The following is a 72,089-nucleotide window of genomic DNA, read 5'->3' as shown; positions in this document are numbered from 1 at the left end:
CCAAAAGACAAGTGTGTGTGTGTAGTTCACTTGATTGACCCTGCAAGGGGAGCGCAGTCCGTCCGTGGCGTCCCCGTTGCTAGGGTCCAGGCGGCTCAGCGCGCCCGGCGTCCTAGCGTTGCTAGGGAGCCGGCGGCTAGCACGCTCGGCGTCCCTAGTTGCTAGGCGCCGGGCCGCGAGGACATCGCGGACCACGGCGCCTAACACCTGTGTGTTCTCTTCCTCTCCTACCTCACACTGGAACTGGCCGCCCAGAGAACGAGAGGGCAGCGGCTGACATCAGAGAGGGTGCAGCAATCTGTGTGGGCAGAGCCCCTCACAGCAAGGTGTCCTTATGCTGTGCCCCGTGTAATCACTGTGATCCATACAGACTCTCACCCTGGTATGCTCTCTATTATTTATTTTTTTACACTGCGGCATGCTCGAGGGAAGGGAGCAGGCACCACCCCACCGCCACTACTCCTCCGCCAGCATCACTGCCGAGCCGGTCAGTGTTCCGGCGGCAATGAGCAGTAGGCAGCCACCAGCAACAACAGTCAGGAAGCTGTTACTCCCGGCAGCAGTAGCGTCAAGCTGCAATTCAGCCAGCGGCACGATGATCCGGGAGACAGTGGCAGCACAGGGAAGCAGTACCCCCTCCAATCGCAGCACCAACTAGGAGACTGAGGCAGCAACCTGCCCCCAGCAGCAGCACCACCCTGATGATAGGTAAGATGCATTTTGGTGTCACAAGAAGGTGGCCGGAGTAGTGGCTGGCTGTGGTCACACCCCGGGGAAAAGTGATAGTGATTTCAGTGTTCCCTTGCGCGGGGATTGGATGTGTAGATGTATGGAGGCTATGTATGTATAGATGTGAGCGGCAGTGTGCGGATGTATGAGAGCGGCAGTGTGCGGATGTATGAGAGCGGCAATGTACGGCTGTATAACTGCGTCGGTGTGCGGCTGTATGAGTGCGATGGTGTGCGGCTGTATGCGTGCGGCGGTGTGCTGCTGTAAGAGTGCGGCAGTCTGCGGCTGTAAGAGTACGGCTGTAAGAGTGCGGGGTTGTACGGATGTATGAGAGCGGGGTTGTACGGATGTATGAGAGCGGGGTTGTACGGATGTATGAGAGCGGGGTTGTACGGATGTATGAGAGCGGCAGTGTATGGATGTATGAGAGCAACAGTGTACAGTTGTGTGAGAGCGGCAGTGTGCGGATGTATGAGAGTGGCGGTGTACGGATGTATGAGAGCGGCAGTGTATGGATGGCAGCGTCATAGGGAGGGATGTCGGAATGCTGTTATAGGGTTCCTAATACAAAATGCCACGTTGGGCTTGATGGGCAGGTAGTGCGGCAAGCACACCCAAATTGGCATCTGACGTCGCCTGTAGTCCACACTGTTGTGAGGAGTCAGAGTTAATTTTGACTGTGTAGTGTACTCACAGAGGACCTACCGCCCGTCCCCTCCTCGCATCTGAGCAGCAGGTCAGGCTCTTATTTTCTTTTTAATCAGGAGAGGCCGAGTGAACTGTGAGCAGGGGGGCAGAGCTACATGGGACCCAGAGGGGCTGCTGTGCTGTCAGAGAGGGAGAGGAAGAGAGAGATGAAGCTACTGCAGATCCCCAGCTGATTGTGAGGTGCCGGGTTGAAGGGTGATGTGATCACCCTTCTCCCTCGCTGCCGCTGGGGACCGCATCTAGGCTTCCTCCATCGAGGGCATGCGGCGCAGCAGTGGGCAGCGTGTAATGAGTTTGTCTGACTCATTATACTGCTGCCTGTTGTGGACACCTCCGTCCGTACGGACTGGTGTACATGCCCAGCACAGAGGTGACAGTGTTGGTGGAAGTGCTGCCCAGTTCTGACCCTGCAGGCCTCCCTGATCTGACTGCGGCCGCTGCTACTGCTGCGGCCCGAAACCCCTGCCGGTCCCCTCCATAGACTTCTGCCTGTCCAGCGCTGAGGTACTAGGGGTATCCCAGCTGCGGGAAGGGTATGTCTCTGGCTTTCTCTCCGGCAGGGGAAGGTGACAGCGGCGGAGGAAGTGTTGCCCACCTCAGACACTGCAGGCCTCTCCGATCCAGCTGCGGCCACAGCTGATGCTGCCAGAACCCCCTGCTGGTCTCCTTTGTTGACTGCCGCATGGCCAGTGCTGAAGTACTGGGGGTAGGCCAGCTACGGGAAGAGTGTCTCTGCCTCGGGCTCTCTCTCTCTCTGTCAGGGGAAGGAAGGGCTGATTCTCTGGCACAACAGGGAGGGCTAGGCTGCAGGAACACAGCACTGGAAGAAACAGGAGGCCGAACTCATGACCAAAAAGTGAGCAGTGCAGTGATCAGCCCCCTAGTCTTTCCCTCTCTCTGGGTGCAGAGCTGTATTCTACAGAGAGAGCTGGGATGGGAAGAAGGGGAACGGCACCTGACACACACATACACGCGCGGCACCTGACACACACATACACGCGCAACACCTGACACACACACATACACGTGCGGCACCTGACACACACACACGTAGCATCAGACACAATAAAATAAACATGCAGCACTTGACCCACACATACACGCGCAACACCTGACACACACACATACACGTGCGGCACCTGACACACACACGTAGCATCAGACACAATAAAATAAACATGCAGCACCTGACCCACACATACACGCGCAACACCTGACACACACACATATACACGTGCGGCACCTGACACACACACGTACCATCAGACACAATAAAATAAACATGCAGCACCTGACACATGCATATACACGCAGCACCTGACACATGCATATACACGCAGCACCTGACACATACATATACACGCACACCATCAGACACACACATACACACGCAGTGCCTTACTCACACACACATAGACACGTGCAGCACCTGACACAGACATACGTATTCATGCACAGCACCAGACATACACTTGTACACACGCGGAGCACCTGATACTCACACACATATACACCCGCAACACCTGACACACACACACACACGTGCGGCAGCTGACGCATACACACGCACCATCAGACACACTCATATATACACGCAGCACCTGACACACACATACACACAGGAGCTGACACACACATACACAGGCAGCACCTGACACACACACACATATACACGCGCAGCACCTGACACCACGCACTCACACGTACAAGCAATGCATTTCACGCCTACCTCCAGCCTCAGTTACAGGCTGCTGCCGCCTACCCCCCTCCCTGCATCAGCTGCAAAGGCAGCAAAATATTTTGACCAAAGTCTAAAGGCCCGTACACATTAAACGATGTCGCTCTGTGAGCGACATCGTCTAATGTTTCCCCTCCCGGGCCGGCCGGCGGCCGACTGTACACACTGAGCGATATGACCGCTCATATCGCTCAGTGACGTCACGCCCCCGCCAGCCCTGCATGAAGGTCGTGGACGACAGTCCACATCCTTCCTGCATGCCCTACCGACAGCGAAGATTGTTGCCGACCCGCGGGGCCGCGCATCGTTTGTCGCTGGCTGCATACACACTTAACGATAAAATGAGCGACGTCGCTCATTAAATCGTTAAGTGTGTACGGACCTTAAACAATTTGGTTTGGTTAATAAAATAATTTTGCACAGAACAGTGATGTTATACGAACATTTTCATTAAACATTTAAAAAATCAAATGTTTATTCTTACAGTGAAATTTTACATTTCTGAATAAAAAAAATAAATTTAAAAAAAGCGATGAAATTCCATAGACAAAAAACCTTATGGTTTCACATGTCCCATTAAGGCTTCTTAGACATGATCGAAATTTCAGAAACCTGTTGTAACTCTTCCACTCAAACTCCAAAAAGCAATGAAATTCCGATCATTAAGGCTGACGCCTTAATGGACGTGTTCCTTGCGCAATACAGATATGGTATGCCATCACAGCCTGTGGGTAAGTGCAGATTCAGCACTCTCACAGAGTGAGATTGCTGTCACTCACACAATGGTGGAGCTGCTAATTCACAGATTTGTGTGCTCATTGGAATACACACATGCAGTCTATGCAACTGAAGGTCTGAGCAGTTTTGTGGTGCTCCCATCCCACACAGTGCCCACAACCATCCCATTCAGTCAACACAACAAAGCCACCTTGTTACAACATCCTTCTAACTCCATACATCCATCTCACTTAGTATACACATTTAGCTCCCTCAAACATGTCTATGCAACTGAAGGTCTGAGCGGAAGACAAAGCTGCTCAGATGAGGTAAGAGTGTTGTTGATTGGAGGGAGGAGAGCGGTGTGGATGGGGGAACAGAAGTGTGTGGATAGAGGGAACACTAAGCAGCACTAATGGGGGGGACAGAGAAACACAGGGGGTAATTCAGACCGCAGCAGCAGCAGCGATTGCAGTCTGAATTAGTTTGTGAGGTGCGCACGTGCAATGGCCGCACTGCGCGTGCGTACCCCAGGAGCCCAGTGAGATGCTATCACCCTGCCTGATTGATAGGCAGAGGTGGTTGCGGGGAAGGAGGGGGGCGTGCAAACAGCGTTAGAATGCCATTGGCAGGGCATGGTCTGCACAACGGAGGCGTTTCCGGACCACTGGGGGGTGGGCTGTGGCGGTTATCCCCCTGCCAAGAGCGCAGGATCCACTAAATTTACCTTCAGGATGTCAGCTACATGAATAGGGTAAGAGTGGTGTGGATAGGGGGTAGATTAAGCAGCAAGTATGGGAAGGGAGACAGAGCGGTGCAGATGGGGGAAATGGTGCAGATGGGTTGAAAACACTGGCATGGATGGGTAGAAAACTGGTGCAGATGGGAGAGAAGACAGTGTGCCATGTACTGGAGGAGGCAGAGTGACGTTGAAGAAGGAAACACTGAGCAGCACAGAGAGAAGGAAACGGTGGTACAGACAATGCACAGGTGGGGAAAGACAGATGGTACAGATAAGTTAGTACAGACTAGCACAGATGGGAGAACACAGCAGTAGGGATTGGGGAAGACCGGGCAGCATGGGGGTGTATAGGGGAAGTAAGTGTAGATGCATAGACCGTAGATGGGGTATTATAGTTTAGCAATTAACCAAGATGTTTGAGGGAGCTAAATGTGTATACTAAGTGAGATGGATGTATGGAGTTAGAAGGATGTTGTAACAAGGTGGCTTTGTTGTGTTGACTGAATGGGATGGTTGTGGGCACTGTGTGGGATGGGAGCACCACAAAACTGCTCAGACCTTCAGTTGCATAGACTGCATGTGTGTATTCCAATGAGCACACAAATCTGTGAATTAGCAGCTCCACCATTGTGTGAGTGACAGCAATCTCACTCTGTGAGAGTGCTGAATCTGCACTTACCCACAGGCTGTGATGGCATACCATATCTGTATTGCGCAAGGAACACGTCCATTAAGGCGTCAGCCTTAATGATCGGAATTTCATTGCTTTTTGGAGTTTGAGTGGAAGAGTTACAACAGGTTTCTGAAATTTCGATCATGTCTAAGAAGCCTTAATGGGACATGTGAAACCGTAAGGTTTTTTGTCTATGGAATATATATATATATCACAAACATATATGATTCATACATATATCACACACACATACATGATACATACATGAGAAAGACCTGGGATGGTGATGAGGCCAGGGCCCCCTGCTGATGTTGCATTGAGGAAGGCAGTGTTCCAGGGCGGATGCCAGTCGGGGAGAGCGCCGCGCAGCCCGGGAAAAATACTGCTGAGGAGCTACATCTGGAAGAGCCCCTGGGAGGGAGAGTGCCACATGCCCCATCCTGCGCGGCAGACTCTGCAGGCCTGCACATGGGAAGGGAGGTCTCTGGCCACACATACTCACCCTTCTGCTGAAGCCCCGCTGCTGTCCCCATCAGCGATCTCCAGCGGGGAGCGGGGCCAGGATGAACCTCAACCTGTGAGAACTATCTTCATGATCAAGAGATCTCATATGCAAGATAAGTATGTGTTGGGATAGGGCTGGGGAGGGCGGCTGCTCGGGCACACCCCCGTCAAGTTAAGGAGATTTAACTGAGGAAGCACAAGGGAACTCTCGTCTGGGGACAACAACTGCAGGGAGACCACATCTTTTCAGATGAACATGGGAGGGCGGAAGGCTGCCTAATACTGAAGCACCCTCAGACATTAAACCATATGCAACAACTATTGCAATCATTCCTGGGGGAAGGTCTGCAGCAGACGGATTTGCATACGGTGATGTCATCCAAGCAGTGGGCCAAAGTTGGCTGGAACCCTCATCTGTATATGAAAAGAGAAAAGGGGCATGCAGGGCATGGCGGCCTTTTGCGGCGCTTGGATAACCCCAAGTTTGCATTAAACACCCCCACCCTCCTTCGGTGTGGGGCTCATGTTGGCCATGCCCAAGCCCCTGAAGCATTCAAGCTGATTTCTTGCAGCAGCTGGGCACTGTAACAGCTTCAGAGCTGCTCTACAAGACAAGTAAAAGGGTGTGGGCCCTGCAGCACCACCTGTAGTTTGCATACACACATATATAGGACAGCATCTCTTATATGCCCCAGGGTCAATAAAATAGTATCCTTATCTAGGGTATCCATCCCCTCAGATAAGGTATTTGTCCATGCCGCTACAGCACTACACACCCAGGCCGACGCAATTGCCGGTCTGAGTAAGGTACCTGAATGTGTATAAATGGACTTCAGGGTAATCTCCTGTTTGCGGTCAGCACACTCTTTGAGGGTAGCCGTATCCTGGGACGGGAGGGCTACCTTCTTGGATAAGCGTGTTAATGCTTTGTCCACCCTAGGGGAGGATTCCCATCGTAACCTATCCGTTGATGGGAAAGGATACGCCATAAGAATCCTTTTGGAAATCTGCAGTCTTTTATCTGGAGATTCCCAAGCTTTTTCACATAACTCGTTCAGCTCGTGTGAGGGGGGAAAGGTTACCTCAGGCTTCTTACCCTTGTACATATGTACCCTCTTGTCAGCGACAGGGGGTTCCTCTGTGATGTGCAAAACATCTTTTATTGCCATAATCATAAATCGAATGGATTTTGCCAATTTTGGCTGTAACTTTGCATCATCGTAATCGACACTGGAGTCAGAATCCGTGTCGGTATCTGTGTCAACAATCTGGGATAGTGGGCGCTTATGAGACCCTGACAGTCCCTGCAACATAGGATCAGGCATGGGTTTAAACCCTGACTGTCCCAAAGCTTCTGCCTTGTCTAATCTTTTGTGCAATGAGTTTACACTAGCATTTAAAACATTCCACATATCCATCCAATCAGCTGTCGGCGGAGACACCACATTCATTTGCTCCCGCTCCTCTCTAATATAGCCTTCTTCCTCAGACATGTCGACACACGTGTACCGACACACTACACACACAGGGAATGCTTTTTCTGAAGACAGTTTCCCCACAAGGCCCTTTGGAGAGACAGAGAGAGAGTATGCCAGCACACCCCCCAGCGCTATATAACCCAGGAATAAAACAGTAACTTAATGTTTGCCCAGTAGTGCTGCTGTATGTAATTTGCGAATTATGTGCCCCCCCCTCTTTTCAACCCTCTTGTCTAACGTGGTATAAGCAGGGTAGAGTCCGGGGAGCTTCCTCTCAGCGGTGCTGTGGAGAAAAAATGGCGCTGGTGAGTGCTGAGGGAGAAGCCCCGCCCCCTCGGAGGCGGGCTTCTGTCCCGCTTAAACTGTAAAATTGGTGGGGGCTTATACATATATAAAGTGCCCAGCTGTATATATGTTATATTTTTGCGAAAGAGGTTTATATTGCTGCCCAGGGCGCCCCCCCTGCGCCCTGCACCCTTACAGTGACCGGAGTATGTGAGGTGTATGGGAGCAAAGGCGCACAGCTGCAGTGCTGTGCGTTACCTCAGTGAAGATCATGAAGTCTTCTGCCGCCTCTGAAGTCTTCTTTTCTTCTCATACTCACCCGGCTTCTATCTTCCGGCTCTGCGAGGGGGACGGCGGCGCGGCTCTGGGACGGACGGCGAGGGTGAGATCCTGCGTACCAATCCCACTGGAGCTAATGGTGTCCAGTAGCCTAAGAAGCAGGACCTTGCAACTCAGAGAGTAGGGCTGCTTCTCTCCCCTCAGTCCCTCGATGAGGGAGTCTGTTGCCAGCAGTGCTCCCTGAAAATTAAAAACCTAACAAAATACTTTCTGTCAGAAAGCTCAGGAGAGCTCCTGAAAAGCACCCAGTCTCCACTGGGTACAGTATCAAACTGAGGTCTGGAGGAGGGGCATAGAGGGAGGAGCCAGTGCACACCCAGAACTAAAGTCTTTCTTAAAGTGCCCATGTCTCCTGCGGAGCCCGTCTATCCCCATGGTCCTTACGGAGTCCCCAGCATCCTCTAGGACGTTAGAGAAAATAGGATTTTAATACCTACCGGTAAATCCTTTTCTCTTATTCCGTAGAGGATGCTGGGCACCCGTCCCAGTGCGTACTGTGTCTGCAGTTATTAAATGGCCCTTAACTCCAGAACATTTATGTGGAGATGAAAACATCCAAGGAAGACTTGACCATCTTCCTTGGATGTTTTCCCCCTGTGTGACTGCTCTCCAGCCTCGGAGGGTTGCATCCGTGGTCCCTAGGATCCCGTCCTGGATCCCGAACCATCGCCCCTCTAGGTGGTGAGAACTGTGCAGCCACCAATGGAGTGAGATTCTGGTCTTGGAAGACAGGATTATCCTCCGGTGCATGTGTAGGTGGGATCCGGACCACTTGTCCAACAGGTCCCACTGGAACACTCTGGCATGGAACCTGCCAAACTGAATGGCCTCGTAGGCCGCAACCATCTTCCCCAGCAACTGAATGCATTGATGGATTAACACTCTTGCTGGTTTCAGAATTTGTTTGACCAGACTCTGGATCTCCAGAGCCTTTCCACTAGAAGAAAACCTCTTCTGTGTCCAGTATCACTCCCAAAAACAACAACCGCGTCATTGGGACCAACTGCGATTTTGGCAAGTTTAGGAGCCAACCATGTTGTTAAAGAACTGTCAGGGAGAGTAGATGTTTTGCACCAACTGGTCCCTGGATCTCGCCTTTATCAGGAGATCATCCAAGTACGGGATAATTGTGACTCCTTGCTTGCGAAGGAGGACCATCATTTCCGCCATCACCCTGGTGAAAATCCTCGGAGCCGTGGACAGACCAAACGGCAACGTCTGAAATTGGTAATGACAATCCTGAATTGCAAACCTCAGGTAGCTTGATGCAGTGGCTAAATGGGAACATATAAGTAGGCATCCTTTATGTCTACCAAAACCATGAAATCTCCTTTATCCCCCGGACTGGAGATCACTACCCTGAGAGATTCCATCTTGAAATTGAATTTCTTTAGGTAGAAATTAAGGGATTTCAGATTTAAGATTGGTCTGACTGAGCCGTCCGGCTTCGGGACCACGAAGAGGCTTGAATAAAAACCTTCTCCCTGCTGACTAAGGCTGATTTGAACAATCGGTGAGGGGGAACGTCTTGAAACCCCAGTTTGTACCCTTGGGACACTATTTGTAAAACCCACGAGTCCAGGTCCGAATGAATCTAGAACTGACTGAAGAGTTTTAGACGTGCCCCCCACTGGTGCGGGCTCCTGCAAGAGAGCCCCAGCGTCATGCAGTGGATTTGGCAGAAGCAGAGGACGATCTCTGCTCCTGCGATCTTGAAGAGGCTACAGACCTCTTCCCTCTTTTCCTTCCTCTACCTGCAAAGAAAGGGGAATCTTAACTTCTTGCATATCTATTGGGCCGAAATGACTGCGTCAGATAATGATGCGTCTTCATCCGTTGAGAGGGAACATAGGGCAAGAAGGATGACTTACCTGCGGGAGCTGCCGAGATCAAATTAACTAGGCCGTCGCCAAACAAGGCTTCACCTTCATAGGGAAGAGACTCCCTTTCTTCTTGGAGTCAGCATCAGCATTCCCTTGGTGAATCCACAATGCCCTCCTATCCCAAACTGCCATGAAATTGGCCCGTGAGCACTTGTGCCCGGTGTAGGATTTTTAAATATGTGTAGTTTACTGTATGCAAGGGTTTAAAACCTTTTAGGAACTGAGATCTAAGGTGTATTACATGTAGTTTAAAAAAAACTAAAAAGGTTTATTTTATGGCAGTAGTTTCCAAACTGGGGTTCTTGCACTGGTAGCATAGTTTGGTGGTCCAGGACCAATTAAAATTATTTATACTTTATTAAAGTGGCAAAACCATTCCCTCACAACATAACTGAACCTGAGGATGACATGCTATAAACACAATTTACTTAATTTTATATTTTTTTCTGAATTTCTCAATAAAAAAAACTTTGGCCTAGGGGTGCCGTGAAACAAATTTTGATACTCTAGGGCAGGGGTGTCAAACCCATGGGCCGCATGCCGCCCCCAATGCATCCTTTTGTGGCCCACAGGCCGAGGTCCGACAGGGGTCCTTTTGTGGCCCGATCACCTTGCTTAGAGCGAGGGCAGGAGAGTGCAGCCAGAGTCTTTGCTTTCTATGTGCGGCACCATCTTCCCGAAGAGATCACCGGGAAGATAGTGCCCCTTCCACTGGCTACAGCACAGGTATACTGGGGTGGGGTAGCAAACTGGGGGCCCCAATGGGCCCCTCCAGCAGTCCCTCTACCAAAACACGTCTTTTGGTGGTTTTGCGGTGTTGTTATAACTACATGGTGACGATACTGTAGCACAGAGATTTTCAACCATTTACAACTCACGTCACACAGAACAAGATTTAAATATTGACAAGGCACACTGAAATATAATGGTGATGCATGGTGCAGTATCGTGTCCTAGGATGTCATGTCGCAGCTTCTCCATAGGTAACGCCTGAACAGGCCCGGTGACAGGGGGGACAAAGGGGACACTTGTTCAGGGCTCCAAGTATTAAGAACAGAAATAATGGGGCCACAGTGCCAATATTGCTTTTTAAAGTGTATCCACCAACTGCTCAATTTAAGCAGGAAACAATTAACAGGCCAACTAAACCCTCCCCCCTCCTTTTACCCCATCACTTTGTCCAGTCCCTGTGGTCCATACTGTATTGCCATTATTATGCATTTTGCTGTGCTGGCCCTTTTCTGAATGTCCCTGCCACCGCCACCGAAGAGCTGGATAGCCCAGTATGAAAACCACCTGCCGGCCTCACTGACGGTCCGAGTCAAAGGCTCCATTTTTTTTAAAGATCCCTCTGCCAAGTTAAGGGGGGGTTGAGGGGGCCCCAGAGATATCAGTGTACTGGGCCCCGAGATTTCTGTTGCTGGCCCTGACCCTCAGGGGTGTATCTACCCCTTGGCCAGGATGGCACTTGCCAGGGGCACCATCCAGCTGTGCCAACCGTGGCTAAGGGATAGAGTTCTGCAGTCTCGAAAGGGCGCCATGGCAATCAGCGTGGGACTGACCAATTAGACGGTGAGGGAAGGATACTGAAATTGTCCCAACCCTGTTACAGTTTGAAACGCCCCTCAACTGCTGTCCACTGCTTCACTCCTAGCTCTGCCCCTTTGAAATTATTAATCCCTACCCCCCGGTAGGCGGAGTTCTCCAGGCCCATACTCAGGAGTCACCACTGCTGTACATTATGTGCCGGTTGTAGAGGCAGAGCGGGGAACATCAGAGAACGCCACAAATTACACAGTGGGCAAGGAGATGGCTGGAGACAGCTGCACAGCCATGCCTTGCAAGTTCGAGAGAGCTGTTGAATTTCAGCACTTCAAGTCAGAGCCTGCCCCCTGCTGCCCAAGCAGTCCGTGACAGTTAGTGTCGAGGAGGGGGGGATTTGTGCATGTGTGCTATCAGTGTGTGTGTGGGGGGGGTGGGGGGGTGGAGGATGTGTGTGACTGTGAGGGAGCTGTCAGTGTCAGTGGGGAGAGGAGCAGGAGGGAGTTGTCAGTGTGTGGAAGTGATGAGAGTTGTCAGTACTGGGGAAATGTGTGTGTGTGTGTGTGTGTGTGTGTGTGTGTGTGTGTGTACTAGATTTAGGAGTGTGTGTTTGTGAGAGGTTTCAGTTGGGGAATTAGAGTTCATACAGTAATTAAATGTTTTCATATTGAGAACTACATCTCCCAGCATATACAGTGTGCTGGGGATGCTAACAAGCTTTATTTAAAAGTTTAAAAAACATTGCTTTTATGACTGCAATGGTTAAAAAGGGAGAGCTATAAATCAATTTATCAGTGAATGATCGCAGTTTGAGCTGTTACATTTTACTGAACCACCTATCCCTCCACACTCACTACCTGTCCTCAGGATACATTTACCATCCCGGCAGACGGTATACCGGCGGTCATTTGACCGATGTTGGAATCCTGACACCACTTGGGAGACTGGTGCCGGCACACAGACAGCCAACATCCCGAAGGCGAGTATTGGAGGGAGGGTTAGGACCGGGGGAGCGGGTGTTAGGGAAGGCACTAGGAGGGGGGGGGGGGGTTAGTCCTAGCTGCCACCCCCTGAGGGTTAGCCCTATCCGCCGCCCCCCCAGAGGATTAGGATTAGGTATCATGTGACTGCTGGAATCCCGAGCGCCGGATGCCATACCCAACCCCCTTTACTTTTTCAGGCATTTCTATCTCTCCTCTCTCTATGGTGTTCCGATTGCCCACTTTCCCTTGTGCTTTTCTCTCTCTCTCTCTCCTTTGTTTAGAGCATCAGTTTCTGTAGTCCACTTTATCCTTATTTTTTCCAGTGTTTCACTATCTCTCTGATGTAATGAGGATGTATGGTCTAGAGGGATCAGTAATGCATTGTACTGTATAGAGGCGTCAGGGATGTAGCGTAGGGTATAGAGGCGTCAGGGATGTAGCGTAGGTTATAGAGGCATCAGGAATGTAGCGTAGGGAATAGAGGCATCAGGGATGTAGCGTAGGGTATAGAGGCGTCAGGGATGTAGCATAGGGAATAGAGGCGTCAGGGATGTAGCGTAGGGAATATAGGCATCAGGGATGTACTAGCAGGTATATAGAGGTCAGTGTACTGTATAGAGGGGTCAGTAATGCAGTGATGGTTATAGAAAGGTCAGTGATGTAGTGTAGGGTATAGAGGGGTCAGTTATGTAGTGTGGGGTAAAGAGGGGTCAGTAAAGATACTAAGCTGAAGTACTTAGAACACTTCTTGAATTAAGACACAACCTGCAAGAAAAAGTATGCAATATGGGTGAAAAGGCAAATGTCAGAGGTCTGATACAAGTGACCAGCTCCACACCTTGCACCACATAGCGTTATGTTAAACTGGGATATGTTCTTTTTTGGTGTGTGTGTGTGTGCGTGTGTGTGTCTGTGTGTGTATGTGTGTGTGTGGGGGGGGGGGGTGCCAAAGGAAATTTTTGCCATTGGCTCCTTTGGTCTAGAACCAGCCCTGATCACAAAATATTTTTGTCTGAGCAGACTGGACACTGATCAGCGTTGGCTCATTCTCAGCCCCCCGCCCAGCCTCTGCTGCCAACAGACTGCTATTAGCTAGTTAACCTTCTGCCTTCCCTATCTATGACAAAGACTTCTGCTAATGCTACCAGACTGTTCCCAGTGGCTTCACACCAACAGTGAATCCCAGCCGATGATGTAGGGCAGCGTGTGGGGGAGGGGGTCAGTTGCTGTGGCTCCAACATGGTAACCGCCAATGGACTGCAATGCTTTATCGATAGGGGGGGCGCCAGTGCCTTACTTTGCCAGGGGCGCTTGGACCCCTAGCTACACCTCTGTTGACCCTAACCGATACCCCTAAACTAACCATAATTCCTGCAGTAAAAATCCATGTTTCTATGTATATAGGGGGTCATTCCGAGTTGATCGCATGCTGCCGTTGTTCGCTGCGTAGCAATCAGTTGAAAAAAAATGGCTAATCTGTGCATGCGCATGCTCCGTAATGTGCATGCGCATCGTACGAGTACAAAGTCCATTGTGGTTTTGCACTAGTTCTAGCGATTATTCCAATCACAGAACAGGCCACAAGGAGATTGACAGAAAGAGGGCGTTTCTGGGTGTCAACTGACCGTTTTCAGGGAGTGCTTGGAAAAATGCAGGCGTGGCAGAAGAAATGCAGACGTGGCTGGGCATTCGCTGGATGGGTGTGTGACATCAAAAGCCGTCCCTCGGTTGTTAGAATCAACGCACACGAAGTGTAACTACAGTGCTGGTCTTATTTTGAAACGATTTTGCAGGCGCTCTGCTACTCAAGTATTCGCACTTCTCCAAAGTGAATATACACTCTCCAGTGGGCAGCGACAATGCGTTTGCATGGCTGCTAAAAACTGCTAGCGAGCAATCAACTCAGAATGACCCCCATAGTGTATTGCAAGAAAATATCTGTAAATCCAATGGTACCGTAAGTGCGGTATATACTCGCACTTCTTTGCGGGGTGAGAACATCTCCCCTAAGTGAAGTCAGCCCTATGAATAGAGTTTGTGTGATCCCTGTGCAGCAGTCACAGAAAGGGTTCATCTCTGCAGTTTGTCACTCAAATTACATTGCTGCATTTTTTCTAGAAGTGGATCTGAGAGCTGTTACCCGCAGACCAGCTACAATAATTATCCTGGGTACTCACTAGACCAGTGGTTTCTTAAACTGCACCCTGGGGTGCCTCAGGACACTTGCAGGGGTGCCTTGGATTGGTGGTCCAGGACCAATTCAAAATATTTATAGTTAGTGTTATAGGCAAAACCAGTGCTGTTGGCTGGCAATCATAACATATGTGCACAAGCAGAAGCAAATCCTGTCCCCTACCAAAGGGCCAGTGCTAGGGTGTTTGGCGCCTCCCTGCAAACTATTAATTTGGGCCCTCTCTCCAATACTTAATAAAGGGACAGTGCGCTCCTTAAAAAAAGAAGGTGTGGTATCACAAGGAAGGGGCATGGCCACACAATAGCACCCCAAATCAAAATACGCCACACAGTAGCACTATCTTATTGTCATTACACCGCATGTAATAATAATAATAATAATACCCACAGTCGCAGTGCCCTTTATACACATAACCACCATATCAGTGCAGCTTACATACATAATGCCAACAGTAGCAGTGCCCCTTCTACACATGCACATGGTGGCAATCCTTTACATGGCAAATATCAACCTGGTTTTGCCATGTAAAGGATTGCCACTTTAAAAACAAACAATCAAACAAAAACAAAAAAAAACAACAGGAAAAAACACAAAATCTCTCACTTTCTGATTCTCACACCCTATTACATTCCTCCCTATATATTTAAATGTTTCTATTACTGTATGTTCCCTCTTCCCTTCTCCAAACTATACACATCAACATTTTTTTGTATTTCCAGGTAAGTTTTGTGATGTAGGCCATGCACAATTTTAGTTGCCCTAATGTATTTACAGCCTTCTGGAGATATGGCTTCTGGAACTGAACACAGGATTCTAAATGTGGCTGTACCAAGGACCTATACAGTGGCATTACAGGTTGAGTATCCCTTATCCAAAATGCTTGGGACCAGAGGAATTTTGGATATCGGATTTTTCTGTATTTTGGAATAATTGCATACCATAACGAGATATTATGGTGATGGGACCTAAATCTAAGCACAGAAGGCATTTATGTTTCATATACACCTTATACACACAGCCTGAAGGTCATTTTAGCCAATATTTTTTATAACTTTGTGCATTAAACAAAGTGTGTGTACATTCACAGAATTCATTTATGTTTCATATACACCTTATACACACAGTCTGAAGTTCATTTAATACAATATTTTTAATAACTTTGAGTATTAAACAAAGTTTGTGTACACTGAGCCATCAAAACACAAAGGTTTCACTATCTCAGTCTCACTCAAAAAAGTCCGTATTTCGGAATATTCCGTATTTCGGAATATTTGGATATGGGATACTCAACCTGTATTACTTTTTTCTGCTACTGGTTCTTTAACCTATGCAAACAAGCATCTGACTTGCCTTTCCTATTGCTTTGTTACATTGCTTACCTGAAATAGTAATACTTAGATAGCTTTCCTCTTGCCATTATAATGCCCTTAATATTATAGTTAGCCTTTGCATTTTTGAGACGTGTATGATTTTGCATTTTTTGGCATTAAATGTTGCCATGTTCTTGACCATTCCTCTAGTCCAGGGGCGGAACTGCCAGAGACAACGGAGTCAGTTGCCGCCGGGCTCCAGCCCTAAAGGGGCTTCCTCCATTGCCCCCCGGCTGTTACGTGCCCTTCCTACTAAATAGACAAAGGCGCTACCAGCAGGGTCTCGCAGTTTGTACATTCCATGCCGTAACACCCTTCTTTCCACCTTCACAATGAAGCTATTGGTACTTTGCAAAAAAAAAAAAATTATTAGCATTGCAACTCAGCAGATCAATGCAGTGTGCAGCCACACACTCCATATATCTGCTCAGCCACAAAGCTGATTATTTCTTCACAAAGTACAAGGTGAGCTCCAAATAGAGTTCTCTAGCTTAGATTATACCTTTCTATGCAAGGGTAAATAGCTCAATTGTTTGACTGCAATGCCACAGGAAATGGTTTGGATCCAAGACAGTGTGACTGAATAATAAAGAAACCTTAAGATGAGTTCATGAATGTTGTATAAGTATTAGTGAGAGAAGGGGTCAGGAGCATGCTAGGCTGCAAAAAATAAGGTAGGCTGCAAGTGAAAGTAATGATCTCCTATATATTTTCCCAGATCTGTCACTCTGTGTGGCTAACTCTGGGGGAAGTCACAGCAATTAGCGGAGACGGCAACTGCAGGACGATACACCAGTGCCAGCAGCAGACCGTAACAAAGTGACAGATCAAGGAGAATATATAGGAGGTAGGGAGGTGGCCATGGTACATGGCTGGCCAAGGGACACTAGCTCATGTACCCCTTTACCACTGAGGCTGGCCACCAAGGATGGACCTGTCACCAGTGCACATGCAATAACCTCTTCTGCTGCCCTCTTTGCAACTCAGATTGCCCAGTGCTCCCCTTCGCTAACAGTCCACAAAGTTTCCCCATCTCACGATCTGCCTCCTCACCCCCACTTTCATCTCTACAGCACACGCGCATATCATACAAGATCCCATCATGCGTACGTAGGTCTGAAATGCAAGAGGGAGGTTGGGGGGAGATTGGCATGCGCCAGCAACACCACACAGCTCACTGTGACCACAGTGGAGAGGCGCTGCAACAGGACAATACACCAACCACGGAGCAAGGAACTGCGTCGGTCAGGAGGAGAACTATTTCAATAGCATAAAAAGGTTAATGCGTCCCACCCTATGGACACCAGACTCATCAAGTCACTGTTGCCAGAGTCTCATACAATGACTCTGAACCTCTAAGCACACTATTTGACTGTCCACACCCTGCTGTGCCTATTACCCATCTCCTCCACCACCCTCAACACTGACCCACACATCATTCACCCACAAAGATACAATAAAGGTAGTTTGGATAAATTCGCTAAATGAAATGGATTTAACCAATTTATCTAAATGACCATTTTTGGATGTTTTCCAGTGTTTGTGAGCAAATGGTCAATTGTCATTTGCTGCCACATATTAGCATAATTTTGTTTCAACTAGAAAAAAAAATTGGACAGATAATCTAAGTGTGGATCCAGTTTAAAGGTCCGTATTCACGGCCCGATTTTGGGGAGAGATGTGTGCTGAGCGAACTGCTCAGCACACATCTCTCCACCCGCTCAGCACAGCGTGATGTGTGCTGAGCATACGGGGGGTGGGGGGGCGCTCATTTCACCCCCTGTGTAGGGCATTCTGTGTGTATCCAGCTTAACAGGTGTGAGCATCATACAACTACTGACTTGCGAGTAACTATACAGCAGCTCCATACCTTGTGACTTGAAGAAACACCAGTTAACCCCGGGAATGCTGCAGTCAAAGCAACAATTCCTCTTCTTACATTCCGCTGCACTTATTGTGGGGTAGCCGCAATCCCTTCTGCTGTACGGTTCCACATTACATTGTTTCTTGTCACTTCCTGTTGATGCAGTAAGGAAACATCCAGGAATTACAGCAGCTTAGTTTTTTTTTTTTTAACTGGGGCAATTTAGCTAGATCACAGGGCAATTTAGCTCCTTTGGTCCTTTTTTAGGACCCGTTAATCAGACAGTTGAGCAAACTGAAAAACAGCTAACAGGAAATTTCCACTTAAATGGTATTTTCTAATCTTATCTGACCATGACTACGAATAAAGGATACACAAGATAAACTCTTAGAGCCATGGACCTTATCCATGTTTAAGCTCCATCAAATCTGTAATCAATAGCACTACATGCTCCCACTTTACCACTGTACTATATACTCTACCTGTGTTTTTAAGGTAAAAACACCATTTAACCCCAGTGACACTTGAATTAAAGCAGCAGCCTCTGGAATAGCATTCCTTAGCATTAATCCCAGGAAATCTGCAATCTTCACGCTCTTTGATAGCCATGCTACATTGCTGTTTACTTGGATGGAGCAGAGAGCACAACATCAGGACATAGGAAATATTACAATGCATGATAAGAAAGGTGTGAGCTCTACAGCAAGGCCTCTAACCCTTCGCCAGTGCCAAATACATAGGGCTTAACTCAGATCTGATCACAGCAGCAAATTTATTAGCTAAAACCATGTACACTGCAGGGGGGGGGGGGGTATAATATGTGCAGAGAGAGTTAGATTTTGGTGCGGTGTGTTCAAACTGAAATCTAAATTGCAGTGTAAAAACAAAACAGCCAGTATTTACCCTGCACACAAACAATATAACCCACCTAAATCTCTCTGCAAATGTTATATCTGCCCCCCCATCCCTGCAGTGCACATGGTTTTGCCCACTAGCTAACAAATTTGCTGCATCTGGGAATTACAGCATCTTAATATTTCTTTTTACAGAAGGTTCAGCAAATTAAATTATTTAGTGAAATACTGTAATCATAACAGTTACAGGGATATTGTAGGTAGATTTATTGTCAGTGGATAAATGTAAAAATTAAACCCTTAGGCATAGTTCCAAAATGCTGTCATTGCAATCCAGATTTTAAGGATATCATGCTTGAGCACAGGTGACTTAATTAGAACTTCGGTCAATGTGAATTAACCATTGGACTCAACCATGGTTATCCTTAAAACCCAGGGGTCTATTTAAGATCGATCTTAATCGATGTTGGGCTTCCAGGTTGAAAAAAACACACACATTTACTAACATTTTAAAATTTATATAAAAAAATCATCTGTTCGTAAATGCAGTGCACATGGTTTTGCCCAACTGCTAACAAAAATCCTGCTGCGATCAACTCAGAATTACCCCCCATGGCCCTCATTCCGAGTTGTTCGCTCGCAAGCTGCTTTAAGCAGCATTGCACACGCTAAGCTGCCGCCTACTGGGAGTGAATCTTAGCATCTTAAAATTGCGAATGAAAGATTTGCAATATTGCGATAAGACATCTCTGTGCAGTTTCTGAGTAGCTCGAGACTTACTCTGCCAGTGCGATCAGTTCAGTGCTTGTCGTTCCTGGTTTGACGTCACAAACACACCCAGCGTTCGCCCAGACACTCCTCCGTTTCTCCAGCCACTCCCGCGTTTTTCCCAGAAACGGTAGCATTTTTTCCCACACGCACCTAAAGCGGCCTGTTTCCGCCCAGAAACACCCACTTCCTGTCAATCACATTACGATCACCAGAACGATGAAAAAACCGTGAGTAATATTCCTAACTGCATAGCAAATTTACTTGGCGCAGTCGCAGTGTGAACATTGCGCATGCGCATTAAGCGGAAAATCGCTGCGATGCGAAGAAAATTACAGAGCGAACAACTCGGAATGACCACCTATGTGCACTGCAGGGAAGGCAGATTTAACATGTGCAGAGAGAGTTAGATTTGGGTGTGGTGTGTTCAATCTGCAATCTAATTTGCAGTGTAAAAATAAAGCAGTCAGTATTTACCCTGCACAGAAACAAAATAACTCACCCAAATCTAACTCTTTCTGCACATGTTATATCTGCCTCCCCTGCAGTACACATGGTTTTGCCCAACTGCTAACAAAATTCCTGCTGCGATTATCTTGGAATTACCCCCATCGATTGATGTTTTCACACTGCTCGTGTATATAAGACATAGGGCCTAATTCAGTTTGGATCGTAATACGCGTTCCAACCGCAAAACCTATGAAGAGGATGGGGGCATATACGCAGGGTCCATCCTGTGCGTGTGCCTACATTTTCTCCGGGTGCCCCGCAGAAAATGCGAATGCCTCTGCCTGTCAATCAGTAGAGGGCGTACCTTCGCAGGTATATCGCGATCATGAGCCATGTCTCCCATTTTTGTCATTATAGGTGCTCTGTGAGCTGCTGGCCATGCCCCAGCCCCTCTGTCTCCCGTGAATAGACATTGAGGCTTATTCAGACCAGGTTATTGAGCTTAATACTATAGGATCAAAATTACCCCCAAATTCTATGATTTTAGCTGTTTGAGGTTTTTAAAAAAAATCACCCGAATACAAAATCCGAAAGGGTGGTTTTGCCAAAACGCGTCCGTATCCAAAACACAACTGCGGATCCGAAACCAAAACCAAAACATGAAACACGAACAATGCCCGCTGCACATCTCTAGTTAGGGGAGAAGCATGTAGCCTTGTAGACTATGCACAGCTATATCTAGAAAAATATATGATCTAATCTTTAACCAACCAATGCAAGAAAGTATTTAATGTGAAAATACGAAACACTAGACTAATTGGAGGTGCGCCCTAAAGCAAATTACAATGTTAGGATTAGGGGGTTCGGAAAGACCTCTAGTGTAAACACTACTATATACATTTTAAGATAGGAAGGTACAAATTACATATTCACATTGCATCTATGGGCTGGATTCAAATGTCCCTTTCCTCCCTCAATCGTGCCCGTCAGCAGCTATTCTAATGTTGCTGCCAACGGGTGCGACATGTTTATTTCAGCTCGCTACCCCCAGGGGAAACAAGCTGAAATGTGTGCAAAGAGACCCATTTGGGCAACCAAACGGTGTCTTTTCATGATCGCGCCCATTACTTTATTCAGGTTTAGGTGCTTTGTGCACCTAAACCAGAGTGTAATGGGCGCAATAATTGAGGGCATTTGAATTTCCCTTATATGTGTGTGTGTGTGTGTGTGTGTGTGATATACACACAGACACACATACTGTATTTCTTTATATAATGGACACCTCAGTTTCTATTCATTCATGTCCTGCCCCCTACTCTGTCAGACCCCTTCCCCTCTACTTTTCTGACCCCAAACGCCACTCATTCTTGTTGAGTGCTGGTGGGCCCATTCAGAATTTTGCTATGGGGCCCACAAAGGTCTAGTTACGCCACTGGGCAGGGTTATAGAGGAGGCGGTGCAAGGCATCCTGGGAACAGTCAAAGCTTTAGCCTGTTGGTGCCTTGGATCAAGATCCAACTCTACACCCCGATGTTAGTGTAGTGCCTTTTGGGGTTAAGGTTTTACAGAAAGTTACAGGTTTTTTTAATTTAGTAAAATATGCCCCATTTTAAAGATAGGGCATTTACATTTGTTGCACCTGTGCAGTACATAGCAGCCTGCAGGGCATGTACAGTGGCTTCATTTGGGTGCACATACATTGCCGGCTCCTGGTCGCAAACTGAAATTATTGTGTGTAAGTGGAATTAGCGGTGTTTATGTCATACAGGGGGGTTGGGGAGGTTTGTGGTTGGTGGGGGGCACGCTGTGTGATTATTATCCTGCATCTATACATACATGCGCTAACACCTGGACATACACTGATGTACCCACACCTAATATCCATACATACACGCCCTGACACCTGGACATACACCAACATTTCCACACCTGCATCTATACATACACATGCTGACACCTGGACATACACCAACATACAAGCACCTGCATCTATATATACACGCGCTGACAAATGGACATACACCGACGTACCCACACTTGCATCTATACATACATGCACTGACATCTGGACATACAAGCACCTGCATCTATACATACACGCGCTGACACCTGAACCTACACTGACCTTCCCACACCTGCATCTATACATACACATTCTGACACCTGGACATACACAGACGTACCCACACCTGCATCTATACATACACGCGTTGACACCTGGACGTACACTGACGTACACACACCTACATCTATATATGCATGGATGCAAATGTGGGTACGTCTGTATACGTCCAGGTGTTAGCATGTGTATGTATAGATGTTAGGTGTGGGTACATCAGTGTATGTCCAGGTGTCAGCACATGTATGTATAGATTCACATGTGGGTAAGCCGGTGTACGTCCACGTGTCAGCATGTGTAGGTATAGATGCAGGTGTGGGTACGTTGGTGTACGTTTAGGGGTCAGCGTGTTTATGTATAGATGTTGGTGTGTGTATGTCAGTGTACGTACAGATATAGGTGTGTGTATGTATGTATGTATGTATGTATGTATGTATATGTATAGAGGAAGGTGTGATACATACATATAACACATACATGATAGATACATACATATATCACACACACGATAGATAGATAGATAGATAGATAGATAGAACACATACATACAAGATAGATAGATACATATATATACACACACATACGATAGATAGATAGATAGATAGATAGATAGATAGATAGATAGATAGATAGATACACATATATATATATCACAAACATATATGATTCATACATATATCACACACACATACATGATACATACATGAGAAAGACCTGGGATGGTGATGAGGCCAGGGCCCCCTGCTGATGTTGCATTGAGGAAGGCAGTGTTCCAGGGCGGATGCCAGTCGGGGAGAGCGCCGCGCAGCCCGGGAAAAATACTGCTGAGGAGCTACATCTGGAAGAGCCCCTGGGAGGGAGAGTGCCACATGCCCCATCTTGCGTGGCAGACTCTGCAGGCCTGCACATGGGAAGGGAGGTCTCTGGCCACACATACTCACCCTTCTGCTGAAGCCCCGCTGCTGTCCCCATCAGCGCTCTCCAGCGGGGAGCGGGGCCAGGATGAACCTCAACCTGTGAGAACTATCTTCATGATCAAGAGATCTCATATGCAAGATAAGTATGTGTTGGAATAGGGCTGGGGAGGGCGGCTGCTCGGGCACCCCCCCGTCAAGTTAAGGAGATTTAACTGAGGAAGCACAAGGGAACTCTCGTCTGGGGACAACAACTGCAGGGAGACCACATCTTTTCAGATGAACATGGGAGGGCGGAAGGCTGCCTAATACTGAAGCACCCTCAGACATTAAACCATATGCAACAACTATTGCAAGCATTCCTTGGGGAAGGTCTGCAGCAGACGGATTTGCATACGGTGATGTCATCCAAGCAGTGGGCCAAAGTTGGCTGGAACCCTCATCTGTATATGAAAAGAGAAAAGGGGCATGCAGGGCATGGCGGCCTTTTGCGGCGCTTGTATAACCCCAAGTTTGCATTAAACACCCCCACCCTCCTTCGGTGTGGGGCTCATGTTGGCCATGCCCAAGCCCCTGAAGCATTCAAGCTGATTTCTTGCAGCAGCTGGGCACTGTAACAGCTTCAGAGCTGCTCTACAAGACAAGTAAAAGGGTGTGGGCCCTGCAGCACCACCTGTAGTTTGCATACACACATATATAGGACAGCATCTCTTATATGCCCCAGGGTCAATAAAATAGTATCCTTGTCTAGGCTATCCATCCCCTCAGATAAGGTATTTGTCCATGCCGCTACAGCACTACACACCCAGGCCGACGCAATTGCCGGTCTGAGTAAGGTACCTGAATGTGTATAAATGGACTTCAGTGTAATCTCCTGTTTGCGGTTAGCACACTCTTTGAGGGTAGCCGTATCCTGGGACGGGAGGGCTACCTTCTTGGATAAGCGTGTTAATGCTTTGTCCACCCTAGGGGAGGATTCCCATCGTAACCTATCCATTGATGGGAAAGGATACGCCATAAGAATCCTTTTGGAAATCTGCAGTCTTTTATCTGGAGATTCCCAAGCTTTTTCACATAACTCGTTCAGCTCGTGTGAGGGGGGAAAGGTTACCTCAGGCTTCTTTCCCTTGTACATATGTACCCTCTTGTCAGCGACAGGGGGTTCCTCTGTGATGTGCAAAACATCTTTTATTGCCATAATCATAAATCGAATGGATTTTGCCAATTTTGGCTGTAACTTTGCATCATCGTAATCGACACTGGAGTCAGAATCCGTGTCGGTATCTGTGTCAACAATCTGGGATAGTGGGCGCTTATGAGACCCTGACAGTCCCTGCAACATAGGATCAGGCATGGGTTGAAACCCTGACTGACCCAAAGCTTCTGCCTTGTCTAATCTTTTGTGCAATGAGTTTACACTAGCATTTAAAACATTCCACATATCCATCCAATCAGCTGTCGGCGGAGACACCACATTCATTTGCTCCCGCTCCTCTCTAATATAGCCTTCTTCCTCAGACATGTCGACACACGTGTACCGACACACTACACACACAGGGAATGCTTTTTCTGAAGACAGTTTCCCCACAAGGCCCTTTGGAGAGACAGAGAGAGAGTATGCCAGCACACCCCCCAGCGCTATATAACCCAGGAATAAAACAGTAACTTAATGTTTGCCCAGTAGTGCTGCTGTATGTAATTTGCGAATTATGTGCCCCCCCCCCACCCCTCTTTTCAACCCTCTTGTCTAACGTGGTATAAGCAGGGTAGAGTCCGGGGAGCTTCCTCTCAGCGGTGCTGTGGAGAAAAAATGGCGCTGGTGAGTGCTGAGGGAGAAGCCCCGCCCCCTCGGAGGCGGGCTTCTGTCCCGCTTAAACTGTAAAATTGGTGGGGGCTTATACATATATAAAGTGCCCAGCTGCATATATGTTATATTTTTGCGAAAGAGGTTTATATTGCTGCCCAGGGCGCCCCCCCTGCGCCCTGCACCCTTACAGTGACCGGAGTATGTGAGGTGTATGGGAGCAAAGGCGCACAGCTGCAGTGCTGTGCGTTACCTCAGTGAAGATCATGAAGTCTTCTGCCGCCTCTGAAGTCTTCTTTTCTTCTCATACTCACCCGGCTTCTATCTTCCGGCTCTGCGAGGGGGACGGCGGCGCGGATCTGGGACGGACGGCGAGGGTGAGATCCTGCGTACCAATCCCACTGGAACTAATGGTGTCCAGTAGCCTAAGAAGCAGGACCTTGCAACTCAGAGAGTAGGGCTGCTTCTCTCCCCTCAGTCCCTCGATGAGGGAGTCTGTTGCCAGCAGTGCTCCCTGAAAATTAAAAACCTAACAAAATACTTTCTGTCAGAAAGCTCAGGAGAGCTCCTGAAAAGCATCCAGTCTCCACTGGGTACAGTATCAAACTGAGTTCTGGAGGAGGGGCATAGAGGGAGGAGCCAGTGCACACCCAGAACTAAAGTCTTTCTTAAAGTGCCCATGTCTCCTGCGGAGCCCGTCTATCCCCATGGTCCTTACGGAGTCCCCAGCATCCTCTAGGACGTTAGAGAAAATAGGATTTTAATACCTACCGGTAAATCCTTTTCTCTTAGTCCGTAGAGGATGCTGGGCACCCGTCCCAGTGCGTACTGTGTCTGCAGTTATTAAATGGCCCTTAACTCCAGAACATTTATGTGGAGATGAAAACATCCAAGGAAGACTTGACCATCTTCCTTGGATGTTTTCCCCCTGTGTGACTGCTCTCCAGCCTCGGAGGGTTGCATCCGTGGTCCCTAGGATCCCGTCCTGGATCCCGAACCATCGCCCCTCTAGGTGGTGAGAACTGTGCAGCCACCAATGGAGTGAGATTCTAGTCTTGGAAGACAGGATTATCCTCCGGTGCATGTGTAGGTGGGATCCGGACCACTTGTCCAACAGGTCCCACTGGAACACTCTGGCATGGAACCTGCCAAACTGAATGGCCTCGTAGGCCGCAACCATCTTCCCCAGCAACTGAATGCATTGATGGATTAACACTCTTGCTGGTTTCAGAATTTGTTTGACCAGACTCTGGATCTCCAGAGCCTTTCCACTAGAAGAAAACCTCTTCTGTGTCCAGTATCACTCCCAAAAACAACAACCGCGTCATTGGGACCAACTGCGATTTTGGCAAGTTTAGGAGCCAACCATGTTGTTGAAGAACTGTCAGGGAGAGTAGATGTTTTGCACCAACTGGTCCCTGGATCTCGCCTTTATCAGGAGATCATCCAAGTACGGGATAATTGTGACTCCTTGCTTGCGAAGGAGAACCATCATTTCCGCCATCACCCTGGTGAAAATCCTCGGAGCCGTGGACAGACCAAACGGCAACGTCTGAAATTGGTAATGACAATCCTGAATTGCAAACCTCAGGTAGCTTGATGCAGTGGCTAAATGGGAACATATAAGTAGGCATCCTTTATGTCTACCAAAACCATGAAATCTCCTTTATCCCCCGGACTGGAGATCACTACCCTGAGAGATTCCATCTTGAAATTGAATTTCTTTAGGTAGAAATTAAGGGATTTCAGATTTAAGATTGGTCTGACTGAGCCATCCGGCTTCGGGACCACGAAGAGGCTTGAATAAAAACCTTCTCCCTGCTGACTAAGGCTGATTTGAACAATCGGTGAGGGGGATACTGTAGCACAGAGATTTTCAACCATTTAGTTAATTTGATCTCGGCAGCTCCCGCAGGTAAGTCAACCTTCTTGCCCTATGTTCCCTCTCAACGGATGAAGACGCATCATTGTCTAACGCAGTCATTTTGTCCCAATAGATATGCAAGAAGTTAAGATTCCCCTTTCTTTGCAGGTAGAGGAAGGAGAAGAGGGAAGAGGTCTGTAGCCTCTTCAAGATCGCAGGAGCAGAGATCGTCCACTGCTTCTGCCAAATCCACTGCATGACGCTGGGGCTCTCTTGCAGGAGCCCACACCAGTGGGGGCACGTCTAAAACACTTCAGTCAGTTCTGGATTAATTTGGACCTGGACTCGTGGGTTTTACAAATAGTGTCACAAGGGTACAAACTGGGGTTTCAAGACGTTCCCCCTCACCGATTGTTCAAATCGGCCTTAGTCAGCAGGGAGAAGGTTTTTATTCAAGCCTCTTCGTGCTCCCGAAGCCGGACGGCTCAGTCAGACCAATCTTAAATCTGAAATCCCTCAATTTCTACCTAAAGAAATTCAATTTCAAGATGGAATCTCTCAGGGTAGGGATCTCCAGTCCGGAGGAAGGAGATTTCATGGTTTTGGTAGACATAAGGATGCCTAATTACATGTTCCCGTTTAGCCACTGCATCAAGCTACCTGAGGTTTGCAATTCAGGATTGTCATTACCAATTTCAGACGTTGCCGTTTGGTCTGTCCACGGCTCCGAGGATTTTCACCAGGGTGATGGTGGAAATGATGGTTCTCCTTCGCAAGCAAGGAGTCACAATTATCCCGTACTTGGATGATCTCCTGATAAAGGCGAGATCCAGGGACCAGTTGGTGCAAAACATCTACTCTCCCTGACAGTTCTTCAACAACATGGTTGGCTCCTAAACTTGCCAAAATCGCAGTTGGTCCCAATGACGCGGTTGTGGTTTTTGGGAGTGATACTGGACACAGAAGAGGTTTTCTTCTAGTGGAAAGGCTCTGGAGATCCAGAGTCTGGTCAAACAAATTCTGAAACCAGCAAGAGTGTTAATCCATCAATGCATTCTGTTGCTGGGGAAGATGGTTGCGGCCTACGAGGCCATTCAGTTTGGCAGGTTCCATGCCAGAGTGTTCCAGTGGGACCTGTTGGACAAGTGGTCCGGATCCCACCTACACATGCACCGGAGGATAATCCTGTCTTCCAAGACCAGAATCTTACTCCATTGATGGCTGCACAGTTCTCACCTCCTAGAGGGGCGATGGTTCGGGATCCAGGACTGGATCCTAGGGACCATGGATGCAACCCTCCGAGGCTGGGGAGCAGTCACACAGGGGGAAAACATCCAAGGAAGATGGTCAAGTCAGGAAAGTTTTCTCCACATAAATGTTCTGGAGTTAAGGGCCATTTAATAACTGCAGACACAGTACGCACTGGGACGGGTGCCCAGCATCCTCTACGGACTAAGAGAAAAGGATTTACCGGTAGGTATTAAAATCCTATTTTCTCTAACGTCCTAGAGTATGCTGGGGACTCCGTAAGGACCATGGGGATAGATAGGCTCCGCAGGAGACATGGGTACTTTAAGAAAGACTTTAGTTCTGGGTGTGCACTGGCTCCTCCCTCTATGCCCCTCCTCCAGACCTCAGTTTGATACTGTGCCCAGTGGAGACTGGGTGCTTTTCAGGAGCTCTCCTGAGCTTTCTGACAGAAAGTATTTTGTTAGGTTTTTAATTTTCAGGGAGCACTGCTGGCAACAGACTCCCTCATCGAGGGACTGAGGGGAGAGAAGCAGCCCTACTCTCTGAGTTGCAAGGTCCTGCTTCTTAGGCTACTGGACACCATTAGCTCCAGAGGGATTGGTACGCAGGATCTCACCCTCGCCGTCCGTCCCAGAGCCGCGCCTCCGTCCCCCTTGCAGAGCCGGAAGATAGAAGCCGGGTGAGTATGAGAAGAAAAGAAGACTTCAGAGGCGGCAGAAGACTTCATGATCTTCACTGAAGTAACGCACAGCACTGCAGCTGTGCGCCATTGCTCCCATACACCTCACACACTCCGGTCACTGTAAGGGTGCAGGGCGCAGGGGGGGGGGGGGCACCCTGGGCAGCAATATAAACCTCTTTTTGGCAAAAATATAACACATATACAGCCGGGCACTGTATATATGTATGAGCCCCCGCCAATTTTACAGTTTAAGCGGGACAGAAGCCTGCCGCCGAGGGTGCGGGGCTTCTCCCTCAGCACTCACCAGCGCCATTTTTTCTTCACAGCACCGCTGAGAGGAAGCTCCCCGGACTCTCCCCTGCTTATACCACGGTAGACAAGAGAGTTGAAAAGAGGGGAGGGGGGCACATAATTTGGCGCAAATTACATGCTGCAGTACTACTGGGCAAACATTAAGTTACTGTGTATTCCTGGGTTATATAGCGCTGGGGTGTGTGCTGGCATACTCTCTCTCTGTCTCTCCAAAGGGCCTTGTGGGGAAACTGTCTTCAGAAAAAGCATTCCCTGTGTGTGTGGTGTGTCGGTACACGTGTGTCGACATGTCTGAGGAAGAAGGCTATATTAGAGAGGAGCAGGAGCAAATGAATGTGGTGTCTCCGCCGACAGCTGATTGGATGGATATGTGGAATGTTTTAAATTCTAGTGTAAACTCATTGCACAAAAGATTAGACAAGGCTGAAGCTTTGGGACAGTCAGGGTCTCAACCCATGCCTGATCCTATGTTGCAGGGACTGTCAGGGTCTCATAAGCGCCCACTATCCCAGATTGTTGACACAGATACAGACACGGATTCTGACTCCAGTGTCGATTACGATGATGCAAAGTTACAGCCAAAATTGGCAAAATCCATTCGATATATGATTATGGCAATAAAAGATGTTTTGCACATCAGAGAGGAACCCCCTGTCCCTGACAAGAGGGTACATATGTACAAGGTGAAAAAGCCTGAGGTAACCTTTGAGGGGGTCACACGAGCTGAACGAGTTATGTGAAAAAGCTTGGGAATCTCCAGATAAAAGACTGCAGATTTCCAAAAGGATTCTTATGGCGTATCCTTTCCCATCAATGGATAGGTTACGATGGGAATCCTCCCCTAGGGTGGACAAAGCATTAACACGCTTATCCAAGAAGAAAGCCCTCCCGTCCCAGTATACGGCTACCCTCAAAGAGTCTGCTGACCGCAAACAGGAGATTACCCTGAAGTCCATTTATACACATTCAGGTACCTTACTCAGACCGGCAATTGCGTCGGCCTGGGTGTGTAGTGCTGTAGCGGCATGGACGGATACCTTATCTGAGGGGATGGATACCCTAGATAAGGATACTATTTTATTGACCCTGGGGCATATAAGAGATGCTGTCCTATATATGTGTGTATGCAAACTACAGGTGGTGCTGCAGGGCTCACACCCTTTTACTTGTCTTGTAGAGCAACTCTGGAGCTGTTTCTGGGTCCAGCTGCTGCAAGAAATCAGCTTGAATGCTTCAGGGGCTGGGGCATGGCCAACATGAGCCCACACTGATGGGGGGTGGGGGTGTATAAAGCGATTTAGGGGTCATCCAAGCGCAACCCCACAAAGGCCGCCATGCCCTGCGTGACCCTTTTCTCTTTTCATATGCAGACGAGGGTTGCAGCCAACTATGCCCACTGCTTGGATGACATCACTATATGCAAATCCATCTGCTGCAGGCCTTCCCCCAGGAATGCTTGCAGTAGTTGTTGCATTTGGTTTGTTGTTAGGGGGTGTTTCAGTATTAGGCAGCCTTCTGCCCTCCCACATTCGTCTGAAAATGTGTTCTCCCTGCAGTTGTTGTTCCCAGATGAGAGTTCCCTTGTGCTTCCTCAGTTGAATCTCCTTAACTTGACAGGGGTGTGCCCGAGCAGCCGCCCTCCACAGCCCTATCCCAACACATACTTATCTTGCATATGAGATCTCTTGATCATGAAGATAGTTCTCACAGGGTGAGTTTCATCCATTACATTTTAAAGTAGGAAGGTACAAATTACATATTCAAATTACATATATGTGCTGGATTCAAATGTTTTCCCCCCTTCCTTTCTCAATTGTGCCCATCAGCAGCTATTCTAATGTTGCTGCCAATGGGTGTGACGCATTCATTTCTTCTGTGGGGTACACTGGACTCCACAAGGATTCACATTGTATGTACACCAGAGTAGGATCTTGATCTGAGGCACCCACAGGCTCAAAGCTTTTGACTGTTCCCAAGATGCTCAGCGCCCCCTCCTCTATAACCTCGCTTCCATGAACAGGGAGCTCAGTTTGTAGTTGGTGCCTTCAGTAGCAGGCCACTTAACAGGGGGCTGCCTCAGGCAGCCTATTCTTAGCTATTAATTTTGGCAAGAAAAGAATAACTTTTTTTATAAGAATCTACAAGGGCTGCAGCAGGCTAGGTCTAATAGACCTCTTTACTGCAGCTCCATCACTCCCAGTGGCGCAGTATACTCCCGTGCCCCGGTTGCTGGGTCACTGCAGCGGAGGCTCCGGTTTCTTCCTAAGGTCAGTCACACACACACCGCCCTCCGGGATCACGAGGCCGCTGATGGGGGCGGGCCGTGTGCGCACTGGCGTGGACACTGATTACTGGGCAGCCGCTCCACTAGCCACCAGGGACAGTTAAGGAGCACAGCTCTGGGGTTTTTTCTCCTATATTAACCCCATTTTGTACTACCCGCAGTGCATTGTGATAGGTAATGGGGCCTGATTCAGGTTGGATCGCAATCCAACTGCAAAAACTGCTAAGAGCATACGCATCCGCCTGCATTTTCTGCGGCACCCCGCAGATAATGCGATCACCTCTGCCTGTGAATCGGTGAAGGGGGGGGTGGAGGGGGGTCAACAACACTCCATTTCCAAGTCGGAGATGGAGCGGTGCGGGGGCACGGTTTCAAAATGGGGTCGGCAACGGAGAAACAGGAGGCGTGGTCAGAGCAGCTGCATGACATCACATGGGCCGGACTCTGCCAGTGGAGCCCCAGCGTCATGAGGTAGATTTTGTAGAGGCCGGGGAGGACTTCTGTTCCTGGGAACTAGCTGTGTTGTGCAGCTTTATTCCTCTGCCCCTACCTCTGGCAAGAAAGGACGCACCTCGCACTTTCTTGTTTCTTTGTGACCGAAAGGACTGCATTTGATAATGCGGAGCTTTCTTATGCTGTGAGGGAACATAAGGTAAAAAATTTGATTTTCCAACTGTAGCTGTGCGTGTTAATGCTTTGTCCATCCTACGGGAGGATTTCCATCGTAACCTATCCGTTGATGGAAAAGGATACGCCATAAGAATCCTTTTGGAAATCTGCAGTCTTTTATCTGGAGATTCCCAAGCTTTTTCACATAACTCGTTCAGCTCGTGTGACCCCCTCAAAGGTTACCTCAGGCTTCTTTCCCTTGTACATATGTACCCTCTTGTCAGGGACAGGGGGTTCCTCTGTGATGTGCAAAACATCTTTTATTGCCATAATCATATATCGAACGGATTTTGCCAATTTTGGCTGTAACTTTGCATCATCGTAATCGACACTGGAGTCAGAATCCGTGTCGGTATCTATGTCAACAATCTGGGATAGTGGGCGCTTATGAGACCCTGACAGTCCCTGCAACATAGGATCAGGCATGGGTTGAGTCCCTGACTGTCCCAAAGCTTCAGCCTTGTCTAATCTTTTGTACAATGAGTTTACACTAGCATTTAAAACATTCCACATATCCATCCAATCAGGTGTCAGCGGAGACACCACATTCATTTGCTCCCGCTCCTCTCTAATATAGCCTTCTTCCTCAGACATGTCGACACATGTGTACCGACACACCACACACACAGGGAATACTTTTTCTGAAGACAGTTTCCCCACAAGGCCCTTTGGAGAGACAGAGAGAGAGTATGCCAGCACACTCCCCAGCGCTATATAACCCAGGAATAACACAGTAACTTAATGTTTGTCCAGTAGCGCTGCTGTATGTAATTTGCGCCGAATTATGTGCCCCCCCTCTCTTTTCAACCCTCTTCTCTACCGTGGTATAAGCAGGGGAGAGTCCGGGGAGCTTCCTCTCAGCGGTGCTGAGGAGAAAAAATGGCGCTGGTGAGTGCTGAGGGAGAAGCCCCGCCCCCTCGGCGGCGGGCTTCTGTCCCGCTTAAACTGTAAAATTGGTGGGGGCTCATACATATATACAGTGCCCAGCTGTATATATGTTATATTTTTGCCAAAAAGAGGTTTATATTGCTGCCCAGGGCGCCCCCCCTGCGCCCTGCACCCTTACAGTGACCGGAGTATGTGAGGTGTATGGGAGCAATGGCGCACAGCTGCAGTGCTGTGCGCTACCTCAGTGAAGATCATGAACTCTGTGGAGCCCGTCTATCCCCATGGTCCTTACGGAGTCCCCAGCATCCTCTAGGACGTTAGAGAAACTAGGATTTTAATACCTACCGGTAAATCCTTTTCTCTTAGTCTGTTGAGGATGCTGGGCACCCGTCCCAGTGTGTACTGTGTCTGCAGTTATTAAATGGCCCTTAACTCCAGAACATTTATGTGGAGACAACTTTCCTGACTTGACCATCTTCCTTGGACGTTTTCCCCCTGTGTGACTGCTCCCCAGCCTCGGAGGGTTGCATCTGTGGTCCCTAGGATCCAGTCTTGGATCCCGAACCATCGCCCCTCTAGGAGGTGAGAACTGTGCAGCCACCAATGGAGTGAGATTCTGGTCTTGGAAGACAGGATTATCCTCCGGTGCATGTGTAGGTGGGATCCGGACCAATTGTCCAACAGGTCCCACTGGAACACTCTGGCATGGAACCTGCCAAACTGAATGGCCTTGTAGGCCACAACCATCTTCCCCAGCAACTGAATGCATTGATGGATTAACACTCTTGCTGGTTTCAGAATTTGTTTGACCAGACTCTGGATCTCCATAGCCTTTCCACTGGAAGAAAACCTCTTCTGTGTCCAGTATGTGTTATGATTCCAGCACTCTGGTCAGAGAAGATCTTATGGCAAGGACCGGAGCACTGGAACGGAATGCTGGGGAAGGGAGCAGGACAGGAAAATAGCCCCTGGCGCCCTAACTCTGTTGTCTCGCCCGTGTTGTCAGAAATCCCCTGCGAGACTATGGTTTCTTGAGCCCTTGGCAGCCGCGTTTGAAGGGCGGATTATGTCTGCCCAACTTCGATGCCCCCCGGTCTTAATGAGAGACAAAGGGAAACCCGAGACAGGGTGATAACAAGAGGCCCTCTAACTAAACAACCAGGCCAGGGGCTAAGCAAACTCAAAACTATAATATGTGCGGAGAAACCGCCAGGAAAAAGGACAACCAAAATATCCACTTGTCCAATTCTCCTACCCGGCACCGCCGAGTACCAGAGAGGACTTGTGGAAGCGGAACCCTCCGCAAATGCTCCAAACACAAAATATAAAAGGTAAAGCGGCTGAGCCGCAACACACGGCAGAGCCGCAACTCACGAACACCACTGGATATAAAACGGTGATCAGTCAGGACTCCAGGGAACCAAACGACCTCTTGGGATGAGATGACAACTCCCGAATACCGGACTTCTGCGGACTGGAATGACCGGATACAGCAGGACTGGAAACAGACTCTCAGCAAACAAATCTACAAAGAAATATAACTGCATCAATTGTATTCTGACTAAAATGATCTTATTTGGTTCTAGATTTAAGAGTTTTTTTGAAATACTTTAAGATTTAGAGATTATTTGGTATTAGGTTGGGTAATTTTACTGTCTGTATTCATGGATTTCTACAGATCTGAATGGTCAATCTGGCATTAATATATGGTTAAAAGAGCTTCTTGGTTTTAAGGGTAATAAAAATTCCATGAGCATCATTCTCATAAGAGTAATAAAAATTAGGAGGTTTATGAAAGATTTATAAACATAATGATTGAGAGTATCGTTATTGTTTAATCGTGATTTAAAGTAACTTCTGGCTATGAGACATTGGTTTTTATATTATTGTTTTTTAATAGTTCATTTAAGTGTATTTTAAATAATTCGAGTCCACTCTCCTTTGTTTCTCTGCAAATGTGTTAATATATATATGTATAAGAAATTTTTTGACTGCCACTGCTTGAATAGGAGTCTGCAAGTCATTAATAGATTAAATTAAATGATGGCAGCTGAGCTCCTTCTGATTACAAGTGATTACCAACAGACAGGTGTATTGCCAATTAAGGAAGCAGAGGAGTATAAAGGAGACCAGGGGCTCTAGAGGCGGTACTTCTGAGGAAACAGCCCCAGGATTGAGGCTGAGAAACGCGTCAAGCAATCCGTCTGATTACATTGCCCGACATTCTGCATGGCATCCAGCTAACCATCACGAACAGAGACTGATTTCTGCAGCACGTCCCCGACAGCATCCGCCGCTCAGCGCCTCACCCAGCATCTGTTCGGCATTTGGCTCACCGCACCAAACGGAGATTCAGCTTATGACAGCTAGCAGTATGCTCCAGGTGAAGCTTGATGGAAAGTGGTGAGAGAGCATTATAGTCTTTGAATTTTTATGCCGATCTGAATGAGACTGTGAGCATTTTATCTATTATTTCTCACAAGCCCTGCACATTCTGTTGCAGTGTCCCAGAGCGGGCAGCCGGCGCCCTACGGACATAACACAATTGTTGCCCATTGCATAAGTTGGGTTAAGTATAATAACAGACTCCAAAATAGCGTCACATGCTTAATCTGTTATTGTGCAATTATAAGCTTCATAAGAAAAGCTGATCAATTCTGGACGGCATTATTGAGAAATAAGAGCTAAATAGGGATTTCACAAATAATGGAGCGGATGACATCAATGTGAATAATCCCTATATACATCACGGATGAACTTTTAAACCCTCTACCAATATATGGTTTCAAGTGTTTCAATCAGCCCACGCGTGGAGCTTACTCTAAGGAATTCCTGTTAATCACAAGAGTTACTATACATTATATAAAGGGTAGATTGATACATTGTTCCAAAGGAGACCTTAGTGAGGAATACAAATTGTTACATGTTTTGATGTGTTGCTGCTAAAAGATTTTTTAAAGTCACAGGATGTTTAGGTTTTCTCATAATTTTTATATATGAATAAGGTCATTTTTAATAAAATATATTAATACTTTAGTGACAGCGCTTCTCTCTGTGGTTCTCAGCAAACAAAGGCAGCATGCAGGAAGCTATTACCGGCATCTGTGAGAAGCCCTGGGAGTGTATTTAACAAGGAGTCCTCCAATCAGCTGCTAAAGGCTGATTAGAATAAATGCCGTGCAGCTGCCTTGCTGCACGGCCAGAGAGCAGGTGAATATCTTAATTTCCTAAAGCCTAGCAACGGGGAACGCGGTCCACCAGTGGCGTCCCCGTTGCTAGGGTCCGTGCGGCTCAGCGCGCCCGGCGTCTAGCGTTGCTAGGGAGCCGGCGGCTGTACGTGCACGGCATCTCTAGTTGCTAGGCGCCGGGCCGCGCAGACCATCAAGCGGACCCCGGCGCCTAACAGTACCCCCCCCTTGAGGAGGGGTCAAGGAACCCCTAAAGCCAGGTTTCTGAGGAAATTCCCGAAAAAATGCCCTCTTGAGCCTCGGGGCATGAAGATCCTTATCCTGGACCCAAGACCTTTCCTCCGGACCATAGCCTTTCCAGTGAACCAGAAAATACAGCCGATCCCGGGACAATTTGGAATCGAGAACCTTCTCTACCAAGAACTCCTGTTGTCCCTGTACATCCACTGGAGATCTACCCTGAGAGATCTTCCGAGGAAATCTACTGGAAGAAACGTATTGTTTCAACAGGGAACAATGAAACGTATTTCCAATCCTGAGAGATCTTGGTAAACGTAACCGAAAGGCAACTGGGTTGACTCTTTTAATAATAAGAAATGGCCCAATAAATTTGGGTCCCAGTCTAGCTGAGGATTGTCGAAGCCTGATGTTGCGAGTCGACAACCACACCCTATCTCCCACCTTAAAAGTGCAAGGACGTCGGAGCCTGTCAGAAAATTTCTTCTCTCGAAAGGCCGCTTTTCTGAAAGCAAGGTGCACCTTTTTCCAAATGGCTCTGAGATGGGAGGTTAAGGTAAGCGAGGAGACTGAGGAATGATGAAAAAAAGAATTAGCTCTGGGGTGAAAACCAAAAACTGAAAAGAATGGAGACTCTTTAGTGGAGGAATGACAAGAATTATTGTAAGCAAATTCAGCCAACGGAAGAAACTCGGACCAATCATTCTGGAGTTTGGCTGAATACAAGCGCAAATATTGTTTCAATGATTGGTTAACTCGTTCGGTTTGCCCGTTGGATTGTGGGTGGTAACCGGATGTTAACGACAATTTCATCTTCAATGAGGCACAAAAACATTTCCAGAATTGTGCGATGAATTGTGGACCCCGATCAGAAACAATATCAGTAGGCAACCCATGAAGCCTGAATACATGGCGGAGAAACAAAACTGCCAACCCTTGGGCAGAAGGCAATCGGGGAAGAGCAATAAAATGAGCCATTTTACTAAAACGGTCCACTACCACCCATATGACTCGGAATCCGGCTGAAAGGGGAAGGTCAACCACAAAATCCATGGAAATATGAGACCACGGCCTGAGAGGAACATTTAAGGGCATAAGTTGCCCGATGGGCAAGGAACGGGGAACCTTATGCTGTGCACAAACCTGACATGAATAAACAATTTCCTTGACGTCTTTAGAAAGACCAGGCCACCATACTGAGCGAGAGACTAACTCCAATGTCTTAGAGACTCCTGGATGCCCTGAAACTTTGTTATCATGGAATTCCGTTAAAACAGTAACTCTCAAAAACTCAGGGACGTAAAGACGACCAGCAGGGGTAATTCTAGGAGCTTGGTGTTGAAGCTGTTTTAACTGGGTAAATAAATCTTGTGTGAGGCCCGCCCAGATGACCGAAGATGGAAGTATGGGGGTAACAGGATTGTTATTGTGAACCGGAAGAAAGCTATGTGACAGGGCATCAGCCTTAGTATTCTTGGAACCAGGCCTGAAAGTGATTATAAATTTGAAACGCGTAAAAAATAATGCCCAACGTGCCTGCCGGGCATTAAGCCGCTTAGCCGATTCAATCTATTGCAGGTTCTTATGGTCAGTCAATACCGAAATAGTATGTTTTGCTCCCTCCAGCCAATGCCTCCACTCCTCGAAAGCCCATTTTACCGCCAGTAACTCCCGATTACCAACGTCATAGTTGGATTCAGCGGAGGAGAATTTCCTGGACATAAAGGCACAAGGATGTAACTCCAGAGACTCCGGATCCTTTTGAGAAAGGATAGCCCCCACTCCAACCTCCGAGGCATCAACCTCCACCACAAAGGGCAATTCCGGATTAGGAAGTCTGAGGACTGGAGCCGAGACAAAGGCTTGTTTCAAGGCCCGGAAGGACAACTCAGCTTCACGCGACCAGTTGGTAGGATCCGCTCCTTTCTTTGTCAGAGCTACAATGGGAGCAACCAGGTCAGAAAAAGAATGAATGAACCTCCTATAATAATTCGCAAACCCTAAAAAACGCTTAATTGCTTTTAAATTGGTGGGTTGCGCCCAACTAAGGATGGCCTGGAGTTTCTTTGGTTCCATGGAAAATCCCTGAGGGGAAATTATGTACCCTAAAAAAGATACTTCCGTGACATGAAACTCACACTTCTCCAGCTTGGCATATAAATGATTCTCACATAACTTTTGAAGAACCAGACGCACCTGGGTAACATGTTGTTCCATTGATTTAGAAAAAATCAGGATGTCGTCTAAGTAAACGACCACGAATTTCCCTAGGAAGTCACGGAGCACATCGTTAATGAGGTCTTGAAAAACTGCCGGAGCATTGGACAGGCCGAACGGCATCACCAGGTATTCGTAGTGACCCGACTGAGTACTGAAGGCCGTTTTCCACTCATCTCCAGATTTAATTCGGATGAGGTTGTACGCTCCTCTAAGGTCAATTTTAGAAAAAAATCACAGCAGAACGTAACTGATCAAAGAGTACAGAAATCAACGGCAAAGGATAGGTGTTTTTAACTGAGATCTTATTCAGGGCTCTAAAATCAATGCAAGGTCTAAGCGAGCCATCCTTTTTCTCCACAAAGAAGAAGCCTGCACTTAAAGGAGATTTTGATGGTCTAATAAATCCTTTCTCAAGGCTCTCCTTTACATAATCATTCATAGCCGCAGTTTCTGGCCCGGATAATGCATATAATCTTCCCTTTGGCAATGCGGCACCAGGAATTAACTCAATAGCACAATCATAAGGCCGATGGGGAGGCAGAATGTCCGCATTGCCTTTGGAGAAAACATCAGCAAACTCCTGGTATTCCACCGGAATGAGTTCTGGAATGATAGCTGCTACTCTGACTGGAAACGTGATACATTCCTTATCACAAAAAGTACCCCAATGTGAAATCTCCCCCGACCGCCAATCAATGGTGGGATTATGAAAGGCCAGCCAAGGGTGACCCAGAACAACTGGAACTGCTGGGCAATGTGTAAGAAAGAACTCGATTTTCTCGGAATGTAGAGCTCCTACTGTAAGTAGTACAGGAGGTGTACGGAGAGAAATAATCCCATTAGACAGCGGACTCCCATCTAAGCCATGCATGGTGACACACCTACCCAAAGGTAACTGAGGAATGCCTAAGGCCTTAGCCCAAGTTAAATCCATAAAGTTTCCTGCAGCTCCACTGTCAACAAAAGCCGACACCAAAGAACTGAGGCTGCCAAAGGAAACTTTAACTGGGACTAAAAGGGAGTTATTCGAGGAGATAAGCTGCAGACCTAGGTGAACCCCCTCACAATTCACCTGGTCAAAGCGTTTCCCGACTTGTTCGGACAATTACGAGCAAAATGTCCCTTACCCCCACAGTACAGACAAAGACCAGAATTTTGCCTTCTGGCTCTTTCTTCAGGAGACAGCCGGGAGAGACCCATCTGCATGGTCTCCTCTACGTCTTCAGGAATGGAATATACACACGGACTTGACCTTACAGGTGCTCCTTTTTCAGCCCTCCGCTCTCTGAGACGACGATCAATCTTAATAGAAAGCTCCATGAGTTTATCGAGAGTCTCAGGAGCGGGGTACTGAAGGAGACTGTCTTTTATAGACTCTGATAAGCCAAGGCGAAACTGACTGCGCAGGGCTGGGTCATTCCAGCCACAGTCGTTCGACCAACGGCGAAACTCCGTACAATAAACCTCTGCAGGATTTCTACCCTGTCTGAGAGCGCGCAACTGACTTTCAGCGGACGCCTCTCTATCAGGGTCATCATACAAGAGCCCTAAAGACTCAAAAAAAGCGTCAATTGACAACAATGCCGGATCCTCTGCTCTTAAACCAAATGCCCAGGTCTGAGGATCCCCCTGGAGCAAAGAAATAATAAACCCGACCCGCTGAGATTCAGTACCCGAGGAAGTCGGTCTTAAACGAAAATAAAGTTTACAGGATTCTTTAAAATTAAAAAAACTCTTTTCTATCACCAGAAAAACGGTCAGGCAAATGCATCTTTGGTTCAGGGACTACCCTTGGGGAAGCTCGCAAAAGATCTTCCTGCGACTTCACCCGAAGAGAAAGATCCTGAACCATCTGAGTAAGTTCTTGAATCTGGCTGACTAAGAGCTGACCAGGATTTGGCCCTAAACCTGTTGGATTCATGAGGCCGATAAACTCTCACAAAACTGAATGAGCAAAAATTAAACCCTGTTTAATTTTAAGTTTTGGTATGGCCGGTAATAATGTTATGATTCCAGCACTCTGGTCAGAGAAGATCTTATGGCAAGGACTGGAGCACTGGAACGGAATGCTGGGGAAGGGAGCAGGACAGGAAAATAGCCCCTGGCGCCCTAACTCTGTTGTCTCACCCGTGTTGTCAGAAATCCCCTGCGAGACTATGGTTTCTTGAGCCCTTGGCAGCCGCGTTTGAAGGGCGGATTATGTATGCCCAACTTCGATGCCCCCCGGTCTTAATGAGAGACAAAGGGAAACCTGAGACAGGGTGATAACAAGAGGCCCTCTAACTAAACAACCAGGCCAGGGGCTAAGCAAACTCAAAACTATAATATGTGCGGAGAAACCGCCAGGAAAAAGGACAACCAAAATATCCACTTGTCCAATTCTCCTACCCGGCACCGCCAAGTACCAGAGAGGACTTGTGGAAGCGGAACCCTCCGCAAATGCTCCAAACACAAAATATAAAAGGTAAAGCGGCTGAGCCGCAACACACGGCAGAGCCGCAACTCACGAACACCACTGGATATAAAACGGTGATCAGTCAGGACTCCAGGGAACCAAACGACCTCTTGGGATGAGATGACAACTCCCGAATACCGGACTTCTGCGGACTGGAATGACCGGATACAGCAGGACTGGAAACAGACTCTCAGCAAACAAAGGCAGCATGCAGGAAGCTATTACCGGCGTCTGTGAGAAGCCCTGGGAGTGTATTTAACAAGGAGTCCTCCAATCAGCTGCTAAAGGCTGATTAGAATAAATGCCGTGCAGCTGCCTTGCTGCACGGCCAGAGAGCAGGTGAATATCTTAATTTCCTAAAGCCTAGCAATGGGGAACGCGATCCGCCAGTGGCGTCCCCGTTGCTAGGGTCCGTGCGGCTCAGCGCGCCCGGCGTCTAGCGTTGCTAGGGAGCCGGCGGCTGTACGTGCACGGCGTCTCTAGTTGCTAGGCGCCGGGCCGCGCAGACCATCATGCGGACCCTGGCGCCTAACAGTATGACTCCCAAAAACAACAACCGCGTCATTGGGACCAACTGCGATTTTGGCAAGTTTAGGAGCCAACCATGTTGTTGAAGAACTGTCAGGGAGAGTGCAATGTTTTGCACCAACTGGTCCCTGGATCTCGCCTTTATCAGGAGATCATCCAAGTACGGGATAATTGTGACTCCTTGCTTGCGAAGGAGAACCATAATTTCCGCCATCACCCTGGTGAAAATCCTCGGAGCCGTGGACAGACCAAACGGCAATGTCTGAAATTGGTAATGACAATCCTGAATTGCAAACCTTAGGTAGCTTGAGGCAGTGGCTAAATGGGAACATGTAAGTAGGCATCCTTTATGTCTACCAAAACCATGAAATCTCCGTCCTCCGGACTGGAGATCACTGCCCTGAGAAATTCCATCTTGAAATTGAATTTCTTTAGGAAGAAATTGAGGGATTTCAGATTTAAGATTGGTCTGACTGAGCCGTCCGGCTTCGGGACCACGAAGAGGCTTGAATAAAAACCTTCTCCCTGCTGACAAAGGCCAATTTGAACAATCGGTGAGGGGGAACGTCTTGAAACCCCAGTTTGTACCCTTGGGACACTATTTGTAAAACCCACGAGTCCAGGTCCGAATGAATCCAGAACTGACTGAAGAGTTTTAGACGTGCCCCCACTGGTGTGGGCTCCTGCAAGAAAGCCCCAGTGTCATGCAGTGGATTTGGCAGAAGCAGAGGACAATCTCTGGTCCTGCGATCTTGAAGAGGCTACAGACCTCTTCCTTTTCCTTCCTCTACCTGCAAAGAAAGGGGAATCTAAACTTCTTGCATATCTATTGGGCCAAAATGACTGCGGTAGATAATGATGCGTCTTCATCCGTTGACAGGGAACATAGGGCAAGAAGGTTGACTTACCATTGAAATGAGGATGCATCTTGCTGCCTTTCCAATGAAGCAAGTTTAATTTAGTAATAGGTGAAAAACCATCCTTACAAAGGTGTTAATCAGAGACTTGGCTTTGTGGACACTTTTCAGAGAACAAATTTGTTAGCATAAAAATAAAGCCAGAAAATGAAGAGCTGTTTAATCACGCAATTTGATTTTTTTGCCAGCATATTTCTTTTTCTCTGCAACCCACTGCTAAATTGTGATTCCTAGATGTTTTTATAAAATCACTGAATCAAATCTAACTCTGATTACATCAGAGAAGGCCAGGTACCCTACACCATAACAGGGGGTATGAAATTTGACTTGTCTACTTAAAGATCACCAAAATCTGATAACAAGGTCAAGTACGTCCCTGGGTGGGATTGAACCACCAACCTTTTGGTTAACAGCCGTACACACTAACTGATTGCGCCACAGAGACACTTTGCAAAAGTACATACTGACAAAGGCTAATAAGCATTCATCTAAAACGTTTCCTAGAAAAACTTTAAAAAGTCAATAATCTGGAGAGTTTTTGTAAGATGTTTCTTCCATCAACCAACGAAGAAACACATTGGTACTTTCCCATGATGAGTGAGTGCTTCAGGATCTCTTGCACTTACATGTGCAGCAGAGTACAGCAATGGAAGCATGCTAGGCCCATAACCCAGAGGTAGGCAGATTGAAACTATCTTCTGCTATATGCATTTTTTTTTGTTAATTAAAGTAATCCAAAACTGGGATTGATATTTTGGCTCTTTTATTTTTACTTAAAGTACAACAACTTTTACCATTTTAATTTGTTTTAATAGTATATTGACAGTATTGTTTTCTTTCAAAAATCCACTTAATTTTCTTTACCCTATTATTAAAATGGTAATTGACAAAAACAAACTACATTGTCACCAGAAGAGCAATACAAAATGTACAAGTGATATATTAAAATCATATTTCCAGCTTGCATTTCAATGATGCATTGGGGCAACGATTTTGTGAGAAACATCTTCACCCTTAAATAAAGATTTTCTTAATTCCTTACCTGTGTGCTAATTAGATATCACCTTGTTTTCATATTAAACAGACTTCCACATGAGAAAGCAGCAAGGATGCAGTGGCGTTAATGTTTCCTGGTGTCAACTTGTATTATTTCAGTAGACATTGAAATGAGGATGCATCTTGCTGCCTTTCCAATGAAGCAAGTTTAATTTAGTAATAGGTGAAAAACCATCCTTACAAAGGTGTTAATCAGAGACTTGGCTTTGTGGACACTTTTCAGAGAACAAATTTGTTAGCATAAAAATAAAGCCAGAAAATGAAGAGCTGTTTAATCACTCAATTGGATTTTTCTGCCAGCATATTTTTTTTCTCTGCAACCCACTGCTAAATTGTGCTTCCTAGCTGTTTTTATAAAATCACTGAATCAAATCTAACTCTGATTACATCAGAGAAGGCCAGGTACCCTACACCGTAACAGGGGGTTTGAAATTTTGACTTGTCTACTTAAAGATCACCAAAATCTGATAACAAGGGAAATTAGGTCCCTGGGTGGGATTGAACCACCAACCTTATGGCTAATAGCCGTACATACTAATTGATTGCGCCACAGAGACACTTTGCAAAAGTCCATACTGACAAAGGCTAATAAGCATTCATCTAAAACGTTTCCTAGAAAAACTTTAAAAAGTCAATAATCTGGAGAGTTTTTGTAAGATGTTTCTTCCATCAACCAACGAAGAAACACATTGGTACTTTCCCATGATGAGTGAGTGCTTCAGGATCTCTTGCACTTACATGTGCAGCAGAGTACTGCAATGGAAGCATGCTGGGCCCATAACCCAGAGGTAGGCAGATTGAAACTATCCTCTGCTATATGCATTTTTTTTTTGTTAATTAAAGTAATCCAAAACTGGGATTGATATTTTGTCTCTTTTATTTTTACTTAAAGTACAATAACTTTTACCATTTTAATTTGTTTTAATAGTATATTGACAGTATTGTTTTCTTTCAAAAATCCACTTCATTTTCTTTACCCTATTATTAAAATGGTAATTGACAAAAACAAACTACATTGTCACCAGAAGAGCAATACAAAATGTACAAGTGATATATTAAAATCATCTTTCCAGCTTGAATTTCAATGATGCATTGGGTCAACAAATTTGTGAGAAACATCTTCACCCTTAAATAAAGATTTTCTTAATTCCTTACCTGTGTGATAATTAGATATCACCTTGTTTTCGCATTAAACAGACTTCCACATGAGAAAGCAGCAAGGATGCAGTGGCGTTAATGTTTCCTGGTGTCAACTTGTATTATTTCAGTAGACATTGAAATGAGGATGCATCTTGCTGCCTTTCCAATGAAGCAAGTTTAATTTAGTAATAGGTGAAAAACTATCCTTACAAAGGTGTTAATCAGAGACTTGGCTTTGTGGACACTTTTCAGAGAACAAATTTGTTAGCATAAAAATAAAGCCAGAAAATAAAGAGCTGTTTAATCACTCAATTGGATTTTTCTGCCAGCATATTTTTTTTCTCTGCAACCCACTGCTAAATTGTGCTTCCTAGCTTTTTTTTATAAAATCACTGAATCAAATCTAACTCTGATTACATCAGAGAAGGCCAGGTACCCTACACAATAACAGGGAGTATGAAATTTGACTTGTCTACTTAAAGATCACCAAAATCTGATCACAAAGTCAATTACGTCCCTGGGTGGGATTGAACCACTAACCTTTTGGTTAATAGCCGTACACACTAACTGATTGCGCCACAGAGACACTTTGCAAAAGTACATACTGACAAATGCTAATAAGCATTCATCTAAAACGTTTCCTAGAAAAACTTAAAAAAGTCAATAATCTGGAGAGTTTTTGTAAGATGTTTCTTCCATCAACCAACGAAGAAACACATTGGTACTTTCCCATGATGAGTGAGTGCTTCAGGATCTCTTGCACTTACATGTGCAGCAGAGTACAGCAATGGAAGCATGCTGGGCCCATAACCCAGAGGTAGGCAGATTGAAACTATCCTCTGCTATATGCTTTTTTTTTGTTAATTAAAGTAATCCAAAACTGGGATTGATATTTTGGCTCTTTTATTTTTACTTAAAGTACAATAACTTTTACCATTTTAATTTGTTTTAATAGTATATTGACAGTATTGTTTTCTTTCAAAAATCCACTTCATTTTCTTTACCCTATTATTAAAATGGTAATTGACAAAAACAAACTACATTGTCACCAGAAGAGCAATACAAAATGTACAAGTGATATATTAAAATCATCTTTCCAGCTTGAATTTCAATGATGCATTGGGGCAACGATTTTGTGAGAAACATCTTCACCCTTAAATAAAGATTTTCTTAATTCCTTACCTGTGTGATAATTAGATATCACCTTGTTTTCGCATTAAACAGACTTCCACATGAGAAAGCAGCAAGGATGCAGTGGCGTTAATGTTTCCTGGTGTCAACTTGTATTATTTCAGTAGACATTGAAATGAGGATGCATCTTGCTGCCTTTCCAATGAAGCAAGTTTAATTTAGTAATAGGTGAAAAACTATCCTTACAAAGGTGTTAATCAGAGACTTGGCTTTGTGGACACTTTTCAGAGAACAAATTTGTTAGCATAAAAATAAAGCCAGAAAATGAAGAGCTGTTTAATCACTCAATTGGATTTTTCTGCCAGCATATTTTTTTTCTCTGCAAACCACTGCTAAATTGTGCTTCCTCGCTGTTTTTATAAAATCAATGAATCAAATCTAACTCTGATTACATCAGAGAAGGCCAGGTACCCTACACCATAAGAGGGGGTTTGAAATTTTGACTTGTCTACTTAAAGATCACCAAAAGCTGATAACAAGATCAATTACATCCCATGGTGGGATTGAACCACCAACCTTTTAGTTAATAGCCGTACACACTAACTGATTGCGCCACAGAGACACTTTGCGAAAGTGCATACTGACAAAGGCTAATAAGCATTCATCTAAAACGTTTCCTAGAAAAACTTTAAAAAGTCAATAATCTGGAGAGTTTTTGTAAGATGTTTCTTCCATCAACCAACGAAGAAACACATTGGTACTTTCCCATGATGAGTGAGTGCTTCAGGATCTCTTGCACTTACATGTGCAGCAAAGTACAGCAATGGAAGCATGCTGGGTTCATAACCCAGAGGTAGGCAGATTGAAACTATCCTCTGCTGTATGCTTTTTTTTTTTAATTAAAGTAATCCAAAACTGGGATTGATATTTTGGCTCTTTTATTTTTACTTAAAGTACAATAACTTTTACCATTTTAATTTGTTTTAATAGTATATTGACAGTATTGTTTTCTTTCAAAAATCCACTTCATTTTCTTTACCCTATTATTAAAATGGTAATTGACAAAAACAAACTACATTGTCACCAGAAGAGCAATACAAAATGTACAAGTGATATATTAAAATCATCTTTCCAGCTTGAATTTCAATGATGCATTGGGGCAACGATTTTGTGAGAAACATCTTCACCCTTAAATAAAGATTTTCTTAATTCCTTACCTGTGTGCTAATTAGATATCACCTTGTTTTCGCATTAAACAGACTTCCACATGAGAAAGCAGCAAGGATGCAGTGGCGTTAATGTTTCCTGGTGTCAACTTGTATTATTTCAGTAGACATTGAAATGAGGATGCATCTTGCTGCCTTTCCAATGAAGCAAGTTAAATTTAGTAATAGGTGAAAAACCATCCCTACAAAGGTGTTAATCAGAGACTTGGCTTTGTGGACACTTTTCAGAGAACAAATTTGTTAGCATAAAAATAAAGCCAGAAAATGAAGAGCTGTTTAATCACTCAATTGGATTTTTTTTGCCAGCATATTTTTTTTCTCTGCAACCCACTGCTAAATTGTGCTTCCTAGCTGTTTTTTATAAAATCACTGAATCAAATCTAACTCTGATTACATCAGAGAAGGCCAGGTACCCTACACAATAAGAGGGGGTTTGAAATTTTGACTTGTCTACTTAAATATCACCAAAATCTGATCACAAGGTCAATTACATTCCTGGGTGGGATTGAACCACCAACCTTTTGGTTAATAGCCTTACACACTAACCAATTGCACCACAGAGACACTTTGCAAAAAGTCCATACTGACAAAGGCTAATAAGCATTCATCAAGAACGTTTCCTAGAAAAACTTTAAAAAGTCAATAATCTGGAGAGTTTTTGTAAGATGTTTCTTCCATCAACCAATGAAGAAACACATTGGTACTTTCCCATGATGAGTGAGTGCTTCAGGATCTCTTGCACTTACATGTGCAGCAGAGTACTGCAATGGAAGCATGCTGGACCCATAACCCAGAGATAGGTAGATTGAAACTATCCTCTGCTATATGCATTTTTTTTTGTTAATTAAAGTAATCCAAAACTGGGATTGATATTTTGTCTCTTTTATTTTTACTAAAAGTACAATAACTTTTACCATTTTAATTTGTTTTAATAGTATATTGACAGTATTGTTTTCTTTCAAAAATCCACTTCATTTTCTTTACCCTATTATTAAAATGGTAATTGACAAAAACAAACTACATTGTCACCAGAAGAGCAATACAAAATGTACAAGTGATATATTAAAATCATCTTTCCAGCTTGAATTTCAATGATGCATTGGGGCAACGATTTTGGGAGAAACATCTTCACCCTTAAATAAAGATTTTCTTAATTCCTTACCTGTGTGATAATTAGATATCACCTTGTTTTCACATTAAACAGACTTCCACATGAGAAAGCAGCAAGGATGCAGTGGCGTTAATGTTTCCTGGTGTCAACCTGTATTATTTCAGTAGACATTGAAATGAGGATGCATCTTGCTGCCTTTCCAATGAAGCAAGTTTAATTTAGTAATAGGTGAAAAACCATCCCTACAACGGTGTTAATCAGAGACTTGGCTTTGTGGACACTTTTCAGAGAACAAATTTGTTAGCATAAAAATAAAGCCAGAAAATGAAGAGCTGTTTAATCACTCAGTTGGATTTTTTTTGCCAGCATATTTTTTTTCTCTGCAACCCACTGCTAAATTGTGCTTCCTAGCTGTTTTTTATAAAATCACTGAATCAAATCTAACTCTGATTACATCAGAGAAGGCCATGTACCCTACACCATAAGAGGGGGTTTGAAATTTTGACTTGTCTACTTAAATATCACCAAAATCTGATCAGAAGTTTAATTAGGTCCCTGGGTGGGATTGAACCACCAACCTTTCGGTTAATAGCCGAACACACTAACCGATTGCGCCACAGAGACACTTTGCAAAAAGTGCCTACTGACAAAGGCTAATAAGCATACATCTAGAACGTTTCCTAGAAAAACATTAAAAAAGTCAATAATCTGGAGAGTTTTTGTAAGATGTTTCTTCCATCAACTAACGAATAAACACATTGGTACTTTCCCATGATGAGTGAGTGCTTCAGGATCTCTTGCACTTACATGTGCAGCAGAGTACTGCAATGGAAGCATGCTGGACCCATAACCCAGAGGTAGGCAGATTGAAACTATCCTTTGCTATATGCATTTTTTTTGTTAATTTAAGTAATCAAAACTGGGATTGATATTTTTGCTCTTTTATTTTTACTTAAAGTACAATAACTTTTACCATTTTAATTTGTTTTAATAGTATATTGACAGTATAGTTTTCTTTCAAAAATCCACTTAATTTTCTTTACCCTGTTATTAAAATGGTAATTGACAAAAAAAACTACATTGTCACCAGAAGAGCAATACAAAATGTACAAGTGATATATTAAAATCATCTTTCCAGCTTGAATTTCAATGATGCATTGGGGCAACAATTTTGTGAGAAACATCTTCACCCTTAAATAAAGATTTTCGTAATTCCTTACCTGTGTGCTAATTAGATATCACCTTGTTTTCACATTAAACAGACTTCCACATGAGAAAGCAGCAAGGATGCAGTGGCGTTAATGTTTCCTGGTGTCAACCTGTATTATTTCAGTAGACATTGAAATGAGGATGCATCTTGCTGCCTTTCCAATGAAGCAAGTTTAATTTAGTAATAGGTGAAAAACCATCCCTACAAAGGTGTTAATCAGAGACTTGGCTTTGTGGACACTTTTCAGAGAACAAATTTGTTAGCATAAAAATAAAGCAAGAAAATTAAGAGCTGTTAAATCAAGCAATTTGATTTTTTTGCAAGCATATTTCTTTTTCTCTGCAACCCACTGCTAAATTGTGCTTCCTAGATGTTTTTATAAAATCACTGAATCAAATCTAACTCTGATTACATCAGAGAAGGCCAGGTACCCTACACAATAAGAGGGGGTTTGAAATTTTGACTTGTCTACTTAAATATCACCAAAATCTGATAACAAGGTCAATTACGTCCCTGGGTGGGATTGAACCACCAACCTTTTGGTTAATAGCCATACACACTAACTGATTGCGCCACAGAGACACTTTGCAAAAGTACATACTGACAAAGGATAATAAGCATTCATCTAAAACGTTTCCTAGAAAAACTTAATAAAGTCAATAATCTGGAGAGTTTTTGTAAGATGTTTCTTCTATCAACCAACGAAGAAACACATTGGTACTTTCCCATGATGAGTGAGTGCTTCAGGATCTCTTGCACTTACATGTGCAGCAGAGTACAGCAATGGAAGCATGCTGGGCCCATAACCCAGAGGTAGGCAGATTGAAACTATCCTCTGCTATATGCATTTTTTTGTTTGTTAATTAAAGTATTCCAAAACTGGGATTGATATTTTGGCTCTTTTATTTTTACTTAAAGTACAATAACTTTTACCATTTTAATTTGTTTTAATAGTATATTGACAGTTTTGTTTTCTTTCAAAAATCCACTTCATTTTCTTTACCCTATTATTAAAATGGTAATTGACAAAAACAAACTACATTGTCACCAGAAGAGCAATACAAAATGTACAAGTGATATATTAAAATCATCTTTCCAGCTTGAATTTCAATGATGCATTGGGGCAACGATTTTGTGAGAAACATCTTCACCCTTAAATAAAGATTTTCTTAATTCCTTACCTGTGTGCTAATTAGATATCACCTTGTTTTCACATTAAACAGACTTCCACATGAGAAAGCAGCAAGGATGCAGTGGCGTTAATGTTTCCTGGTGTCAACTTGTATTATTTCAGTAGACATTGAAATGAGGATGCATCTTGCTGCCTTTCCAATGAAGCAAGTTTAATTTAGTAATAGGTGAAAAACCATCCCTACAAAGGTGTTAATCAGAGACTTTGCTTTGTGGACACTTTTCAGAGAACAAATTTGTTAGCATAAAAATAAAGCCAGAAAATGAAGAGCTGTTTAATCACTCAATTGGATTTTTCTGCCAGCATATTTCTTTTTCTCTACAACCCACTGCTAAATTGTGCTTCCTAGATGTTTTTATAAATCACTGAATCAAATCTAACTCTGATTACATCAGAGAAGGCCAGGTACCCTACACCATAACAGGGGGTTTGAAATTTTGACTTGTCTACTTAAAGATCACCAAAATCTGATAACAAGGTCAATTACGTACCTGGGTGGGATTGAACCACCAACCTTTTGGTTAATAGCCGTACACACTAACTGATTGCGCCACAGAGACACATTGCAGAAGTATATACTGACAAGGGCTAATAAGCATTCATCTAAAACGTTTCCTAGAAAAACTTTAAAAAGTTAATAATCTGGAGAGTTTTTGTAAGATGTTTCTTCCATCAACCAACGAAGAAACACATTGGTACTTTCCCATGATGAGTGAGTGCTTCAGGATCTCTTGCACTTACATGTGCAGCAGAGTACAGCAATGGAAGCATGCTGGGCCCATAACCCAGAGGTAGGCAGATTGAAACTATCCTCTGCTATATGCTTTTTTTTTGTTAATTAAAGTAATCCAAAACTGGGATTGATATTTTGGCTCTTTTATTTTTACTTAAAGTACAATAACTTTTACCATTTTAATTTGTTTTAATAGTATATTGACAGTATTGTTTTCTTTCAAAAATCCACTTCATTTTCTTTACCCTATTATTAAAATGGTAATTGACAAAAACAAACTACATTGTCACCAGAAGAGCAATACAAAATGTACAAGTGATATATTAAAATCATCTTTCCAGCTTGAATTTCAATGATGCATTGGGGCAACGATTTTGTGAGAAACATCTTCACCCTTAAATAAAGATTTTCTTAATTCCTTTCCTGTGTGATAATTAGATATCACCTTGTTTTCGCATTAAACAGACTTCCACATGAGAAAGCAGCAAGGATGCAGTGGCGTTAATGTTTCCTGGTGTCAACTTGTATTATTTCAGTAGACATTGAAATGAGGATGCATCTTGCTGCCTTTCCAATGAAGCAAGTTTAATTTAGTAATAGGTGAAAAACCATCCTTACAAAGGTGTTAATCAGAGACTTGGCTTTGTGGACACTTTTCAGAGAACAAATTTGTTAGCATAAAAATAAAGCCAGAAAATGAAGAGCTGTTTAATCACTCAATTGGATTTTTCTGCCAGCATATTTTTTTTCTCTGCAAACCACTGCTAAATTGTGCTTCCTCGCTGTTTTTATAAAATCAATGAATCAAATCTAACTCTGATTACATCAGAGAAGGCCAGGTACCCTACACCATAAGAGGGGGTTTGAAATTTTGACTTGTCTACTTAAAGATCACCAAAAGCTGATAACAAGATCAATTACATCCCTGGGTGGGATTGAACCACCAACCTTTTAGTTAATAGCCGTACACACTAACTGATTGCGCCACAGAGACACTTTGCGAAAGTGCATACTGACAAAGGCTAATAAGCATTCATCTAAAACGTTTCCTAGAAAAACTTTAAAAAGTCAATAATCTGGAGAGTTTTTGTAAGATGTTTCTTCCATCAACCAACGAAGAAACACATTGGTACTTTCCCATGATGAGTGAGTGCTTCAGGATCTCTTGCACTTACATGTGCAGCAAAGTACAGCAATGGAAGCATGCTGGGTTCATAACCCAGAGGTAGGCAGATTGAAACTATCCTCTGCTGTATGCTTTTTTTTTTTAATTAAAGTAATCCAAAACTGGGATTGATATTTTGGCTCTTTTATTTTTACTTAAAGTACAATAACTTTTACCATTTTAATTTGTTTTAATAGTATATTGACAGTATTGTTTTCTTTCAAAAATCCACTTAATTTTCTTTACCCTATTATTAAAATGGTAATTGACCAAAACAAACTACATTGTCACCAGAAGAGCAATACAAAATGTACAAGTGATATATTAAAATCATCTTTCCAGCTTGAATTTCAATGATGCATTGGGGCAACGATTTTGTGAGAAACATCTTCACCCTTAAATAAAGATTTTCTTAATTCCTTACCTGTGTGCTAATTAGATATCACCTTGTTTTCGCATTAAACAGACTTCCACATGAGAAAGCAGCAAGGATGCAGTGGCGTTAATGTTTCCTGGTGTCAACTTGTATTATTTCAGTAGACATTGAAATGAGGATGCATCTTGCTGCCTTTCCAATGAAGCAAGTTTAATTTAGTAATAGGTGAAAAACCATCCCTACAAAGGTGTTAATCAGAGACTTGGCTTTGTGGACACTTTTCAGAGAACAAATTTGTTAGCATAAAAATAAAGCCAGAAAATGAAGAGCTGTTTAATCACTCAATTGGATTTTTTTTGCCAGCATATTTTTTTTCTCTGCAACCCACTGCTAAATTGTGCTTCCTAGCTGTTTTTTATAAAATCACTGAATCAAATCTAACTCTGATTACATCAGAGAAGGCCAGGTACCCTACACAATAAGAGGGGGTTTGAAATTTTGACTTGTCTACTTAAATATCACCAAAATCTGATCACAAGGTCAATTACGTTCCTGGGTGGGATTGAACCACCAACCTTTTGGTTAATAGCCTTACACACTAACCAATTGCACCACAGAGACACTTTGCAAAAAGTACATACTGACAAAGGCTAATAAGCATTCATCAAGAACGTTTCCTAGAAAAACTTTAAAAAGTCAATAATCTGGAGAGTTTTTGTAAGATGTTTCTTCCATCAACCAATGAAGAAACACATTGGTACTTTCCCATGATGAGTGAGTGCTTCAGGATCTCTTGCACTTACATGTGCAGCAGAGTACTGCAATGGAAGCATGCTGGGCCCATAACCCAGAGATAGGTAGATTGAAACTATCCTCTGCTATATGCATTTTTTTTTTGTTAATTAAAGTAATCCAAAACTGGGATTGATATTTTGTCTCTTTTATTTTTACTTAAAGTACAATAACTTTTACCATTTTAATTTGTTTTAATAGTATATTGACAGTATTGTTTTCTTTCAAAAATCCACTTCATTTTCTTTACCCTATTATTAAAATGGTAATTGACAAAAACAAACTACATTGTCACCAGAAGAGCAATACAAAATGTACAAGTGATATATTAAAATCATCTTTCCAGCTTGAATTTCAATGATGCATTGGGGCAACGATTTTGTGAGAAACATCTTCACCCTTAAATAAAGATTTTCTTAATTCCTTACCTGTGTGATAATTAGATATCACCTTGTTTTCACATTAAACAGACTTCCACATGAGAAAGCAGCAAGGATGCAGTGGCGTTAATGTTTCCTGGTGTCAACCTGTATTATTTCAGTAGACATTGAAATGAGGATGCATCTTGCTGCCTTTCCAATGAAGCAAGTTTAATTTAGTAATAGGTGAAAAACCATCCCTACAACGGTGTTAATCAGAGACTTGGCTTTGTGGACACTTTTCAGAGAACAAATTTGTTAGCATAAAAATAAAGCCAGAAAATGAAGAGCTGTTTAATCACTCAATTGGATTTTTTTTGCTAGCATATTTTTTTTCTCTGCAACCCACTGCTAAATTGTGCTTCCTAGCTGTTTTTTATAAAATCACTGAATCAAATCTAACTCTGATTACATCAGAGAAGGCCATGTACCCTACACCATAAGAGGGGGTTTGAAATTTTGACTTGTCTACTTAAATATCACCAAAATCTGATCACAAGTTTAATTAGGTCCCTGGGTGGGATTGAACCACCAACCTTTCGGTTAATAGCCGAACACACTAACCGATTGCGCCACAGAGACACTTTGCAAAAAGTGCCTACTGACAAAGGCTAATAAGCATACATCTAGAACGTTTCCTAGAAAAACATTAAAAAATCAATAATCTGGAGAGTTTTTGTAAGATGTTTCTTCCATCAACTAACGAATAAACACATTGGTACTTTCCCATGATGAGTGAGTGCTTCAGGATCTCTTGCACTTACATGTGCAGCAGAGTACTGCAATGGAAGCATGCTGGACCCATAACCCAGAGGTAGGCAGATTGAAACTATCCTTTGCTATATGCATTTTTTTTGTTAATTTAAGTAATCAAAACTGGGATTGATATTTTTGCTCTTTTATTTTTACTTAAAGTACAATAACTTTTACCATTTTAATTTGTTTTAATAGTATATTGACAGTATAGTTTTCTTTCAAAAATCCACTTAATTTTCTTTACCCTGTTATTAAAATGGTAATTGACAAAAAAAACTACATTGTCACCAGAAGAGCAATACAAAATGTACAAGTGATATATTAAAATCATCTTTCCAGCTTGAATTTCAATGATGCATTGGGGCAACAATTTTGTGAGAAACATCTTCACCCTTAAATAAAGATTTTCGTAATTCCTTACCTGTGTGCTAATTAGATATCACCTTGTTTTCACATTAAACAGACTTCCACATGAGAAAGCAGCAAGGATGCAGTGGCGTTAATGTTTCCTGGTGTCAACCTGTATTATTTCAGTAGACATTGAAATGAGGATGCATCTTGCTGCCTTTCCAATGAAGCAAGTTTAATTTAGTAATAGGTGAAAAACCATCCCTACAAAGGTGTTAATCAGAGACTTGGCTTTGTGGACACTTTTCAGAGAACAAATTTGTTAGCATAAAAATAAAGCCAGAAAATGAAGAGCTGTTTAATCACTGAATTTGATTTTTCTGCCAGCATATTTTTTTTCTCTGCAACCAACTGCTAAATTGTGCTTCCTAGCAGTTTTTTATAAAATCACAGAATCAAATCTAACTCTGATTACATCAGAGAAGGCCAGGTACCCTACACAATAACAGGGGGTTTGAAATTTTGACTTGTCTACTTAAAGATCACCAAAATCTGATAACAAGGTCAATTACGTACCTGGGTGGGATTGAACCACCAACCTTTTGGTTAATAGCCGTACACACTAACTGATTGCGCCACAGAGACACATTGCAAAAGTATATACTGACAAGGGCTAATAAGCATTCATCTAAAACGTTTCCTAGAAAAACTTTAAAAAGTTAATAATCTGGAGAGTTTTTGTAAGATGTTTCTTCCATCAACCAACGAAGAAACACATTGGTACTTTCCCATGATGAGTGAGTGCTTCAGGATCTCTTGCACTTACATGTGCAGCAGAGTACAGCAATGGAAGCATGCTGGGCCCATAACCCAGAGGTAGGCAGATTGAAACTATCCTCTGCTATATGCTTTTTTTTTGTTAATTAAAGTAATCCAAAACTGGGATTCATATTTTGGCTCTTTTATTTTTACTTAAAGTACAATAACTTTTACCATTTTAATTTGTTTTAATAGTATATTGACAGTATTGTTTTCTTTCAAAAATCCACTTAATTTTCTTTACCCTATTATTAAAATGGTAATTGACAAAAACAAACTACATTGTCACCAGAAGAGCAATACAAAATGTACAAGTGATATATTAAAATCATCTTTCCAGCTTGAATTTCAATGATGCATTGGGGCAACGATTTTGTGAGAAACATCTTCACCCTTAAATAAAGATTTTCTTAATTCCTTACCTGTGTGATAATTAGATATCACCTTGTTTTCGCATTAAACAGACTTCCACATGAGAAAGCAGCAAGGATGCAGTGGCGTTAATGTTTCCTGGTGTCAACTTGTATTATTTCAGTAGACATTGAAATGAGGATGCATCTTGCTGCCTTTCCAATGAAGCAAGTTTAATTTAGTAATAGGTGAAAAACCATCCTTACAAAGGTGTTAATCAGAGACTTGGCTTTGTGGACACTTTTCAGAGAACAAATTTGTTAGCAAAAAATAAAGCCAGAAAATGAAGAGCTGTTTAATCACTCAATTGGATTTTTCTGCCAGCATATTTTTTTTCTCTGCAAACCACTGCTAAATTGTGCTTCCTCGCTGTTTTTATAAAATCAATGAATCAAATCTAACTCTGATTACATCAGAGAAGGCCAGGTACCCTACACCATAAGAGGGGGTTTGAAATTTTGACTTGTCTACTTAAAGATCACCAAAATCTGATAACAAGATCAATTACATCCCTGGGTGGGATTGAACCACCAACCTTTTAGTTAACAGCCGTACACACTAACTGATTGCGCCACAGAGACACTTTGCGAAAGTGCATACTGACAAAGGCTAATAAGCATTCATCTAAAACGTTTCCTAGAAAAACTTTAAAAAGTCAATAATCTGGAGAGTTTTTGTAAGATGTTTCTTCCATCAACCAACGAAGAAACACATTGGTACTTTCCCATGATGAGTGAGTGCTTCAGGATCTCTTGCACTTACATGTGCAGCAAAGTACAGCAATGGAAGCATGCTGGGCTCATAACCCAGAGGTAGGCAGATTGAAACTATCCTCTGCTGTATGCTTTTTTTTTTTTAATTAAAGTAATCCAAAACTGGGATTGATATTTTGGCTCTTTTATTTTTACTTAAAGTACAATAACTTTTACCATTTTAATTTGTTTTAATAGTATATTGACAGTATTGTTTTCTTTCAAAAATCCACTTAATTTTCTTTACCCTATTATTAAAATGGTAATTGACAAAAACAAACTACATTGTCACCAGAAGAGCAATACAAAATGTACAAGTGATATATTAAAATCATCTTTCCAGCTTGAATTTCAATGATGCATTGGGGCAACGATTTTGTGAGAAACATCTTCACCCTTAAATAAAGATTTTCTTAATTCCTTACCTGTGTGCTAATTAGATATCACCTTGTTTTCACATTAAACAGACTTCCACATGAGAAAGCAGCAAGGATGCAGTGGCGTTAATGTTTCCTGGTGTCAACCTGTATTATTTCAGTAGACATTGAAATGAGGATGCATCTTGCTGCCTTTCCAATGAAGCAAGTTTAATTTAGTAATAGGTGAAAAACCATCCTTACAAAGGTGTTAATCAGAGACTTGGCTTTGTGGACACTTTTCAGAGAACAAATTTGTTAGCAAAAAATAAAGCCAGAAAATGAAGAGCTGTTTAATCACTCAATTGGATTTTTCTGCCAGCATATTTTTTTTCTCTGCAAACCACTGCTAAATTGTGCTTCCTCGCTGTTTTTATAAAATCAATGAATCAAATCTAACTCTGATTACATCAGAGAAGGCCAGGTACCCTACACCATAAGAGGGGGTTTGAAATTTTGACTTGTCTACTTAAAGATCACCAAAATCTGATAACAAGATCAATTACATCCCTGGGTGGGATTGAACCACCAACCTTTTAGTTAACAGCCGTACACACTAACTGATTGCGCCACAGAGACACTTTGCGAAAGTGCATACTGACAAAGGCTAATAAGCATTCATCTAAAACATTTCCTAGAAAAACTTTAAAAAGTCAATAATCTGGAGAGTTTTTGTAAGATGTTTCTTCCATCAACCAACGAAGAAACACATTGGTACTTTCCCATGATGAGTGAGTGCTTCAGGATCTCTTGCACTTACATGTGCAGCAAAGTACAGCAATGGAAGCATGCTGGGCTCATAACCCAGAGGTAGGCAGATTGAAACTATCCTCTGCTATATGCATTTTTTTTTGTTAATTAAAGTAATCCAAAACTGGGATTGATATTTTGGCTCTTTTATTTTTACTTAAAGTACAATAACTCTTACCATTTTAATTTGTTTTAATAGTATATTGACAGTATTGTTTTCTTTCAAAAATCCACTTCATTTTCTTTACCCTATTATTAAAATGGTAATTGACAAAAACAAACTACATTGTCACCAGAAGAGCAATACAAAATGTACAAGTGATATATTAAAATCATCTTTCCAGCTTGAATTTCAATGATGCATTGGGGCAACGATTTTGTGAGAAACATCTTCACCCTTAAATAAAGATTTTCTTAATTCCTTACCTGTGTGCTAATTAGATATCACCTTGTTTTCACATTAAACAGACTTCCACATGAGAAAGCAGCAAGGATGCAGTGGCGTTAATGTTTCCTGGTGTCAACCTGTATTATTTCAGTAGACATTGAAATGAGGATGCATCTTGCTGCCTTTCCAATGAAGCAAGTTTAATTTAGTAATAGGTGAAAAACCATCCCTACAAAGGTGTTAATCAGAGACTTGGCTTTGTGGACACTTTTCAGAGAACAAATTTGTTAGCATAAAAATAAAGCCAGAAAATGAAGAGCTGTTTAATCACGCAATTTGATTTTTTTTGCCAGCATATTTCTTTTTCTCTGCAACCCACTGCTAAATTGTGCTTCCTAGCTGTTTTTTATAAAATCACTGAATCAAATCTAACTCTGATAACATCAGAGAAGGCCAGGTACCCTACACAATAAGATGGGGTTTGAAATATTGACTTGTCTACTTAAATATCACCAAAATCTGATCACAAGGTCAATTACGTCCCTGGGTGGGATTGAACCACCAACCTTTTGGTTAATAGCCTTACACACTAACCAATTGCACCACAGAGACACTTTGCATAAGTCCATACTGACAAAGGCTAATAAGCATTCATCTAGAACGTTTCCTAGAAAAACTTTAAAAAGTCAATAATCTGGAGAGTTTTTGTAAGATGTTTCTTCCATCAACCAATGAAGAAACACATTGGTACTTTCCCACGATGAGTGAGTGCTTCAGGATCTCTTGCACTTACATGTGCAGCAGAGTACTGCAATGGAAGCATGCTGGGCCCATAACCCAGAGATAGGTAGATTGAAACTATCCTCTGCTATATGCATTTTTTTTTGTTAATTAAAGTAATCCAAAACTGGGATTGATATTTTGTCTCTTTTATTTTTACTTAAAGTACAATAACTTTTACCATTTTAATTTGTTTTAATAGTATATTGACAGTATTGTTTTCTTTCAAAAATCCACTTCATTTTCTTTACCCTATTATTAAAATGGTAATTGACAAAAACAAACTACATTGTCACCAGAAGAGCAATACAAAATGTACAAGTGATATATTAAAATCATCTTTCCAGCTTGAATTTCAATGATGCATTGGGGCAACGATTTTGTGAGAAACATCTTCACCCTTAAATAAAGATTTTCTTAATTCCTTACCTGTGTGCTAATTAGATATCACCTTGTTTTCACATTAAACAGACTTCCACATGAGAAAGCAGCAAGGATGCAGTGGCGTTAATGTTTCCTGGTGTCAACCTGTATTATTTCAGTAGACATTGAGATGAGGATGCATCTTGCTGCCTTTCCAATGAAGCAAGTTTAATTTAGTAATAGGTGAAAAACCATCCCTACAACGGTGTTAATCAGAGACTTGGCTTTGTGGACACTTTTCAGAGAACAAATTTGTTAGCATAAAAATAAACCAGAAAATGAAGAGCTGTTTAATCACTCAATTGGATTTTTTTGCCAGCATATTTTTTTTCTCTGCAACCCACTGCTAAATTGTGCTTCCTAGCTGTTTTTTATAAAATCACTGAATCAAATCTAACTCTGGTAACATCAGAGAAGGCCAGGTACCCTACACAATAAGAGGGGGTTTGAAATTTTGACTTGTCTACTTAAATATCACCAAAATCTGATCACAAGGTCAATTACGTCCCTGGGTGGGATTGAACCACCAACCTTTTGGTTAATAGCCTTACACACTAACCAATTGCACCACAGAGACACTTTGCGAAAGTGCATACTGACAAAGGCTAATAAGCATTCATCTAAAACGTTTCCTAGAAAAACTTTAAAAAGTCAATAATCTGGAGAGTTTTTGTAAAATGTTTCTTCCATCAACCAACGAAGAAACACATTGGTACTTTCCCATGATGAGTGAGTGCTTCAGGATCTCTTGCACTTACATGTGCAGCAAAGTACAGCAATGGAAGCATGCTGGGCTCATAACCCAGAGGTAGGCAGATTGAAACTATCCTCTGCTGTATGCTTTTTTTTTTTTAATTAAAGTAATCCAAAACTGGGATTGATATTTTGGCTCTTTTATTTTTACTTAAAGTACAATAACTTTTACCATTTTAATTTGTTTTAATAGTATATTGACAGTATTGTTTTCTGTCAAAAATCCACTTAATTTTCTTTACCCTATTATTAAAATGGTAATTGACAAAAACAAACTACATTGTCACCAGAAGAGCAATACAAAATGTACAAGTGATATATTAAAATCATCTTTCCAGCTTGAATTTCAATGATGCATTGGGGCAACGATTTTGTGAGAAACATCTTCACCCTTAAATAAAGATTTTCTTAATTCCTTACCTGTGTGCTAATTAGATATCACCTTGTTTTCACATTAAACAGACTTCCACATGAGAAAGCAGCAAGGATGCAGTGGCGTTAATGTTTCCTGGTGTCAACCTGTATTATTTCAGTAGACATTGAAATGAGGATGCATCTTGCTGCCTTTCCAATGAAGCAAGTTTAATTTAGTAATAGGTGAAAAACCATCCTTACAAAGGTGTTAATCAGAGACTTGGCTTTGTGGACACTTTTCAGAGAACAAATTTGTTAGCATAAAAATAAAGCCAGAAAATAAAGAGCTGTTTAATCACTCAATTGGATTTTTCTGCCAGCATATTTTTTTTCTCTGCAACCCACTGCTAAATTGTGCTTCCTAGCTTTTTTTATAAAATCACTGAATCAAATCTAACTCTGATTACATCAGAGAAGGCCAGGTACCCTACACAATAACAGGGAGTATGAAATTTGACTTGTCTACTTAAAGATCACCAAAATCTGATCACAAGGTCAATTGCGTCCCTGGGTGGGATTGAACCACTAACCTTTTGGTTAATAGCCGTACACACTAACTGATTGCGCCACAGAGACACTTTGCAAAAGTACATACTGACAAATGCTAATAAGCATTCATCTAAAACGTTTCCTAGAAAAACTTAAAAAAGTCAATAATCTGGAGAGTTTTTGTAAGATGTTTCTTCTATCAACCAACGAAGAAACACATTGGTACTTTCCCATGATGAGTGAGTGCTTCAGGATCTCTTGCACTTACATGTGCAGCAGAGTACAGCAATGGAAGCATGCTGGGCCCATAACCCAGAGGTAGGCAGATTGAAACTATCCTCTGCTATATGCATTTTTTTTTTGTTAATTAAAGTAATCCAAAACTGGGATTGATATTTTGGCTCTTTTATTTTTACTTAAAGTACAATAACTCTTACCATTTTAATTTGTTTTAATAGTATATTGACAGTATTGTTTTCTTTCAAAAATCCACTTCATTTTCTTTACCCTATTATTAAAATGGTAATTGACAAAAACAAACTACATTGTCACCAGAAGAGCAATACAAAATGTACAAGTGATATATTAAAATCATCTTTCCAGCTTGAATTTCAATGATGCATTGGGGCAACGATTTTGTGAGAAACATCTTCACCCTTAAATAAAGATTTTCTTAATTCCTTACCTGTGTGCTAATTAGATATCACCTTGTTTTCACATTAAACAGACTTCCACATGAGAAAGCAGCAAGGATGCAGTGGCGTGAATGTTTCCTGGTGTCAACTTGTATTATTTCAGTAGACATTGAAATGAGGATGCATCTTGCTGCCTTTCCAATGAAGCAAGTTTAATTTAGTAATAGGTGAAAAACCATCCCTACAAAGGTGTTAATCAGAGACTTTGCTTTGTGGACACTTTTCAGAGAACAAATTTGTTAGCATAAAAATAAAGCCAGAAAATGAAGAGCTGTTTAATCACTCAATTGGATTTTTCTGCCAGCATATTTCTTTTTCTCTACAACCCACTGCTAAATTGTGCTTCCTAGCTGTTTTTATAAATCACTGAATCAAATCTAACTCTGATTACATCAGAGAAGGCCAGGTACCCTACACCATAACAGGGGGTTTGAAATTTTGACTTGTCTACTTAAAGATCACCAAAATCTGATAACAAGGTCAATTACGTACCTGGGTGGGATTGAACCACCAACCTTTTGGTTAATAGCCGTACACACTAACTGATTGCGCCACAGAGACACATTGCAAAAGTATATACTGACAAGGGCTAATAAGCATTCATCTAAAACGTTTCCTAGAAAAACTTTAAAAAGTTAATAATCTGGAGAGTTTTTGTAAGATGTTTCTTCCATCAACCAACGAAGAAACACATTGGTACTTTCCCATGATGAGTGAGTGCTTCAGGATCTCTTGCACTTACATGTGCAGCAGAGTACAGCAATGGAAGCATGCTGGGCCCATAACCCAGAGGTAGGCAGATTGAAACTATCCTCTGCTATATGCTTTTTTTTTGTTAATTAAAGTAATCCAAAACTGGGATTCATATTTTGGCTCTTTTATTTTTACTTAAAGTACAATAACTTTTACCATTTTAATTTGTTTTAATAGTATATTGACAGTATTGTTTTCTTTCAAAAATCCACTTAATTTTCTTTACCCTATTATTAAAATGGTAATTGACAAAAACAAACTACATTGTCACCAGAAGAGCAATACAAAATGTACAAGTGATATATTAAAATCATCTTTCCAGCTTGAATTTCAATGATGCATTGGGGCAACGATTTTGTGAGAAACATCTTCACCCTTAAATAAAGATTTTCTTAATTCCTTACCTGTGTGATAATTAGATATCACCTTGTTTTCGCATTAAACAGACTTCCACATGAGAAAGCAGCAAGGATGCAGTGGCGTTAATGTTTCCTGGTGTCAACTTGTATTATTTCAGTAGACATTGAAATGAGGATGCATCTTGCTGCCTTTCCAATGAAGCAAGTTTAATTTAGTAATAGGTGAAAAACCATCCTTACAAAGGTGTTAATCAGAGACTTGGCTTTGTGGACACTTTTCAGAGAACAAATTTGTTAGCAAAAAATAAAGCCAGAAAATGAAGAGCTGTTTAATCACTCAATTGGATTTTTCTGCCAGCATATTTTTTTTCTCTGCAAACCACTGCTAAATTGTGCTTCCTCGCTGTTTTTATAAAATCAATCAATCAAATCTAACTCTGATTACATCAGAGAAGGCCAGGTACCCTACACCATAAGAGGGGGTTTGAAATTTTGACTTGTCTACTTAAAGATCACCAAAATCTGATAACAAGATCAATTACATCCCTGGGTGGGATTGAACCACCAACCTTTTAGTTAACAGCCGTACACACTAACTGATTGCGCCACAGAGACACTTTGCGAAAGTGCATACTGACAAAGGCTAATAAGCATTCATCTAAAACGTTTCCTAGAAAAACTTTAAAAAGTCAATAATCTGGAGAGTTTTTGTAAGATGTTTCTTCCATCAACCAACGAAGAAACACATTGGTACTTTCCCATGATGAGTGAGTGCTTCAGGATCTCTTGCACTTACATGTGCAGCAAAGTACAGCAATGGAAGCATGCTGGGCTCATAACCCAGAGGTAGGCAGATTGAAACTATCCTCTGCTGTATGCTTTTTTTTTTTTAATTAAAGTAATCCAAAACTGGGATTGATATTTTGGCTCTTTTATTTTTACTTAAAGTACAATAACTTTTACCATTTTAATTTGTTTTAATAGTATATTGACAGTATTGTTTTCTGTCAAAAATCCACTTAATTTTCTTTACCCTATTATTAAAATGGTAATTGACAAAAACAAACTACATTGTCACCAGAAGAGCAATACAAAATGTACAAGTGATATATTAAAATCATCTTTCCAGCTTGAATTTCAATGATGCATTGGGGCAACGATTTTGTGAGAAACATCTTCACCCTTAAATAAAGATTTTCTTAATTCCTTACCTGTGTGCTAATTAGATATCACCTTGTTTTCACATTAAACAGACTTCCACATGAGAAAGCAGCAAGGATGCAGTGGCGTTAATGTTTCCTGGTGTCAACCTGTATTATTTCAGTAGACATTGAAATGAGGATGCATCTTGCTGCCTTTCCAATGAAGCAAGTTTAATTTAGTAATAGGTGAAAAACCATCCTTACAAAGGTGTTAATCAGAGACTTGGCTTTGTGGACACTTTTCAGAGAACAAATTTGTTAGCATAAAAATAAAGCCAGAAAATAAAGAGCTGTTTAATCACTCAATTGGATTTTTCTGCCAGCATATTTTTTTTCTCTGCAACCCACTGCTAAATTGTGCTTCCTAGCTTTTTTTATAAAATCACTGAATCAAATCTAACTCTGATTACATCAGAGAAGGCCAGGTACCCTACACAATAACAGGGAGTATGAAATTTGACTTGTCTACTTAAAGATCACCAAAATCTGATCACAAGGTCAATTGCGTCCCTGGGTGGGATTGAACCACTAACTTTTTGGTTAATAGCCGTACACACTAACTGATTGCGCCACAGAGACACTTTGCAAAAGTACATACTGACAAATGCTAATAAGCATTCATCTAAAACGTTTCCTAGAAAAACTTAAAAAAGTCAATAATCTGGAGAGTTTTTGTAAGATGTTTCTTCTATCAACCAACGAAGAAACACATTGGTACTTTCCCATGATGAGTGAGTGCTTCAGGATCTCTTGCACTTACATGTGCAGCAGAGTACAGCAATGGAAGCATGCTGGGCCCATAACCCAGAGGTAGGCAGATTGAAACTATCCTCTGCTATATGCATTTTTTTTTTGTTAATTAAAGTAATCCAAAACTGGGATTGATATTTTGGCTCTTTTATTTTTACTTAAAGTACAATAACTCTTACCATTTTAATTTGTTTTAATAGTATATTGACAGTATTGTTTTCTTTCAAAAATCCACTTCATTTTCTTTACCCTATTATTAAAATGGTAATTGACAAAAACAAACTACATTGTCACCAGAAGAGCAATACAAAATGTACAAGTGATATATTAAAATCATCTTTCCAGCTTGAATTTCAATGATGCATTGGGGCAACGATTTTGTGAGAAACATCTTCACCCTTAAATAAAGATTTTCTTAATTCCTTACCTGTGTGCTAATTAGATATCACCTTGTTTTCACATTAAACAGACTTCCACATGAGAAAGCAGCAAGGATGCAGTGGCGTGAATGTTTCCTGGTGTCAACTTGTATTATTTCAGTAGACATTGAAATGAGGATGCATCTTGCTGCCTTTCCAATGAAGCAAGTTTAATTTAGTAATAGGTGAAAAACCATCCCTACAAAGGTGTTAATCAGAGACTTTGCTTTGTGGACACTTTTCAGAGAACAAATTTGTTAGCATAAAAATAAAGCCAGAAAATGAAGAGCTGTTTAATCACTCAATTGGATTTTTCTGCCAGCATATTTCTTTTTCTCTACAACCCACTGCTAAATTGTGCTTCCTAGCTGTTTTTATAAATCACTGAATCAAATCTAACTCTGATTACATCAGAGAAGGCCAGGTACCCTACACCATAACAGGGGGTTTGAAATTTTGACTTGTCTACTTAAAGATCACCAAAATCTGATAACAAGGTCAATTACGTACCTGGGTGGGATTGAACCACCAACCTTTTGGTTAATAGCCGTACACACTAACTGATTGCGCCACAGAGACACATTGCAAAAGTATATACTGACAAGGGCTAATAAGCATTTATCTAAAACGTTTCCTAGAAAAACTTTAAAAAGTTAATAATCTGGAGAGTTTTTGTAAGATGTTTCTTCCATCAACCAACGAAGAAACACATTGGTACTTTCCCATGATGAGTGAGTGCTTCAGGATCTCTTGCACTTACATGTGCAGCAGAGTACAGCAATGGAAGCATGCTGGGCCCATAACCCAGAGGTAGGCAGATTGAAACTATCCTCTGCTATATGCTTTTTTTTTGTTAATTAAAGTAATCCAAAACTGGGATTCATATTTTGGCTCTTTTATTTTTACTTAAAGTACAATAACTTTTACCATTTTAATTTGTTTTAATAGTATATTGACAGTATTGTTTTCTTTCAAAAATCCACTTAATTTTCTTTACCCTATTATTAAAATGGTAATTGACAAAAACAAACTACATTGTCACCAGAAGAGCAATACAAAATGTACAAGTGATATATTAAAATCATCTTTCCAGCTTGAATTTCAATGATGCATTGGGGCAACGATTTTGTGAGAAACATCTTCACCCTTAAATAAAGATTTTCTTAATTCCTTACCTGTGTGATAATTAGATATCACCTTGTTTTCGCATTAAACAGACTTCCACATGAGAAAGCAGCAAGGATGCAGTGGCGTTAATGTTTCCTGGTGTCAACTTGTATTATTTCAGTAGACATTGAAATGAGGATGCATCTTGCTGCCTTTCCAATGAAGCAAGTTTAATTTAGTAATAGGTGAAAAACCATCCCTACAAAGGTGTTAATCAGAGACTTGGCTTTGTGGACACTTTTCAGAGAACAAATTTGTTAGCATAAAAATAAAGCCAGAAAATGAAGAGCTGTTTAATCACTCAATTGGATTTTTTTTGCCAGCATATTTTTTTTCTCTGCAACCCACTGCTAAATTGTGCTTCCTAGCTGTTTTTTATAAAATCACTGAATCAAATCTAACTCTGATTACATCAGAGAAGGCCAGGTACCCTACACAATAAGAGGGGGTTTGAAATTTTGACTTGTCTACTTAAATATCACCAAAATCTGATCACAAGGTCAATTACGTTCCTGGGTGGGATTGAACCACCAACCTTTTGGTTAATAGCCTTACACACTAACCAATTGCACCACAGAGACACTTTGCAAAAAGTACATACTGACAAAGGCTAATAAGCATTCATCAAGAACGTTTCCTAGAAAAACTTTAAAAAGTCAATAATCTGGAGAGTTTTTGTAAGATGTTTCTTCCATCAACCAATGAAGAAACACATTGGTACTTTCCCATGATGAGTGAGTGCTTCAGGATCTCTTGCACTTACATGTGCAGCAGAGTACTGCAATGGAAGCATGCTGGGCCCATAACCCAGAGATAGGTAGATTGAAACTATCCTCTGCTATATGCATTTTTTTTTTGTTAATTAAAGTAATCCAAAACTGGGATTGATATTTTGTCTCTTTTATTTTTACTTAAAGTACAATAACTTTTACCATTTTAATTTGTTTTAATAGTATATTGACAGTATTGTTTTCTTTCAAAAATCCACTTCATTTTCTTTACCCTATTATTAAAATGGTAATTGACAAAAACAAACTACATTGTCACCAGAAGAGCAATACAAAATGTACAAGTGATATATTAAAATCATCTTTCCAGCTTGAATTTCAATGATGCATTGGGGCAACGATTTTGTGAGAAACATCTTCACCCTTAAATAAAGATTTTCTTAATTCCTTACCTGTGTGATAATTAGATATCACCTTGTTTTCACATTAAACAGACTTCCACATGAGAAAGCAGCAAGGATGCAGTGGCGTTAATGTTTCCTGGTGTCAACCTGTATTATTTCAGTAGACATTGAAATGAGGATGCATCTTGCTGCCTTTCCAATGAAGCAAGTTTAATTTAGTAATAGGTGAAAAACCATCCCTACAACGGTGTTAATCAGAGACTTGGCTTTGTGGACACTTTTCAGAGAACAAATTTGTTAGCATAAAAATAAAGCCAGAAAATGAAGAGCTGTTTAATCACTCAATTGGATTTTTTTTGCTAGCATATTTTTTTTCTCTGCAACCCACTGCTAAATTGTGCTTCCTAGCTGTTTTTTATAAAATCACTGAATCAAATCTAACTCTGATTACATCAGAGAAGGCCATGTACCCTACACCATAAGAGGGGGTTTGAAATTTTGACTTGTCTACTTAAATATCACCAAAATCTGATCACAAGTTTAATTAGGTCCCTGGGTGGGATTGAACCACCAACCTTTCGGTTAATAGCCGAACACACTAACCGATTGCGCCACAGAGACACTTTGCAAAAAGTGCCTACTGACAAAGGCTAATAAGCATACATCTAGAACGTTTCCTAGAAAAACATTAAAAAATCAATAATCTGGAGAGTTTTTGTAAGATGTTTCTTCCATCAACTAACGAATAAACACATTGGTACTTTCCCATGATGAGTGAGTGCTTCAGGATCTCTTGCACTTACATGTGCAGCAGAGTACTGCAATGGAAGCATGCTGGACCCATAACCCAGAGGTAGGCAGATTGAAACTATCCTTTGCTATATGCATTTTTTTTGTTAATTTAAGTAATCAAAACTGGGATTGATATTTTTGCTCTTTTATTTTTACTTAAAGTACAATAACTTTTACCATTTTAATTTGTTTTAATAGTATATTGACAGTATAGTTTTCTTTCAAAAATCCACTTAATTTTCTTTACCCTGTTATTAAAATGGTAATTGACAAAAAAAACTACATTGTCACCAGAAGAGCAATACAAAATGTACAAGTGATATATTAAAATCATCTTTCCAGCTTGAATTTCAATGATGCATTGGGGCAACAATTTTGTGAGAAACATCTTCACCCTTAAATAAAGATTTTCGTAATTCCTTACCTGTGTGCTAATTAGATATCACCTTGTTTTCACATTAAACAGACTTCCACATGAGAAAGCAGCAAGGATGCAGTGGCGTTAATGTTTCCTGGTGTCAACCTGTATTATTTCAGTAGACATTGAAATGAGGATGCATCTTGCTGCCTTTCCAATGAAGCAAGTTTAATTTAGTAATAGGTGAAAAACCATCCCTACAAAGGTGTTAATCAGAGACTTGGCTTTGTGGACACTTTTCAGAGAACAAATTTGTTAGCATAAAAATAAAGCCAGAAAATGAAGAGCTGTTTAATCACTGAATTTGATTTTTCTGCCAGCATATTTTTTTTCTCTGCAACCAACTGCTAAATTGTGCTTCCTAGCAGTTTTTTATAAAATCACAGAATCAAATCTAACTCTGATTACATCAGAGAAGGCCAGGTACCCTACACAATAACAGGGGGTTTGAAATTTTGACTTGTCTACTTAAAGATCACCAAAATCTGATAACAAGGTCAATTACGTACCTGGGTGGGATTGAACCACCAACCTTTTGGTTAATAGCCGTACACACTAACTGATTGCGCCACAGAGACACATTGCAAAAGTATATACTGACAAGGGCTAATAAGCATTCATCTAAAACGTTTCCTAGAAAAACTTTAAAAAGTTAATAATCTGGAGAGTTTTTGTAAGATGTTTCTTCCATCAACCAACGAAGAAACACATTGGTACTTTCCCATGATGAGTGAGTGCTTCAGGATCTCTTGCACTTACATGTGCAGCAGAGTACAGCAATGGAAGCATGCTGGGCCCATAACCCAGAGGTAGGCAGATTGAAACTATCCTCTGCTATATGCTTTTTTTTTGTTAATTAAAGTAATCCAAAACTGGGATTCATATTTTGGCTCTTTTATTTTTACTTAAAGTACAATAACTTTTACCATTTTAATTTGTTTTAATAGTATATTGACAGTATTGTTTTCTTTCAAAAATCCACTTAATTTTCTTTACCCTATTATTAAAATGGTAATTGACAAAAACAAACTACATTGTCACCAGAAGAGCAATACAAAATGTACAAGTGATATATTAAAATCATCTTTCCAGCTTGAATTTCAATGATGCATTGGGGCAACGATTTTGTGAGAAACATCTTCACCCTTAAATAAAGATTTTCTTAATTCCTTACCTGTGTGATAATTAGATATCACCTTGTTTTCGCATTAAACAGACTTCCACATGAGAAAGCAGCAAGGATGCAGTGGCGTTAATGTTTCCTGGTGTCAACTTGTATTATTTCAGTAGACATTGAAATGAGGATGCATCTTGCTGCCTTTCCAATGAAGCAAGTTTAATTTAGTAATAGGTGAAAAACCATCCTTACAAAGGTGTTAATCAGAGACTTGGCTTTGTGGACACTTTTCAGAGAACAAATTTGTTAGCAAAAAATAAAGCCAGAAAATGAAGAGCTGTTTAATCACTCAATTGGATTTTTCTGCCAGCATATTTTTTTTCTCTGCAAACCACTGCTAAATTGTGCTTCCTCGCTGTTTTTATAAAATCAATGAATCAAATCTAACTCTGATTACATCAGAGAAGGCCAGGTACCCTACACCATAAGAGGGGGTTTGAAATTTTGACTTGTCTACTTAAAGATCACCAAAATCTGATAACAAGATCAATTACATCCCTGGGTGGGATTGAACCACCAACCTTTTAGTTAACAGCCGTACACACTAACTGATTGCGCCACAGAGACACTTTGCGAAAGTGCATACTGACAAAGGCTAATAAGCATTCATCTAAAACGTTTCCTAGAAAAACTTTAAAAAGTCAATAATCTGGAGAGTTTTTGTAAGATGTTTCTTCCATCAACCAACGAAGAAACACATTGGTACTTTCCCATGATGAGTGAGTGCTTCAGGATCTCTTGCACTTACATGTGCAGCAAAGTACAGCAATGGAAGCATGCTGGGCTCATAACCCAGAGGTAGGCAGATTGAAACTATCCTCTGCTGTATGCTTTTTTTTTTTTAATTAAAGTAATCCAAAACTGGGATTGATATTTTGGCTCTTTTATTTTTACTTAAAGTACAATAACTTTTACCATTTTAATTTGTTTTAATAGTATATTGACAGTATTGTTTTCTTTCAAAAATCCACTTAATTTTCTTTACCCTATTATTAAAATGGTAATTGACAAAAACAAACTACATTGTCACCAGAAGAGCAATACAAAATGTACAAGTGATATATTAAAATCATCTTTCCAGCTTGAATTTCAATGATGCATTGGGGCAACGATTTTGTGAGAAACATCTTCACCCTTAAATAAAGATTTTCTTAATTCCTTACCTGTGTGCTAATTAGATATCACCTTGTTTTCACATTAAACAGACTTCCACATGAGAAAGCAGCAAGGATGCAGTGGCGTTAATGTTTCCTGGTGTCAACCTGTATTATTTCAGTAGACATTGAAATGAGGATGCATCTTGCTGCCTTTCCAATGAAGCAAGTTTAATTTAGTAATAGGTGAAAAACCATCCTTACAAAGGTGTTAATCAGAGACTTGGCTTTGTGGACACTTTTCAGAGAACAAATTTGTTAGCAAAAAATAAAGCCAGAAAATGAAGAGCTGTTTAATCACTCAATTGGATTTTTCTGCCAGCATATTTTTTTTCTCTGCAAACCACTGCTAAATTGTGCTTCCTCGCTGTTTTTATAAAATCAATGAATCAAATCTAACTCTGATTACATCAGAGAAGGCCAGGTACCCTACACCATAAGAGGGGGTTTGAAATTTTGACTTGTCTACTTAAAGATCACCAAAATCTGATAACAAGATCAATTACATCCCTGGGTGGGATTGAACCACCAACCTTTTAGTTAACAGCCGTACACACTAACTGATTGCGCCACAGAGACACTTTGCGAAAGTGCATACTGACAAAGGCTAATAAGCATTCATCTAAAACATTTCCTAGAAAAACTTTAAAAAGTCAATAATCTGGAGAGTTTTTGTAAGATGTTTCTTCCATCAACCAACGAAGAAACACATTGGTACTTTCCCATGATGAGTGAGTGCTTCAGGATCTCTTGCACTTACATGTGCAGCAAAGTACAGCAATGGAAGCATGCTGGGCTCATAACCCAGAGGTAGGCAGATTGAAACTATCCTCTGCTATATGCATTTTTTTTTGTTAATTAAAGTAAT

At 42.4% G+C, this 72,089-nt stretch overlaps 3 non-coding genes across 3 annotated transcripts; all 3 read right to left on the bottom strand.

Annotated features, from left to right (window-relative positions):
• Nucleotides 1-48,367: 48,367 nt before the first annotated feature.
• TRNAN-AUU (transfer RNA asparagine (anticodon AUU)) lies at nt 48,368-48,441 on the bottom strand. The gene has a single exon. It is a non-coding gene; the product is annotated as a tRNA-Asn (tRNA).
• A 5,771-nt stretch (nt 48,442-54,212) lies between these two features.
• On the bottom strand, nt 54,213-54,286 carry TRNAN-AUU (transfer RNA asparagine (anticodon AUU)). Its single transcript has one exon. It is a non-coding gene; the product is annotated as a tRNA-Asn (tRNA).
• A 13,941-nt stretch (nt 54,287-68,227) lies between these two features.
• On the bottom strand, nt 68,228-68,301 carry TRNAN-AUU (transfer RNA asparagine (anticodon AUU)). Its single transcript has one exon. It is a non-coding gene; the product is annotated as a tRNA-Asn (tRNA).
• Between the last annotated feature and the right edge of the window lie 3,788 nt (nt 68,302-72,089).

Source organism: Pseudophryne corroboree, unplaced genomic scaffold (assembly GCF_028390025.1).
Source record: "Pseudophryne corroboree isolate aPseCor3 unplaced genomic scaffold, aPseCor3.hap2 scaffold_863, whole genome shotgun sequence".
NCBI lineage: Eukaryota > Metazoa > Chordata > Amphibia > Anura > Myobatrachidae > Pseudophryne > Pseudophryne corroboree.
Note: the sequence above shows the minus strand (reverse complement) of the source record. Positions and strands in the feature narration are given on the sequence as shown.